This window comes from Palaemon carinicauda, chromosome 15 (genome assembly GCF_036898095.1).
Source record: "Palaemon carinicauda isolate YSFRI2023 chromosome 15, ASM3689809v2, whole genome shotgun sequence".
NCBI classification, from domain to species: domain Eukaryota; kingdom Metazoa; phylum Arthropoda; class Malacostraca; order Decapoda; family Palaemonidae; genus Palaemon; species Palaemon carinicauda.
This window is the reverse complement of record NC_090739.1, coordinates 24,739,922-24,812,010: the sequence shown is the minus strand read 5'-3', so window position 1 is coordinate 24,812,010 and position 72,089 is coordinate 24,739,922. Positions and strand designations below refer to the sequence as shown.

The 72,089-nt window shown below is 42.9% G+C and overlaps 1 long non-coding RNA gene across 1 annotated transcript; it reads right to left on the bottom strand.

Moving 5' to 3' along the window:
• Window positions 1–28,200: 28,200 nt before the first annotated feature.
• On the bottom strand, window positions 28,201–55,656 carry LOC137654251 (uncharacterized). Its single transcript, XR_011046573.1, has 2 exons — window positions 55,531–55,656; window positions 28,201–28,379 (listed from the first exon to the last, which is right to left on the bottom strand). It is a non-coding gene; the product is annotated as an uncharacterized lncRNA (long non-coding RNA).
• Window positions 55,657–72,089: the final 16,433 nt, after the last annotated feature.

Here is a 72,089-nt window from a genome sequence, read left to right as displayed (position 1 = left end):
TTCAGGATAAAATGGAGTCCTACTTCACGTTGCATTCATGTAAAATTATATATTATTAAGAGAGACATTGGAGGTACCATGCTAAGTGGTACAGTATGATTGTAGGATGACTTTTAACCAAGACATTTGCACTGCTTCTTTTTTATGTTAAGAAGGTATAACTAATTCTCAATCATCACAAGAAGTTGCATTTAGCAAAATAATCTTCTTACAGTTAGGTGCAAGAATTTTAATCTGGAGTCAGTCATCTTTATACAGTACTTAGGTATTGTCTTCATAAGAGAAGAACGATACCTGAAATAAGAATGATTATTGACTTAGGTTGCTAAATTTTTCTAAAATAATCTCAATGGCAGTTGTTTAAAAAAAAAAAAAAAGAACTTCATAAGATTGGTCCCTATGGCTTATATTAAGGGGAAAATATTAATTGCCTGATGGCTAGTGCTTTGTTAGTATTTGGTTTCAGTACGTAGTTGTCATGTATGTTACATGAAATTGCTTAAGGTAAAAATTATAAGACATAGTAAGTTAAATTGTACACAGGCTATTCCTGTTCAGTAACTTGATGGCATTAGATGATTTTTTTACCTTTACTTTTTATAAAAAAAAAAATCTTCCCAGGTTTGTCTACAAACGGTAATCATGGTACATATTTGTATGTGTGAGTTCTAGTTCATATTTACTGATAAGACCGTACTAAGCTTGTAATTCCAAGGTAAGTCAATCAAAACATCTTCAAGGAATAGAATAAACATAGGTTTCTTACAATAGAATCATCCGTAATGGTAGAAATTCTATATTCTTATTAAATCTGCGTTTTATAGGTATGTTTGGGGATTCCTTGCTGAATGTTTTGAAGATTCGTTCATAAGCAGAACTACAGTAGAATATCATTTGTAGAATTGCCAGTTAATTTCTGAAAATATCTCAGTGATGAAAGACAAATTATGCTTAGGAATACTGTAGTTGGAAATTAGTAATATTAATCAAAAGGAAATTTTTTAGAGAAACTAGAAAACAAACACTGTATGTGAGTATGTATATATATATATATATATATATATATATATATATATATATATATATATATATATATATATATGTGTGTGTTGAGCCGCTCGGAGGAAGTCTTGTATATATATGTGTGTGTGTATATATACAGTATATATATATATATATATATATATATATATATATATATATATATATATATATATATATATATATATATATATATATGTTGAGCCGCTCGGAGGAAGTCTTGTATATATATGTGTGTGTGTATATATACAGTATATATATATATATATATATATATATATATATATATATATATATATATATATATATATATATATATATGTATATACATATATATGTATGTATATACATATATATGTATATATGTATATGTATGTATATATATATATATATATATATGTATATATATGTATATATGTATATGTATGTATATATATATATATAAAACGGATTTTGAGCGAAGCGAAAAATCTATTTTTGGGTGAGATAGCCATGGCGTCCTGATGGAAGGTTCCTTTTTGGTAGCTTCCTTGGGTAAATAACTACTAAGATATTCCCAGAGAATTTAACCACAGGTTATCACAGAATTCTAACTTCTGGAGCGAGTATCCTAAAGGTTTCCCTTTTAAGACATCGTATATCAACAGGGGACGCATGTATTAACGCGCCACATAGCTATCTACACCCCGAACAGAGTTAATGCTTCGGTGTGTAAGGGCTGAGAATAGCTGGGAGCCGTTCCATAGCTAATCTCATTCGTGGCTACTACTGATACTCGAGACGTAAACAAACGGGCGCCATTGCTTAAATGACGTCACGTCCGTCTTTATCCTGAAGCCAGTTGCTTGCCCATCACCATGATACAGCAGAGCAGGGTGGGACCTTAAAACTGGACGAAGTAGCAGGGAGGGTCCATCAGGACGCCATGGCTATCTCACCCAAAAATAGATTTTTCGCTTCGCTCAAAATCCGTTTTTTGGGCTCAAGCCATGGCGTCCTGATGGAAGAATACCAGAGAATCAATGTATCGTGGTAGATTTTCCCCTAATAGTAAGTGCCAAGGTATTGACAAATTAGCATAGTAATCTTGGTAAAGAACCGTAGGGAAGAAGCATCCTGCCCCCCTTGGCAGTGAAGTTCCCACGGGCTATGCCGACGTCAAAGTGGTATTGAAGGGCTATTCATTCTGATAGAAGAACTTGAAGGACTTGGAGATGAAGCTGAATGTTTGGTATTTGTATAGGAACATTCTGAAAGCAGACTAGTGGTGGTTGGGCACTGTATGTCGAGAAGGATGATTCATCTCCAGGGTATGAAGAGTAAGTATTCGTATTGGAACATACATAATCAGAGTGAATATAAATTAAGAGTTAGTGTCTTAATTTCTCCATAACCATAAGGAAAAGGGGATAATAAAACTATGACAGGCATGTATTTCATAGTAAGTAGGAGCTGATTGAGAAGCACAGATAATAAAATAGAAATTTTATTTCACAAATGCAGAAATTAAATAAATTACAGCAATAAGTAAAGTTCATTTACAGTAATTATAATGTACATAGTAATAAAGACTTGCTCTTGAATCTGAAAAGGAATTTCAAGTTTATTAGTAGGTACTCGTTCTCGAGGAACGCAAGTCTTGATTAAAACACATCATGCTCAGGGCATGCGGCACTTATGTGACAACTATGACATTTCACCTGGGATAAGAACAGTTATAAAAGCACTAAGTGTTTTCAACATCACTATGTATCGCTCGAGGGTCAACATAGGCACCCGAAGAGTTAGAGTCCCAAGTAACTCACTGTTCTACGCAGAGTTAGGTGCAGGTTTCATAACACTACCTGCGGCTACCACAAAATGTTTGACTTCGTGCACTTGTTTCGCATAATGTTTAAAGAAAACGCGCGAGGACTTCCAACCTGTGAAGTTTTTAAGGCTTTCAAAGTCCATGCTCTGAAAGAAATTCAGAGATGATGCAACTTTCCTAGGATCATGACCAGCGGGTGTACTGTCGGGATCCGCTCTGCGAATGAAGTAGGTGATTTTCGCTCTTAATTGTTTCAGTGACAGGTCGCTGCCCGATGTTTCTCCTTTGAAGAGATGGCCTCCACCAAAGTTCGAAGTTCTGCGAAGATAGACCTTGAGGCTCTCTACTGGGCATAGAGAGACATCTTCCTTCAGGGGGCATATTCTCCAGGGGCCCCATCTTTTGGTGGGTAATTCATTTTTGGCGAGAAACGTCGGATCAGGGGAGAGGGTAACGTCTCCTGTATCGGTAAACAGGATGTGTCCTTCTTCTCTTGATAATGCCACTATTTCGCTGACTCGAGCTCCTGAAGCAAGAGCAAAGAGAAATATAACTTTCTGAGTCAGATCCTTGAGAGGGCATAAATCATTATCCAAGTTGGAAGCGAAATGGAGCACCTTGTCTAGTGACCAGGAGATCGGTTTCGGTGGGGGTGCTGGGCGTAGGCGAGCACATGCTTTCGGTAGTTTGTTGAAGATGTCGCTGGACAGATCAATTTGGAAAGCATATAGAATTGGTCTGGTCAAGGCCGATTTGCAGGTTGAAATCGTATTGGCTGCTAATCCCTGTCCATGAAGGTGAATAAAGAAGGACATGCAGAAATCAATCGTGATTTCTTTAGGATTTTTTGTCTCGACAAAGGAGACCCATTTCCTCCAGGATGATTCGTATTGCCGTCTCGTGGATTCGGTCTTGTATTCCTCTAGGAAGTCCAGACTTTTCTTCGAGATCCCAAACCTCTTCTTTGCGGCTAGGGAGAGAAAATCATGAGATGAAGGTCCTTGATTTTCGATGATGAAGCGAAGACAGTCGACTTCTGTACTTGTTGAGTGAGAACTGGGCCCGAGAGAGGGATCAGCTTGGGCTGCAGCTCCAGGACCAGGGGGTACCAGTTGCTCCGGGGCCACTTGGGAGCCACTAGGGCCGCTGTCCCTTTGAAGGTTCTCAATTTGGAAAGGACTTTCAACAGAAGGTTGGTGGGAGGGAACAGGTAGATCTTGGACCATCTGTTCCAGTCCAGTGACATGGCATCCACTGCTTCTGCCTTGGGGTCCTCGTACGGGGCCACATACCGAGGAAGTTGATTGTTGTCGCTCGTTGCAAAGAGATCTATCTGAAGTTCTGGGACTTGGTGAGAGATGAAGGAAAACGATCTTGCGTCTAGAGACCATTCCGACTCTATCGGGTTTGTCCGAGATAGAGCATCCGCTGTCACGTTGCGGAATCCTTGTAGGTGAACTGCAGACAGGTGCCACTTCTTCTTCTCCGCCAGACGGAAGATTGGGAGAAGCACCTGATTTATCTGGGGCGATCTTGAGCCTTGGCGATTGAGACAACGAACTACCACCGAGTTGTCTAGGGTTAGACGAATGTGGATCGAGGGCGGCGGGGATAATTTCTTCAGAGTTAGAAGGACCGCCATGGCCTCCAAGATGTTTATATGGAACGTCTTGAACAGGGGAGACCAGGTGCCTTGAGCCTGTTTTTGGTGGGAGTGACCTCCCCAACCCTCCAGCGAAGCGTCCGTGTGGATGTTGAGTGATGGAGGGGGGTGTTGAAGAGGAATGGACCTTTTCAGGGCCATTGCTTCTGACCACGGCTTTAGGAGAAGTCGAAGTCTGTTTGGAAGCCGTCTCTTGAGGTCTCTTCGAGCGATGGATGCAGAACGTCTCCAGACTCCCGCGGCATCCTTTAGCTGTGCACGAAGCACTGGGTTTGTTACTGAGGCGAACTGTAGAGAGCCTAGAACTCGTTCCTGCTGGCGTCTTGAAATTCGTTTGGATTTCAGCAGTCGCTTGACAGACCCTGCTATTTCCTTCCTTTTCTTCTGGGGGATGGAAAGGCGGTGTGACTGAAGGTTCCATTGGATTCCCAACCACTGGAACTTCTGAGCTGGAGAGAGGCGAGATTTCTTCTCGTTGATCTTGAATCCCAGGTGTTCTAGGTACTGGGTGACTTTGTTGCAAGATTTTACACAATCTTCGGGCGATGGAGCCCAGACTAGCCAGTCGTCGAGGTAGGCCATCACCTGGACGTTTCGGAGGCGGAGCTGTTGTACTATGGCGTCCGCCAGCTTTGTGAAGATCCGGGGGGCCACGTTGAGGCCGAAGGGCATGGCCCGGAAGGCGTAGCTTTTCCTTTGGAGTCGAAATCCTAGGTAGGAGGAAGCGTGATGGTTCATTGGAACGTGCCAGTAGGCATCCGCCAGGTCTATGGAGACCGTGTAGGAACCTCGAGGCAGAAGGGTCCTTATTTGTTGAAGAGTCAGCATCTTGAACTTGTCGTTCGCTATGAACTTGTTGAGGGGGGATAAGTCCAGAATGACTCTGAGTTTGTCGGAGTCTTTCTTGGGGACACAAAACAGTCTTCCTTGGAACCTGGTGGACTTTACCTTCCTTATCACCTTCTTGTTCAAGAGATCTAGGACATATTCTTCCAGAAGGGGGGTTGATTGTTGGAAGAATTGCTGGAATGTTGGGGGTGGTTGAGTCCAACTCCAGCCTAGACCCTTCTTGACGATGCTGTGTGCCCAGGGATCGAAGGTCCAACGATCCTGGAATTGGAGGAGTCTTCCTCCCACCGGAAGCACTTCATTGCTTCTGGTGTCCCGAGGGCTTGCTGCCTCGGCCGCTAGCTCCCTTTTCTCCTCTGCCTCTGGAGGGACGGCGAGATGCGTCTCTGCTTGCACCTCTGTTTGAGCCTCTACCTTTGGGACGAAAGGTAGTTGTCTGTTGCTCGAAAGCAGGGGTGAAGACCGGTGACTGTGACAACACCGGTTGGGTGACCAATTGAAAGGTCTGTTGTGGCTGAGCTGCCACTTGGGAGGTAGCGGGTCCCGGAAACTGACGTCTATGTTGACGTTGCTGGGGTTTCTGTTTTAGGGATTTCCTCTTAGGTTGAGGTCCGTCGTCCTGAGAGGATTTCCTTTTTCTTGACATGCCCCACTTGTGGAGAAGGTTCCTATTCTCCGTGGCGGCTTTGTCAGTGATTTCCTTCACAAGGTCAGAAGGAAAGAGGTGTTTGCCCCAGATGTTGGAGGAAATCAGCCTCCGGGGTTCGTGTTTCACAGTGGCACCTGCGAACACGAATTCACGACAGGCTCTCCGAGCCTTCATGAAGTGGTACAAGTCCTTCATCACTGTAGTCATGTGGGATTTGGAGAGTACCATGTAGTGGTCTGGTACTCTGGTGTCACAGGCCATAATTTCAAGTTGGACTTGGTGAGACATAGATGCTGCGAGCCTCTCCTTCGTATCTTGTTCCCGACGAAGGAGGTGATCGTTGAGCTTAGGGAGGTCTTCATTAAACTGACGTCCGGCGACGTCAGGATCTAGCTTTCCCACGACGAAAGTATGCTGGATATCCTTCCAGTGTCGAGCGTCAGGGGGAGTAACTATGGAGAAGGGTCTGCACTCCTCCAGTGCAGGGCAGGCTTTCCCCTCCTCCACATCCTTAAGGCACGCAGCGAAGGCCTTTTCCAAGAATGGAAGTACCGCATTTTCAGGTGCGACATAAGTAGGGTGCTTCTTGCTCAGGGCCGGAAGCTTAGAGCAGGTAAAACCCCTACTCTTGAATGTGTTGGCTAGCATAGCCTGGGCCTTCGCGAGATCGAACACTATCTCTTCCTTCGGTTCGGTCTCTTCCTTAGAGGCAGGTTCGGAACGAAGTCGGACGTAACAGTCCGGGTAGGCCTCAAAGTTTGGGAAGAACTCCACGTCTTCCAAAGGGACCGTGCCGATCTTGTCGCTGATAAAGATCCTGCCGGTCGCGATAACCATATGCTCAGCATACCTCCACGGGTTGGCATGTGAGCAAGCGGGGAGATCCTTAACCGAAATCCTCTTCGGTTCTCTGGATCCCATCATGGACCTGATGAACTCCTGATTCTCCTTTAACCTGTCGTCCATGACGGCTCTAATCAGCCGGATCATTTCTTGAGTGGAAGAAGAGGGATCCGGGGTCGTGGAGGTAGACGGGATAGATACTTCCGTCGGTGTAGGAGTAGGAGCGGAGATGGAAGGAGGAGCGACCTCTTGCTCCGACTCGGCGTATTCCACCTGGTCTTCGTCATCTTCCGCTCCTTGAGCCATAAGAGTCTTCTCCGTGTCTTCCGAGACGTCCGACATATGTTCGTCATCTTCAGAATCCAGGCGGCACTCGTGCATGGACTGAGCCATGACAACATCAGGTTCCACTGTAATTTGGACAGTGGGAATCGCATCCTTGGGAACCACAGAATCAGGGGAGGCCTTAGGGAACAGGAGTGACCTCAATTCTTCAGTGGCCAGGTACGGTCCGGTGGCATTCTTCTGGAAGCCACGCACCCACTTGCGTAACTTCTCCCGAGAAATGTCCCTGACCTCCGCTGAGGGAGGGTTATGGAAGGCATCAACTAGGTGAGCCTGGCAGACCGTACAATTCAGTGGGTTCCAGAATTTCAGATCCCCTTTCTTGTCAGCACAAGGGGCGTGAGTCCTGCAAGCCGTATGCCCGTAGAAGTGCGGGCGTTTCACAGCGCAGAAGTCGAAGTCACACTTCGTCTGCTCCTCCTGTGGAAGAAAGAGAAAATGAGTATGGGGGGAGTCATAAAAATGGCTCTTAAGCTAAGTTAACATTAATCATTAATTTTAACTTAATGAAGGGAGTGATGCATAGAGATTGAAGTAGTAAAGAAAACATACTCCATGCATCTCGCCCGTCTGGCTACCGCAAGCTTTATCCATGGGTAATCCGAGATGGCCAAAGGCACAGGATAGTATTCCCTGAAATTCCACAGGGCAATGGAATTCCGTGGAAAACCAAGGATAAGTTTGGGACTGAGATCACTCAGTCCCAGATTAGGGAGTTAACAGGTCCCTTAAGGTAACTGCTTCCGGCAACCAGCCGCGCTAAGATGCACGCAGCATGCTGGAATATTGAAGAATGCAAAGGGACAGCATGCTTACTAATAGAACAGTACCAAGGCACTGGTCTAAAGAGTGTAACAGGCTATCTGTTTGCAGTGTAGGGCTATCAGTATACAAGTGATAGCTAGGAGAAGGGGGTGCAAGTATCCTTGACGCCTCCAGGAGGTTCCGGCAGACCTCCGGCACGCCGGAGGCCGCTCCAGCAGAGTTTCTGGCATTAGGACAGACAAAATGTAAGTCAAGAGTAAAGCCAGGGTGGCGGCCGCCGGCACAACGGCGGCACGCCGGCAGAGGAGCGGCGGCTCCGGCGGTCGGAGGATGCCGGATTGGTGACTGGGATAAGGATGGTTATAGCTGAACCAGGTTGCCGGCAGTGAATGCCGGCAGTCCGGTGGCCGACCGGCTGGCGGACGGTGAAGCTAGGAGGAAGGAGGAAGGCCGTCGGCGGGAGCCGGCGGCGGTCGACAGTCCCCCGGCAAGCGGAGGGGCTGGCGGCATGAGGGTAGGGGAGAGTCACCAAGGTAGGAGGCAGGTATCGCCGACAGTGGAGGCGGCAAGGGACCGGCACCCGGATAGTGAGAGAGACAGGGGGAGGGATGTAAGAAGTCCAGCCATGGAATCCAGACATCCCCCCCTGAGAGGGTGTACCCATGATAGAGGCAGGCTCTATCACCCAGGAGCTGGGGTCGCAGAGGACCGGGGGCTAGGGTAGCCCAAGGGAGGACTAGGGGACACCCAAGAGGGGAGAGACCTCCACATGAAGAACGCATCCAGTGGCTAACCCCATAGGACACTATGAAGGGTATATGTACCAGAGCGGACTGCACAAGGAAGCTCAAGGTAGCCCTATCACTCCGCCCTAAGGAGGAGTTGTAGGACAGGGGACAGATGGGTATAGACTAACCTAAGTGTAGGCTAGGCTATACAAGAGATAGGTGGGGAGGGGAGAAGAGAAGAGTCTTCCAAGGAAGGGGATCTGTACCAGAGCGGCCACTAGGGAAAGGGAGGACACTCCCTAACCTAAGATGAGGCCGCCAGGCTGAAACGGTGCATGGGTATAGTTTCAGCAGGGGACAGAGTAACCTTCCAAAACCTAACCTAGAACAGGGCTAGGAGTCCTGAACTAGGAAGGATAGAAGACATATCGCTATGGCAGGGCAGTCATAGACTATTCCTAGCCATAGAGGAAGGGCTAGCCTAACCTCACTCTCGGACGCAACCCTAAGGGGGGTTCATTCCCTTAGGGAGGACTGAGAGGCGATGAATACTCCATTAGACACTTGATCCCCTTACTCAGAAAGGAAATCAAGGCTAAACAGAGGGAGTGCCAAGGCAGGGGATGAAGGAAGCATATAGGGGTCCTACCAGGAGGTTAGGTTAGGAAGGGACACTAACTAACCTATCCCCTATATGGTCCCTGAAGGCGAAAAAAAAACACTTGCATCACGGTCGAAAGTATTGTAAAATAATGCCACTATCTTCATAACTTAGCCTAGGATCACTAATAAAATCATGCATGAACACTTATATACAGGCGCTCTGGCCTGGGGGCTATAGAAGCAGACTGGTATGAGGTCAATCGATGACCGATAAAAAGCGTCGAAACACGATATAAAAGTTCCTAGCTATGAAGACTAAATAAACTAATGTAATCGATTAGTAAATAAGGCCGGAAGCATTGTTGTGGCTAACTAAATAAGGCATGCATAACAACAACGACGCCATAAAATGGCGGGTCCGGTAGAGGCACAGCTCTGCCACAAAACAGCAATTATCTCGGAAAGTAATATTTACTTTACGGTCAGAGCTTAACTAAACAATACTGGAACCTTGTACTCAACTTTCCAGAAGAAGGCGAGGCTGAAGGTAGCGACATTACGTAGATGCAAAGCGATAAGTGAAGCACAGGGAAAATCCGTCTAAGTAGGGCGAGCTACTGAACAAAGGATAAAGACGGACGTGACGTCATTTAAGCAATGGCGCCCGTTTGTTTACGTCTCGAGTATCAGTAGTAGCCACGAATGAGATTAGCTATGGAACGGCTCCCAGCTATTCTCAGCCCTTACACACCGAAGCATTAACTCTGTTCGGGGTGTAGATAGCTATGTGGCGCGTTAATACATGCGTCCCCTGTTGATATACGATGTCTTAAAAGGGAAACCTTTAGGATACTCGCTCCAGAAGTTAGAATTCTGTGATAACCTGTGGTTAAATTCTCTGGGAATATCTTAGTAGTTATTTACCCAAGGAAGCTACCAAAAAGGAACCTTCCATCAGGACGCCATGGCTTGAGCCCAAAAATATATATATATATATATATACATACATATATATATATATATATATATATATATGTATATATGTATGTATGTATGTATATATACATACATACATATAGGTATGTATGTATGTATGTAGGTATATGTGTGTATATATATTATAGATTTTGTAGATTTGAGAACAATGCCCTTTGAAGAACTTTGTGAGATGAATGGCTGTACAGGATTAGAAACGAAACCATAAGATAGATTACTTGTGCCTTATGTGAATATCATAGTGAGGGGTAGATGGAGATAGTTTTGGCATGCTCCTCACTCTCTCCAAGAGGTATAAGTTTGTAAAACTTTTAACTGGGCTCCATAAGGCACTAGAAGAGTTGCAAGACCCAGACTTACATGGCTAAGGACTACGAAGGATGGAGTAGGAGATTATAAGATAATCTCAATGGCATATGTTTTAAAATAAAAAGTACATCATAAGACTGGTCCCTATAGTTCAAACTAAGCGGAAAATATCTAGATTGCGTGATTACTAGAACTAGAGAGTCTTGTTCATGTTAGTCAATATGAAAAAAGAATGATAGAGCATGTAATAATTAAGTAATTGATATCAATAAATTATTTACTTCCATATTGAGAAGTCTAAGAGTGTTTTAACATCATAATTGTTACTCCCATTGTGCATACCAATAGATATCGTTAATTTCCATTTGTTAAAGCTGATTTACATATAAAAATTACTTTATTTAGCAAACAGAGGAATTAAATCTGTCTTGTTTATATAAAATCTGGAATCAAATCTGTCTTGTTTATATAAAATCTAAATTTTTCACTAAGATTACATGTTAAAATATTTTTATAAACAGAATCTATTGAACACTTGTGGGCTTATTTCTCTTGGTTTTCAGGAAAGAATAGCTATGAGAAGCAAAATAATTTTTTTGCTACAATCTCTTCTAATAACAGTCTTTATGTGATATTTTATTGTATGTTCTATTTCGCCTATCAAAGTGTCTTATTTGTCCAAAATTGTAAGAATATGGCAATTCATGAAATATTTTTTTTCAGGATACAGATGGTCTCTTGCTTGACTGGCAGCAAATATAATGGTGATGTCCATTAATCACAAGAAAACTTCTGGTCTGCTGTGCATGTGGAATTTAGTATCTGCGACTTCATTAAAGAAAGAAAAAAAAAACATACCATGGTTTTAGAAGTGGGAAGTGTTAACAATTTTCAAATTTTTTTTTTAAATATGTTGATATTGCCTAATTAATTAGTTAAAGCTAGCTTTTAGAATTCAACTGATAAAATAATATTTTTCTATAAATGATAAAATTTGTTGCTGTCTGTGCAATATAGTTATCTTTTTACATTATACTGATCAAGTCTTTAACTATCGTAAACGCTAATGTCAGTTTTTCATATGAAAATTTCATCACAGAACAGCATAGAACTAAGTTAAACTTTATTTGCAAGTTGAAATACCACTGAATCACCGCTTCAATAACTTTGAATACCATCTCAATCATTTGCTATCTTGTTTCATACTAAATTTACTAGAAGCCTCATTATCAAATCTCTCTCAATGTATTGTCATCAATGGAAAATTTTACATATACTGTAATATTTTTTTTGTATTTATACAAGGTATAGAAATATCGGTAATAACTTGTTTTATCAGGACTATAGAAAAAGGTTAAATGATTTTCAGTTGTATGCCACTTAATTCTAATTTGATTTGACCACGAAGCTCGTATCTTTGTGATTCTTCTAAGCACATTTGGGTTACCTGAATTTATACTTCTGGGTAATTGATAGCTATAATTTCTATGTAGCATTTCAAGTAACATAAACACTTGATCATAGTACTATTATAAATCAGAAAACATATTTAGCTAAAACTTTTGATATTAATATTAAGAGGCTAGTTTTCACCAAAAAAAAAGTATTGTGGTATCTCTAGGTCAGTTTTTTAACTTTTTTATGAAAATGTAGAAAATCTTTAATCCAATTATATGGTATGATATGTTTTTAAAACGGTGTTCCCTCAAGTCTAGATATTTGATCTTAACTTTACTTAATAATTTTTTGTGATCTTAAGCTCATCTGAAGACCAAATTTTCAATCAGGTGAGGTCCTATTGGGGGGAGATCTTTTTTATACAGTGATTTCTATTGTTCATTGTATTTCTATGATGCTGCTCTTTTGGTGGCACCTGTAGATATTGGATTAAGGCTGATAGATTCAAAATCTACCTAACATTTCCAGGTTTTTACCCTGTGTCTTAGCTTATGATATTTTAAGGTGTTGGTTCTGTCCTTATTTTCAATTAAGCCTTCCTGTTCTCTAAATATTTGTAGGCCAATAATCTTGGCCTTTAATTGGAATACATCATATTGTAGGTAGTAGGTTGGCCAAGCACAAGCTGCCCGTTGAGATACTGCCACTAGAGAATTGTTGGGTCATTTGTCTGGCAAGGTAGTACGTTGGATCCATTTCTGGTTACGGCTCTTTTTTCCCTTTGCCTACACACATTATTTGCACATTCTCCTCTTTCCTCATTCTTGGTAAGAGTAGAAGTGACTCTTTAGCTATGGTAAGCAGCTCTTTTAGGAAAAGAACACTGCAAAATCAAACTGTTGGTATCTAGCCTTGGGTAGTGGCATTTCCTCTATACTATGGTCTTCCACTCTCATGTGTTAGTTCTCTTGCTTGAGGGTACCCTCAGGCACACTTTTCTACCTGTTAACTTATTTCTCCCCCCCCCCCTTTTTTTTCCTGTTGCAGCCATTGAGTTTATAGCCTCCTGCTTTTCCAAATAGGGTTGTAGCCTAGCAAGTAATATTGATATTGGTTAGATCTCAACAACAGTCTGGAATCCTCTCTTCAATATCAGAAAGTTCTATTGAATTTGTTGTTAAGATTCAGAATTTTAGTAAATTTTAAATAGTCGAGTTGATTCCCTCTCATCAGATTCTTTATTTGGGCTTTTGTGTTGTAGAACGGAATTCAGAATTTTCTTCTTATGGTCAAGGAGCTCAAAAAAACAAGATCTGTCCACACATAAGTGGATTAGTTTTGGGAACTGAGGCATCTTTAGAGAAGTTTCTTATCTCATGCTCAATTCAGAGTAAGGCCTCTTCATTTTCATTTTAACCAGTTTTCCTAAGTTTCAGGATTATGCTTGCCTGAAGGAAAATTTTGGGCCACTGTAGCTGACAGTCTTCAAAGGGCCAGGTTGGTTTTAAGAAATTTAAAATTTTTCCTTGACTAGTTTTTTGTGAGGGAGTGATATGGACTGGTTTAAAATGTCTCCTTAGAATGAATTCTTATATCCTGGGTGTTTCATATTGGGTTGTTGAGTTTCTTTGGACATTCCTTGCTCTATAGAGTTGTTGGTGAGCAATCCTTGTTCATAGGTTTTTTCAGATAGTTCTGTTTTAAAGATGTATATTTGGTTACTTAAGGGTTTAAGGGGTTTCCTTTAGTTTTCAGGCTTTTTTATGGCACTTACTGTTTAAGATTATCTGCTACACAGCTAAGTAGCTAATTTTTGCACTCTATAGATTGATTATTTCATGTCAATTATTGTTTTCTAGTTACTATTGAAGTAATTCCTCATTTCATTTTTTTTCTCTCGTTTCCAAGAGTTCCAGTTTTCTTGTCAATCTTTAGGCTCCAGAGTTATGTGGCATTGCTCTGTGGATTAAGGTCTAATTGACAAAATTTTTGTAATTGGTGGTTTTAAGATATATACATACTTTTAATAATTTTGCTATTTTTTTTTTTTTTGGGGGGGGGGATATTTAATAGATAACTTCTGTATCAATGAAATTCAAGGTATATTGCTTACATGTAGCACCTCTAGTTTTTCTTCCTAAGCTATCTGACAAACAATCATAAAACTGGAGAGAGATTTGCTTCAACCCTTTTTGTTTCTTAAATAAGAAAATATCTAAGCATATTCTATAAATTCCTTGTGTATTGCTAAAGGAAAACTGAGCGCAATAATTAACTTATGCTTTCCTTCTATTGAAAATAATTTATTTGCCTTTTACAATTGTTTTCTAAGGATGACACAAACTAGAATACTTACTTTGATTTTTATGTTAAAGATAAAGAATGATATTGTATCTCGTATTTCCTATTCGTTAATGAGCGAATAATTTTTAAATATTTGTCAAAATCTTGTTCCAATACCCATCCTCCCTTTGGCCTCTAGTATTGCTTTGCAACAGTTGGCGCTCTCTCTCTCTCTCTCTCTCTCTCTCTCTCTCTCTCTCTCTCTCTCTCTCTCTCTCTCTCTCTCTCTCTCTCTCTCTCTCTCTCTCTTTTGCAAAAAAAAAGAATGAGAACTTGAAATGAGTGACCTGTAATGAAGAGGCTAGCTAATGAAACGTAATAAATTAAATAGTAAAGAAAGTAACGAAATGTAGGTCAATGAAGGTACATTGAACAAGGTTATGAAACATCGGTTGGGGAGACTAAAGGTCATAGGATTTAAGCTATTGGAAGACTAGAAATTAAATCAAATATATAATCTCCGTAGGGTCGTAGTGCCAGCAGTGTACCTTCGTTGGGCCATTGTAAGCATAACTTAATGATCTTTGCAACATTACTTCTGACCCTACCTGCAGTTGAACGTACCTTCTGACACTGTGCACTTGCAAGTTCTTTCTGATCCTATATGCACATGCACATTCCCTCTGACTTTGTATGCACATGCGCATTCCTTCTGACCCTATATGCACGTGTATTCCTTCTGACCCTGGCTGCACTTTTAAGTAACTTCTGACCTTAGCTGCACTTTAACGTTCCTTCTGACCCTAGCTGCACTTTAACGTTCCTTCTGACCCTATTTGCACTTTAACATTCCTTCTGACCCTATTTGCACATGCACTTTCCTTCTGACCCTAGCTGTATTTTCACGTTTCTTGTGACCCTAGCTTTACTTTCACGTTCCTTGTGATCCTAGCTATACTTTCACGTTCCTTCTGACCCTAGCTGCATTAGAACGTTCCTTCTGATCCTACCTGCACTTAAACGTTCCTTCTGATCCTACCTGCACTTAAACGTTCCGTATGACCCCACCTGCACTTACATGTGCCTTCTTCCCCTACCTGCACTTGCATGTTGCTTCTAACCTTACTTGAACTTGCACATATCTTCTTACCCTTGTTGAAATTGCACATTCCTTCTGACCCTACTTGCACTTGCACTTACCATTTGATCCTAATTGCTCTTCTATATTATTTCTGACCCTTCTTGCAGTTGCACGTTCCTTCTGACCCTAGCTGCACTTGAACATTCCTTCTGACCCTACGTGCACTTACATGTACCTTTTGATCCTTCTTGCGCTTACACGTACCTTCTGATCCTACCTACACTGCAGGTACCTTCTGACCCTACCTGCGCATGCACTTACCTTCTAACCCTTCTTGCACTTGCAGGTTCTTTCTGACCCTACCTGCACATACCTTCTGGCCCTAATTGCCCTTGCATGTTCTTTCTGACCCTTCTCGCACTTGCACATACCTTTTGATCCCTATTGCTCTTGCGTGTTCCTTCTGACACTTCCTGCACTTGCATGTACCTTCTAACCTTAATTGCTCTTGCATGTTACTTATGATCCTTCCTGCACTTGCACATACCTTCTGACCCTAATTGCTCTTGCATGTTCCTTCTGACCCTTCCCACACTTGCACATTCTTTCAGAGCCTAGCGGCACTTGCACGTTACTTCTGACCCTACCTACACTTACGCGTATCTTCTGACCCTAGGTACACTTACACGCTCCTTCTGGCCCTACCTATGTTTGCACATTCCTTCTGACCTTACCTATACCTTCATATTCCTTCTGACCTTGCCTGCACTTGTACGATCCTTTTTATCCTACCTGTACTTGCATGTTCCTTTAAAACCTTACCTGCACTTGCACATACCTTCTGACCCTACCTGCACTTGCGCATATCTTCTTACCCCACCTGCTTTTGCATGTTACTTCTGATCTTACCAGCCCTTGCAAGTTTCTTCAGGCTCTACCTACACTTTCTTCTGGCGCTACCTACACTTTCCTCTGGCTCTACTTACACTTGTACATTCTTTTTTTACCCTATCTGCACTTGTGTTGTATTCTACTACTTCAACTCCCTTACCGCATACTTTCCTCCATTTTTCTCTTCAGCCTCTTATCTCTTACAGCAGTGTAACTGCAGGTGTATCCCCCACTTGCAGTTGGGTATGGAATAACCCCACTAGCCCCAGCACTGAGTTTTATAGCCAAAATTCCGAAATCCAATCCAATTCTAAATATATTAGGAACTTTGGATGATTGATAGTTTAAGAGAATGTTAATGAAGGAAAGAATAAGCTACGGTATATTGGTTAATGTAATTATAAAATATTATATACCGGGTATGTAAGTTTAAGAGAAAAAATATGAAGAAGTATTGGTGAATTCAAGTAGAGTCGAGCTGATTAGATATTTGGGAATGGAAAAGTACTCGAAGTAAAGATTAATGATATCAGATGTTATAAGTTCAGGTTGATGTTACAGATTTAACAGGAACAAGTATTTTTGATAAAGTGTCCGTAGTGTTTTAGGAAATAGAAATGAGCTGTGGCAGGTTTTAAAGTCAATTTCTAAAGCTTTGATTGTTTATTTATGAATTGCTAACTGTAGACCTACTGCATGAAATAAAAGAATCTAAATGGTGTAACCAATGACTGATATTAGAAAGGATCTCTCGTCAATTAGGAGTTTTTGAAGGCGACCTCAACAACCAGCTGGTTACTGAAAAACTTTTGCAGTAAATTTCATAGTTAGATAAAAATGTGTTTCTTGAGTCAATAAAACCTTAGTGTAAAGTATTTCTGTTTAGCTAAAGGGAGGGAGAAGAGTTTGGAATCATATAGTTATGTACGGTAAATAAAAGAGGATTTGTGATTATGTATAAAATAGGTGGGATATAAATAGATGCATTTTAATGGCCACTCCAATCCAAGGAAGCTCCTTTAATTTCCAGGTACCACAAGTAATCTAGTAATATTTTCTCTCTCTCTCTCTCTCTCTTCTCTCTCTCTCTCTCTCTCTCTCTCTCTCTCTCTCTCTGTGGTGCTACATGGATGTACCTTGAAAAATATCATATCATGCTAATTGTTAAAAGTAAAGGGAGAATTTGCACACAATTTCCTGTAAGGTTTGATTTTGACCTGGTGCTCACCTCCAATTTTAGATTGCCCACTCCCCATCCTTGATCCTTCCTCATCCCAAATTTGGAAATGTTATACAAAGACTTGCCTCGTATGGCTGGTGGGTCTCCCACTGCCCCCCTCCTCTTTCAGTACTAGCATTTTCCATTTTATTCCTCACCACAAAAAGGGCCAAATAGTCCATGAGGTAGATCCTGGTCTCAACTAGAACAATCACTTGTTTTTTTAGACTGTCATTTTATTCCCCATGTACAGAACTTATTCTTTTACTGGTGTCTTGAGAGCTGTAGCTCAATGTGTTAACTTGAATATATTGTACTTGTCAAAGGCCAACAGTCTGTACTGGTAAAAATTTTGGACTTTAGCCTGCTTACTGATCCAGCTGTCTTGTTAGGGGAGATTTTATCCAAACAGCTTAGTCATGACAAATTATGTCTGTGTTGTGCCATTGTTAACTTGTTCAAAAGCCTCAAATTCTTTAAGCTTGTAATGGTTTATCATATTTTAGAATTTGGTATAAATTATCTTATTTAAATGAAATATTTAAGAATGTTTAAGAAGCTTTCATTGTAGTAGGATATAATGTCAAATGTACAGGTTTTGGTACTATCATTTTAATTTCTTGCAAAGTTGTATTCTTTTGCATCAGTGACAATAACATCAAATTTTTTATGATCTGTGTAATGTAAGTAGTGGAAAGTCTATCAAATGTAAAAGGATTGTGATTCAATGTGCTGCAGACGTGTTTATGCTCTCTTTGAAATTAATATGTAATTGATGGTAACTTTTATTTCCAATTTTTCATAAAAACTTCAAATTCTAGTATAATTAAAGTGTTGAAGGTTAATGATCAGTGTACTTAACGTACGTGTTTCAAGTAATTTGTTAAAAGTGTCATTTTGAAGTCTTGCATTTCAGAGCTTTTTATTATGGCGAGATACTTGGGCTATCTGAAAAGGTGCACAGCTCGGTTCACAAATTCCATTTTGTCTCTTGGCTTGTGTCATTTGTGCCTATGACATAAAGAAGGGATAAATAACACTTTAATCATTTTTAGATGAATTGTGTAATAAGTTCTTGAATATCTTCTTGTTAATGCAAAAGCTGTCCAGATGTGTGTGTGTTTGTGTTGTTTAAAGGGTGTGAAAACTGATTTGGTACGAAGAATAGGTTTATAAAACGTTGGCAAGGAATCTTGTCAGGTTGTTTGTTTCAAGTATGAAGTTTCCTGGATTTATGGCAAAGATTCTTCTTTACAATGGTCAAGGTATGAAAGTTCCATTTACATAAAATAGCTTTTTTACCCATCCCTATAACCTATGTTTTAAAAGATGCATTGATTTCTGGGTAGGTTTTTTTGGTTAATGCAATATTGGGTGTCCAGTAGTCCTATCTTCAAAAAGAGTATCCTTCCTTGAGGAAAATTCATAACATTGTAAGAGATATTAGGTATATTACACCTGCGCCATTCACAAAAATTGTGATCTTGTACTCAAAGTTAGTTACTTCCCTAAATATAGATAATTCATAATCTACTTTACACCTTTTTTTTATTCCCTTAACTATGTTTATGGTTAGATATCTTGACAATACACAGAAATTTTAATATTAGATTATACATCGGATCGTGGTCATTTTTTGTTTATCAATTTTAGCTTTTGTTAGATTGGTAGATTGCGTGGCCTTTTGGCCAGTTTTTCTTTCAATTCATTACATAACTGGTATCAATTTATCCTATTTGAAACTAGAGTGAACTCTTAAAAGAATAGTAATGATTAAATACAGTTATCAAAGTACTGTAATAACAAACCTTACTCATTATTTGGAAAGAGAAATTTACTACAGTCATTGTTATATTGAAATTGGGTGCAATCTAAAATAATACAGTACTATTTTAAAGGTTATGTCTTTTGATTCTATAAAGTACCCACTACTAGCCTTCCGAGTAATTATTTCTGTGGCCATACTCTTCAAGGATACCATTAGTTTAATTGTTTGCCTATAAGGGGTCATCAGAGTTCACTGGGGCTAGAATAGTCTGAGTGTTAAATTGAGAATTATAAAATACCTTGATGGAGTTGCAAAAGTAATAAAAATAAGATATGGGAAATTGGATATTGTATAACCTAGCTACCTTAGTGTTATTTTTTTTTTTGTTCCACAATGCAGTGAAATAGAGTAATACACACACATTCTCTCTCTCTCTCTCTCTCTCTCTCTCTCTCTCTCTCTCTCTCTCTCTCTCTCTCTCTCTCTCTCTCTCTCCTTAAGGTTCTTGGCAGCATCCCTTCAGGCATTACTGTAGCTGCACTAGCTTTGTAGCCTCCCCTCCTCCTTTCCTGCCTTCATTCTTCCATCTTGCCGTCAAAGCTCGTAACTTTTACTTCAAAGTGTACCTGTTTGAAATTCCCTCAGTTGTGCTTGGGTGGGGAATGGCCTCACAAACCAAACGAGGCTATATTCCTGAATTCAATCCAATCTCCTGATTAAAAAAAAAAAAAAAAAAAAAAAAAAAAAACTAATCACAGGATTCCCCGTCGAACATTTTTTTCTATTTTCTTATTTATAACGAGATCAATTTTTAAAGTCTCTTACTCTCTTAGATGGTTATTCATTGCCCAGCGGTATAAGAAAAGAATTGAAACAGTAGATTTTCATCCTTGATATGTCTGATTTAATTGTGATGAGAATTTTCAAATGTTGAATGTTGGGACTAAGTGCTATGAAAGTGATATGAATTCCACTGCTAGGAATGCGAGATGATTGTGCTAGTATAGAGTGACTGGTGTCAGATTCTTATGAAGAAGTTAGGTCGTTCCTTTTATTTTCCTTCTATAGATCATGTCCTAAGGTGGACAAGGGAAGACTTTATTTGCCAGTTTTTCTTGAAGTCAAACTGAAAGGGTTTTAGTCAGAGCTTTTTTATCTAGAGTACGAATTAGGATTGTAGGTTTTTCATGTAGAATTAGGGTGTGTTTTGCATTGTAATTTATAGCTTAGTTTATGAAGAAATTTTATTTGAACGTGAAAATGAGAAAAACATCATCTATCCACTTAGCAAGTACATCACACATTCAGTCGCCCCATGGGCAAGCTTCAGACTTGAGTTTCTTCAGTAAAGTATTTACCAATATTGTATAATCCTCATCTTCAGTATGCAGGGCATATACAAAAAATTGGTGTTTTAAGTTTTTGAAATAGACCCCGTTATAATCTTGAAAATTTATTTAGGTAAAAAATCATTAATTTTTAGTATTTACTTAAATATTATGGATTTTCTGAGATAACTGTATTTAACTTGAAAGTAGTGGCTTTTATATGAATTCATATAAGAAATTTCTTCAAAGAACATTCTTTACTCCATTTTAGAGTTTTGAGGTATTGGTTATGTGATTTACTAACTATCTAAAGAGAAAATTTCAGTATTCATAAAGTCGCCCATAAATGAAGAATAGAATTTTATACTTTCTTTGTGTTCAGATATATTTGAGTTTGATGCTTTGCTCTTTATGCGTATATATTTTCTAACTAATTAACTTTTAGGCCTAAAGAAGTTATAATTTCTGGTCCTGTGTTTATCTATTACGAAAACTATTCTAGCTTGTTTTCTGAATTAAAATTCGTTATGAATTCATCATTATTAAATGTCATTATATTGATGAACTGCAGGTTTTATAGATAATGAAGTATTTAATAATCTAAAGATATATTTGCCATCATTCATGCTTTTTTCCTTTAAATACCTTTCATTGAAAGGTATTAAGGAGCTCTTTAGATACTAAAATTGTATTCAGTAATTTATTTATCTCCATCTTGTACCGATTTTCAAAAAATCTTAATGCTTAAGCTTAAAGCTTAATGCCTAATGCTTCAGCTTAAAGCGGTCTGAACTCATTCTGGTAACTTTAAAAAAAAGGCATTTTAAACTTAATTTCAGGTTGGGTTAATGTAAAGTCAGTTAAAGACAAAAATCCAGAAAGTATCAAAGTATTTTGATTACTAAACTAGCATGATCATAACTATTTTGACCATAACGTTTCGCTATAATATTAAGTTAAACAGGACCTGCATAAAATACATAATACAGTAAATAATAAAGAATAATCTCCTTTGGTTATTGGCTCGGGATACCTCAGGCAGGAAATATATGCTCGTGATATTAAGATATTATGAACAGAGGATAGTATAGTAAAAGATTATAAGATGAGGAGTGTATTATGAATAATCATAGGATGGTGATGGTATATTAAGGGCTTATATGCTGTAGTAAGGGATTATAAGCTGTGGATAGTATTTAGTAGATTTGACTGCTTAATTTTTTAGGTGTATAAGACACTCATATTTTTAGGGGTATTATATATTTTTGGGGTATTACTTGTAGGCCTAAGTTTGTTGTTAGGAGTTCTATGAACATCAAATTAAAACTTAATCTACCTCAAACTTTAGGTAAATATTTAATGAAAATCATGTTTCATAACACTGTCTCTCTGCATGTAAACGAAAGGTTATAATTTTTTTTTTTAAATTGTCGTTAGTTTTATAAAGTGTTTCAGGTTAAAGTCGCTTTCTCTAGGGTTTGTATTCAAGAACTTTATTACACAAGCTAAAGTGATTTAGGTGTCGATGTGCAAGGTGAATGCGTACTTCGGTCCGATCTGACTGTCTGCTGGGGGAAGTAGCAAGGATGGTCAGGGCAGTAGTCTTGCACGTCTCTTCTCTTTTACCTGACTCAATCATGTGCATAAAATGGGATGAGACTGTGAAGCAGCATGGCATTTGTGAATCTTGTCTGCTTTTCATAGAGCTTCAGGCATCTGTAGTAATGAATCATTCAGAAATTGCACAAAGGCCTGAAAATGACACTTTTACCTTTTAGATTTTTAATGTTTTCAATTCTAGAAATATTAATGATCTTAGTCTTGTCTAAGTGTATAATTTCATATTTCATTAAAGCATTAACATAACTCCTTATAGTACTGTAATGTCAAATATTTGATCTGTTAACATCAAGAGCTCCAAACTATCCCTGAAGTCTTTAAATTACAATCCCACTATAATTGTATGTAAAATTATCAATAAAACATTTGAAAAAAGAAGGATAAGGAAAGCATTCAAGGGCCTAGTAACATTGCTTCCTCAGAAAACTTTGCATTAGTTTCTGGTTACTAGGTGGGATAGGGGATGGCCTTGGTGGGCTTTCCTTTTCCTCCTTTTTTTTAATAATAATTTTATATCTCTATTAGAGAAATCACTGCTTACATACACAATCATAAAATATGTAACCTTAGTTGCTGAGCTTCAAATGCACCAACAGTTGTTCCAAAAAGGAAAACGGAAACTGACGGGAAAAACAAAGAAAATAAGAAATTTTGTCATTCTCTGCATCATATTGGATTAAGGATGTCTCGCCTCGCCCAAGAGCCTTCCTTGGTCCAATCATGAGCTTAATGCATGACAAACATTGTTTTCTTTGAATCAAGGGTGTTTAAAGCTTTCAGAAAATGGGCTTTCATGAATCTTATGCATGTATAGTATGTCATTGAATTCAGTGTTTTTAGTAATATGATATAAAAAATCTAACTATACCAAAACCTGTCTCATGTTTGGCATTTATTCTTCTACAATAAAACTCCTAAGCAAATTTCTAAGATTTTCTTTAGCCATATTGTATATCTTTAGCCATATTGTATAAGCTGGAGGCTTTAAGTACATATTTAGGTAAAGTTTTGTATAACAAATTTTCATTTAATGGGTTCAACATTAAATAAGAGGCTTTTGAAGACTCAACTAATGGAAGTAGCAAGGCCATTATTGTCATGACTATAGTCAAGGAAACCTTCCTAAACAGACAGATGGATTAAGAAGTGGACTTTAGTTCAAAAGAAAAAACAGGACAGCTCAGCCTTCTTGGCTTTGAATATATCATGAAACACTGGTACTACTGCTCTCATCCACCCCCCCCCCCCAGAGGTGGGGGTAAACAAATTCTGTATGTGGGGAGTTCAAGAACAGTCCAAATGGATAAGTGACTAGTTGGGATTGAAGACTATTTCGTGAGCCATTTGGCCCATTTTTCATTAGGAATAAAGCATTTGCTAGTACTAGAAGAGGTAGGGGGACGTTTAGGGAGAACACTCAGTCATATGAGGTTTGATACAGGGAGAATACTCAAGAGTGTGGTCATCTTTTCATTTTTATTTTCATGATTTCTTTTTGTATCAAGGTAAACTAAATAAAAAATTGTAATACTTTTTTGTCTTTTATTTTGGAATCCATAAGATGTCACAATATGGTTAATATCTTGACAGTTTAAGGATGTTTTACTAATTATACAAGGTATAAACATATTAATCACTTGAAAGTTACATATAACAAACTGATATAAGAAACGAAATTGTAGAGATTTTCTTTTTTGTGGAAAGCCCAGTGGGCGCACTGCTAAGAGGCTCCAGAAGGATGTATTACAATCAAGTGATGTGCTGATAACTGCCAACAAAGCAATATTTCAAAATGAAAAGTTTGAGTTGAAATTTTTTGTTGTAAACAACAGGTGCTACTTGATAAAGTCAATTGCACAAGAGTAAATGGTATAGACAAAATTACTCAAGATACAAGAGCAAGGGTTCGGAATGATAGTGCATTAAAGGTGACATCTGTGCTAAGTATAACTACATATATTGAATAAGTAAAGGTAGATGACCCAGTAATTTGATGTATGTAATATGGGTATTACTAACTGTACTCATATCCTAGGCTCATTATAGTCAGAGCTGTATAGGGTTCATCTATGATATTGATTACAAGACATTAGAATATTTAGTCAGATTCATTCACAACAGAAATGAGACCAATTTTAAATTGAACAAAATCTTAGGCTTTACCATTAGTTATGGGGATATTAAGCATTAAACCCCCATTGCCAAACCACAGGATTGCTCAACTTAAGATGTCTCATTTCTGTTATGGATGAAGCCGATTCTAATTAGATATTCAAATATCTTGTACCCTTTACAGCTCTGACTATAATGAGCCTAGTCAGTAATACCCATATTACATATGTCAAAATACTGGGACATCTACCTTTACTTATCTAATATACTGTATGTAGTTATACTATTAGCACAGATATGTCACTTGATACACATCATTCAGGACCCTTGCACTTGCATCTTCAAGTATTTTTGTCAATACCAATTACTATGTAACAGACCTTATCAAGTAGCACCTGTTGTTTACAATATAATATTTCAACTCAAACTTGTTTAATTGAAATGTTGTTTTTTTGGCATTTAAGCTGATCAATATGGTACATCACTTGACTGTAATAAATCGTTTCTTATTCCGGAGCCTGTTAGCAGTGTGTCCACAGGACTTTCAACGAAAACGAAACATTTCTGCTTCGTTTACTAAATCAATTTGCTATATGTATCAGACCTTTTAAGAAATTAATCTATGTTTAGTAAACATTGTAAAAATATCAAGCATTTTCGTTCATACCTAATTTTCTTACGTAATTGACAGAATTGAGTAGTACCTATTATTTACAACAAAATATTCCAAATCATTTTAACCAATGTACAGCTACATACTATACAATCATCTCACATCTCAAAAGTTTTAATTGTTACTATTTGTATCTAATAAAATTATAAATGACAAAAGTGGTTCACTGTATGTAAAAAGCAACTGGTTTTAAGCATTTGATATCTGCTTGATAAACGACAGTATTTTCATTTCACATCTTATTTACGTGAGGTTATCTATTAGATTTACAAAGCAATTAAACTTATAAAACTACTTTTGATAGGTTTAAAAAATACAATATCACAGGGTTACCCTCTCTACAACTGTAAAAGTTAGTATTAGGTACTAACCTTCAAAAATACTCCTTCAAAATGCAAGGTAAAAAGGTATCTCACATCTATTTACCAAATTGTTTCAAGAAGCCCATGTTTTTTCTTTTTAAGCTTTTCTGAAGGTAATTATTCCTCCCATTGTCCTAAATAATTGATCACAACCTGATTATTTTCCTTTCCTCAAAATCAGTGTCTAATTGCAATTCCTATATCCCTTTAAGTTTAGCTTATGCATCAAGAACCAGATATTTGAGCATTCTCTTCAAAAAATATTAATCTTGACCCTTTCATCATCAGTTTTAACTACTCCTTTAAGCCTTTCAGAATTAATCTTGAATTTTTACATTAAAACCCTGTTAGAACATCTACTTCAAGCAAGAAATATTCCAACAATGTTAATTTAGAATTACTTAACTGATGGTTTCCTTCTCTTCAGGCTACCATAACTCAAATTAAATTACTAATCCTATCATAAAACCTACTAATATAAATTCAATTTGTAAAATGTACCAAACTACTATTGTTATAACTATAAAGACTATGATCTAGACTCGAATAAGAGGCCGTTAATTGCATCTTTTGTATCAAGATTATGCAAAGCTTAAAACCAGTAGACAAGATATTTTATCCTTTCAACAACCATTTTGTCATTCTGTTTTGAAACAAATTCCCATTCACTAGATAGAAGCAAAATAAATCAAAATTCTACTGCAAACAAGCATCTGGAATGTTATACTTGACCAGGATAATTAAAATATTGATCTTTTAAGAAAATTAACAACTTCATGAAAAATTACTTTTGAAAGTAAGCTTACAAAAACCTTGGGAAAAAACTTTCATAATAATCTAAACTTAATTTTAAACATTATATTTTTTTTATATTTTTTATTGCGGATATAACCTTAACTGAGAGAGAGAGAGAGAGAGAGAGAGAGAGAGAGAGAGAGAGAGAGAGAGAGAGAGAGAGAGAGAGAGAGAGAGAGAGAGAGAGAGAGAGAGAGAGAATCCTACTAACCTGGCAATGCTTAGTAATGCCAATTAAGATTTTAAATACAACAAGTCTCTTCACAAATATCAAAATTATTCTATTCATGACTTTGTTTGCTTCCTGAGAGAGAGAGAGAGAGAGAGAGAGAGAGAGAGAGAGAGAGAGAGGAGAGAGAGAGAGAGAGAGAGAGAGAGAGAGAGAGAGAGAGAATCCTACTAACCTGGTAATGCTTAGTAATACAAATTTAGATTTTAAATACAACAAGTCTCTTCACAAATATCAAAATTATTCTATTCATGACTTTGTTTGCTTCCCGTTAGACTAGATAAATGCAATAGTTGCTGGCACAATAAGTAACCTAAACCCATTTGATAAATAAAAAGCAAAATCTTAACAGATCATACTTGGTTCTTTTTTTGTTTACCAAAAAACAATATATGGAAAATAATTCTAGCACTAGGGCTTTATATAAAATTCTTAGATAAGCAGAATATCTACCATTACGGCAAGAAGGAAATATGACAGTTATTTTGAAACATTTAAACCAAAATCATCAATTCATATTTTTTACTTCAAGTAGATTTATAATACCAATACTTACTGTATATAATAGGTGTTGATTGCTAGAATATAAGCTATTCTTCTCACATCCCCACTAGCGACATAAGTGACAGAACAGCACTGGCAATATGTGCCTAATTAGAGCGCCGGACTTTTTTGGTCTAATAGCTAATATTTTATGCATAACTGCTTATAACCGCTTAATGTTGTGTAGAAGAAAATATAATGACAGTTGCTAATAACTGGATGACAGTTTCGAAAGATAAAATGGTATACATAGATAAAGATGAAATGACAGAGTTAAAACAATTTGTTAATGATTATATTCACATTCAATCAATGCATTTTATCATACAGATTGTAGAGTTAATTTAAATTAATTATTAAAAAGTTGATTAATATCGATTTCTATTTAGTTACATTTAGATAACTTGTTTACAGTACTTTACAAAATTCTAAAAATGATACGATTTTGAAGTATTGTTAGTACTGACATTAGATTTAACAACCAGATAATAAAAACTGAAAACACGAGAAGCAAAATCTAAGGAAGAAGTCCTTCCTCATTTGCATTTGTTGGTCTTAATTGGTTGGATATCAGATTTCCTCCTTTTTTATAAACAATTACAATAATATATGATATAAAACCTACCGATGTAGTATTACCTATAATATCTACGTCTAATAATTTTAAAAGGTAATAGGAATCCATTAACATTTAGTATATTCGTATTCGCAACTAGTTTTAAGGAAATTAAATGAATGAATGTGCTTCTTTAATATCAATTAACCACTAGGAAATTGCAATCTGAATTTCAATTAGCAAGTAAAAAAACTCATAAACATAAATCTGGACCTAACTTTTAAGGTAAATTTTGAACGTTTAGAATTTACTAGAAAATATAGCATCCCATGCATTTTTCAACATAAAAAGGTATAGAATTGAAAACTAGATAAAATTAATTTAAATGCAGGGACTTCGTAAAGATTAAGAGCTAATAAAATACTTAATACTAGACTGAGTAAAAGTATTAGTTTGATAATTAAATTCACGGCTTCCAGAAATAAAGGCACTTTGATAAACTTGAAATAATCTGGTAATATTGTTGTAAAAATTTATATTACTTATTTACTGTAACTTAACTAATTTTCAATTTATCTCCAGTTTGATTGCTTTTGAATGACCATTGTACCACACAACTCCCTAAAACCTCAATAATTAGTCAATTGAGCATTTCAAGATACTTGTAGTACTATAATATTTCTCAGAGTATATCAATGCTCCAGAAAAGTTTGATGATAGAGTGGGAGCTTCAGTTGAGATGATTCGGTACTCCTTTTGAAATTATATTTCCTTTCTTGGAAACCTTCTGTATTTTCTTCTATAGTAATTCCCAGATTATTAGCTACTGATCTTCAACATGATGTCATTAGGTCTGAGTTTATTTTCCTGTTTTGAGCAGGAGGCTACGGATCATTTCCTTTTATTTTGATGATTCTAGTCTGAAAAATAAATGAAAGATGTTAAATACACAGATATATCAATCTTATTCCAATATTTTACTGTGCACTTCAATATCAAGACATACTTTTCGTAAAATATTCTGCTTGATAAGTTATTAAGAATATAAAATATTCTAATTAATAAATATAAGTGAAAATAATGACAAACTAGACCTGTGAAGGACATTTATAATAGCAAATTTTAGTCAAAACTATATCTTGTAAAATGGAAAAAATCTATCTATCTATTTACCAAGGCACTTTCCCCAATTTTAGGGGGTAGCCAACATGCAAAAAAAAAAAAAAAAAAAAATAACAAAAGGGGACTTCTTCTCTTTGCTCCTCCCAGCCTGACTAGGGATTCAGCCAAGTTTGGATGGTACTCCTCGGTTGCCACAGCCCACACTCCCCCGTTATCCACCACAATGAAGCTTCATATGCTGAATCCCCTACTGCTGCTCCTTAAGTTTTCACCAAAGCACCCAGAGGAAGCAACAGGGCCTACCAGAACTGTCACAATCGCTCGCCATTCACTCCTATTTCTAGCACACTTTTGCTTTTCTCACATTTATCCTCCTATCACCTAGAGCTTTCTTCTCTTCATCCATCCAACCAAACCTTGGCCTTTCTCTTATACTTCTCCCACCAACTCTTGCATTCAGCATCATCTTCAGACAGCCATTTTCCATTCTCTCATCAAGGCAAAAATACCTCAACACATTCATATCCACTCTAGCTTCTATATCATTTCTTACACCCATTCTTACCCTCACTACTTTGTTCCTAATACTATCTAATCGAGATACACCAGCCACACTCCTCAGACACTTCATCTCTAACACATTCAATTTCTGTCTCCGTCACTTTCATTCCCCACAACTCTGATCCATACATAACAGTTGGTACAATCACTCTCTCATACAGAACTCTACATTCATTCCTAACCTCTATTCTTGACTACTCCCTCCACTGCCCCCAAACTCTTTACATCCTAATTGCGATACACCAGCCACACTCCTCAGACACTTCATCTCTAACACATTCAATTTCTGTCTCCATCACTTTCATTCCCAACTCTGATCCATACATCACAGTTGGTACAATCACTCTCTCATACAGAACTCTACATTCATTCCTAACCCTCTATTCTTGACTACTTCCTTCACTTCCCCCAAACACTTTACATCCTTCATTCACTTTGACACACATCTGCTTCCACTCCACCAATTGCAGCAATAACAAACTAAGCACTTAAACTAATCTATTTCCTCAAGTTAACTCTCCACTCAACATGACATTCAACCTAGCACTAACCTCCCTTCTGGTGCATCTCATAATCTTACTCTTACCCACATCAACACTCAACTTCCTTTTCTCACACACCCTTCCAAATTCTGTCACTAATTGACTCAGCTTCTCCTCCAAGTCTACAACTAATAGAGTATCATGTGCAAACAACAACTGATTCACCTTCCACTCATGATCACTCTTGTCTATCAGCTTCAATCCTCGACCAAGCACTTGAGCATTCACCTCTCTCAACTCCATCAACAAACTCATTGAACCACCATGACGATATCACATATCCTTGCCTAAGTCCCACTCTCACTGGAAACCACTCATTCATTCCCTTTCCTATCATAACAAATGCTTTACTGCTTAAGTAGAAACTCTTCACTGCTTCCAACAACCTTCCACCAATTCCATATAACATCACATTCCACATCACCTCCCTATCCACTATCATAAGCTTTATCCAGATCCATAAATGCAACATACACCACCTTGCCTTTTGTTAAATATTTCTCACATATCTGCCTAACTGTAAAAATCTGATTCATACAACCCCTACCTCTTCTAAAACCACCCTGTACTTCTAAGATTGCATCCTCTGTTTTATCCTAAATAGCAACGTCAGTCATGTTGAATTAACGACAATCACTTGCGAAACACACCTAACAAAATAAAAAACGACTTAGCTTGCAAGTCCAAAACAGAAGGACAGAAGGATGACCTGGAGAGCGCGAGTAGTAGGTGTCGGTGGAGTAGTCCAACTGTATTCTCTAGGGCCTGTCACGGCCCTCCCCTTTCATGAAGGGATTATCTAAATGGAAGACAGCCTGTGAATAGTGGTTTACACACGCCCTTGTTAAATACACGACACCAACAAGGTGTTCGCGCGAGGGTTGTAACCTCTGCATTCCATGCTTTTATCTTTCTCTAGTATATTTGGAAGATTTATATTAGAAAAGTGTAAAGAAGGACCCCTTTCACCGGCCGTCACAGGTCTCTCCCCAGAAATAGATTTTTCCTTCGTCAAAATCCCTTTATTAGCACTTTACCATACACTTCTCTATCCACTCTCAACAAATTAATACCCCTTGAATTACAACACTCGTGCACCTTTGTATAGCGCAGCAATACACACACACACCAAGTCCACTGGTCCCATTGACAACATTGAAAATATTAAACAATCTCACCAATGATTCAAATACAGTCACACCCCCTCCTTTAACATCTCAGCCCTCACACCATCCATGACAGGTGCTTTTCCTGCTCTCGTTTCATCTCCATCATTGGCACCAACACCTGCAACAGCAATTGCATACTCAATGTTCAGCAACCTTCCAAATTATTCACCCCACCTTTTCTTTGCCTCCTCTCCTTTCAACAATCTTCCATTTCTTTCTTTCATTCTCTTCAGCTCTCGATCCACCTTTCCTTACTCTCTTCACTTCTTTATAAAACTAGTACTTATTCTCTTCATACGAACGACCCAATCCCTGACCCCACCTCCAGTCAGCCGTTTTCTTTGCCTCAGCTACCTCATGTTTTACTTACACATTTTTCTCTATCTTTCATACTTCTCTACACTTACTCAGCAGCCATTCTTCAAATGCCCTTTTTTCTCTTCCATTTTCATCTTCACTACTTCATTCCACCCTTCACTGCCCTTCCTCATGCTGCCTCCTACAATCAGTCCTCTTGCTACACACATCACTTGCAATACCCCCAAAAATTTTCTTTACCTAACTTTCACTCCTACTCTAGATCAACAGTTTCTTTCACCATCGTATGCCACTTCCAACTTTTCTTGATATTCACTTTCTACCTCTGGTTTTTTCAACTCCTTAACCTTCACTACCTCCCTTTCACATCCCACCACTATTTCCCCACTCTCTTGCTACAACCAATTTTCCTTCAACCAAAAATTATCAAATATACCGCTGGCAATACCCCTAAACAGATGCCAGAAGCGCATCTTTCAATCTTTCAAATAGCCTTCTTGTTATCAACACATGATCCATTAATGCCTTTTTTATCCACTCTTCCATTTGCCACTCTTACCCATGTATACTTATTAACTTTCTCTCTGAAATAACTACAACTTAGCACCAGCTCTTGTTCAACACACACACCTACCATTCCCTGTACCCAGTCCTTCTACACATCTAGTTAATTCATTCCAGAATTTATTCTCTTCTTCACTTTTCTCAACCTAGCCCATATGCACTAACAAAAGCCTAACATTCCCTACCCAAACCTAACCCTTACCCACAATAACATAGATGTTAAAGCCACACAAACTCTTTCTCTTCCCCTTTCAATCACACACACACTACCAGTGCCTTCAAACATCACTTCACCCTTCCCTTTCTTTGTCTAACACAAGGCCAATACATACATCCTTCTATCCCAAAACATACTTTCAATTTCACATCTTTTACTCTCTATCGTAGTACATCCACCCACATTCAGAAACCCTACAACTAGACGCTCCTCCTCTTGATATCTGTCAGTTAATAAAAATACAGGAGAGGGCAGTCCCAGTCCTCCCATCCAGTCTCTTTTAGTTGCCTCTTACAACACGCAGGGCTACATTGGCGCTATTCTAATTGTTGCTATGCCCCGTGGCTTCCTAACTGCTAACAAGGAAATACTGTACTTCATTACATTAATTGAATGACTGGCCTCTGGTAATCCAACTAACAGGAGCTCCCCTAATCCTTCAATTTTCTTTAAGAGATACTAAAAAAACCATAATTCCCTGAATAAAACATTCTACCTTTCATTGTACAGGATACATGGTAAAAAACACACTATACTTATAAAATATTTATAAAAAAAAAAGGTATGAATGAATTCTGAGCAAAGTTAGGATTCACTGACAGAGTAACAATTTCAGGAGAAGAATATTACTTAGCATACAAGGGAATAGTCTTGTGGAAATTAATAATTATAGCGTTATTTTCACTCCCCCGAAAAAAGAAAAACACCAGCAATTTCCTAAATTTATCAAGCAAATGTATTATTCTAATAATTGAAATGGCATACCATATTTTCTTCATATATTGCATGAATTCTCCATAAACCAAACTCGGCTACCCCGTCGTAAACAATTTAATTAAGTGCATTTTCTGGTTAACCTTCACTAAATGAACGAGCTAATTCTACCCTTCTTCACTATCTTACTTATCTTGCCTTAAAATATGGAGAAACTCATCACACTCACTGACTCGTTAACCTAGTCTTGATAGTTCATTTACAAGCTTATTCAACATCATTGTTTTTGACTTACTGAGTATACTTCAGCAATGTACTACCTAACCAACACTATTAAACTGACAACCTGGTCTTACCAGAGTCAAGTCTTTAACGTTCATAAACACAGAACAACAATGTGTCTCTTTTACCAATGATTAACCAGTGTTACCTTAAATCAACGAAAAATCTATCCAACCTTATCCATTAATTGTAAATCCGGCCTTTATCTACCATTGGCTGCCATATCCTACCTTTATCCCTTGACTAACCTATCATTGTCTAATCTAATTAATCTTATTTAACATCAACTGACAAATTACAGTATTATTTTGATTATTATAGTTTGTTACAATTGCAAGCTCCTAGATTTTAGTGCTGCTTTGTATGAATCTAAGTTTCAGGTTATATACTGTATCTAATAATCTAATAACAAACAATGGCTTAAGTTAAGCCATCTATCCTGGAAACTATCAAGTAACTCCTATGCGCAAAATACAACCGAAGTTAGTACTAATGCGGAGACATTGGTTTTCAAGTTTGTCTTGTTGATGTGGGGAGACCATGGGATGGAGCTATACTTTGTAGCATTTGTTTGGTTCTAGATCAATTCCACTGGTTTTAGGTTTTGTGTTTCTAACATCATCGCCACTCACTGACTGGTAACTAAGCTTGCATGTTAGACACTCCCTGTCAAGAGGACACACCCTAACTAAAACTTTGTTTCAATCAGATTCGTAACCAGTTCCAATACAATTAATTTTGTAGCCAGTCCTACTTCATTGTAATAAATATCTTGACTTGCAAGAATCCTTTGATAAGCAGTCTTGTAATTTGAAAACATGCACATTCCAATTTCATTCATTACATGAAAGCCCATCTAGATCTTATACCTGGAATATGATTTTATTATAATAACTAAAAATCCTAAAGCATACAGGAGCAAGCCAGTTCTATTTTAATCTGTTGACAAGGAATCCAATCTTCCCAAAATTATTACAAGTTTTAAAAGTAATTTGTATTCATCTTAACTATACAAACCAGTCCTTCAATAGGACTTTGATTTCAGCTTGGCTTGAAATTGGCTCCATCGCCAGCACACCGAGAAGCTATTTTGGCCTTCACCTAGGGCATGTGGAGTGGTTGGGGCTTGAATGAAACTTAAAGGACTCAGGTTTGTAGTTAGTAAAAATAAAAATAACAGATTTGTAAGTAATTTGTATTTTTCTTAATATACAAACCTGAAGCTATTTATAGGGGTATACTTTCGGCGTAGCTGAAAGACCAGCCATGATAATTTTAGTGAGGGATAACTACCCTATCCACTAGTTAGCGGGTGGGGGTTGGGGTAGACTGGCTACCCCGCTCGCTCACACCTCTCGGCCGAGTAACCACTTTGCTTTATGGCAGGACTTCTCGGGGGAAAGGGTGGCGGGCCAATTTGTATAAATAGCTCCAGGTTTGTATACTACGAAAAATACAAATTACTTACAAATTTGCTATTTGTTCCATCGTAAATACAAACCCTCCGCTATTTATAGGGGTGACTTGCTCTTAGGAGAGAGGAAGTCCTCACCAACTGGCCTTGGTCATGAACTGGGGTCCTCTCTATTTCGATCTGTGATCGATAGTAGAAGGGACCCTACCCTCACTAAAATCAAGTGCCGATATGAAGTAATGCACTGATAGCGGCCTGTAGAAGCTTGTGTGTGAGTGGAACTAACAGTGTGGCTTGTCTTTAACATAGGAACTCGAGTACAAAAACTATTGTTCATAAGACTTACCCAATACCCTCCCACAAAAAGGTTTTGGGGACGTAACAAATTATTATTCTATACTTAGGAGGCACAAGGGAAATTAGTCTTACCTGAGCGAGATGAGGTTAGCTATGCTGAGGCTTGCGGAGCTGTTTTCCCCAGAGGGGAGAGGGTGAAAAGAAGAAAGGAGACAGTCATTCTTACTCAATCACCCCAGACTAATCCGGGTAACCTCAGCCCTCAACCCTCTGCTACTTTTCCATCAAGGAGCCTGAGGTGTTTAGACCATTTGTTGTGCGACCACCACAAGACCGATGGAAAAGGTCTCCATGTTCCTGTGGGTTACGTCTTTGCAGGTAGTGGGCCGTGTAGGTCAATTGACACTTCCACATGCCCACTAACAGTACCTGTGCCACAGAGTAGTTTCTTGAACGACAGGGACGTAGCTTCGCTACCGACGTTACAAGCTCTGGGTCTTAGGATGGAGGAGGGTCTAGATTGAGAGCAACCTCAATAACCTTATGATCCCAGAGGGGAAGGAAATCCTTTTGATCCTCCTCTAGACCTTCCCCGTGCTAGTCAACAGTGCTGATACACGGGGGCGAACTGATGTTCTTTCAAGGTAGCACCACAGACTCCTCACTGAGTAAAACCGCAGTTGATGGGTCTTCGGTTACTGAACAAAGACACTATCCAAAATGGGCTGCACCTAGGGTACAGCACACTTGGATTTTGAGTCTTGGCAATCAACTCAGGAACACCGCTGAGGATTACTCTCTTCATCTAGAGTAGGAGACACCAGAAGATGGATCATACAACACACTAACTATCTTGGTCAAAGGCCAGGTAAGTAAAAGGGCCGTCTTCCATGTAAAGAAGCGATCTGCTGCCTGACATATAGGTTCATAGAGAGGGGCCTTAAGGGACTGAAGGGCCCGAACCGCGTTCCCAGGAGGAGGTTGAGAACTGACGGGGGACAAATTATCTCAAACTTTGTATAAGTGAAGGCATCGATGGGAGAGAATCCCCTTCCACGACATCAGTCATAAAGGACCGAACACTTCGCCTGGAAGACCGACGCTGAAAAGTGTCTGAGGTGCCTAGACATCTTTTCTGCAACTCGTGCGAAAGGTCTCTCTGAGAGAGGTTGTAGGACCATCCTAGGCGTGAAGTCGAAGCAAAGCTACGGCTTAGGAAAGTGTTAGCATGTGGCTGCTTGGAAGATCGTGTCGTGGAGGAAGATCCCTCGGAACTCCGTCGGGAGCTGCAGAAGGGACGGGAACCATTCTGCGAGATGCCATAGCGAAGCTATTGGAGTAATTGATAAGATCTTGCTTATCCTGACTTGGTTGAGGACTTTCTCACCAGACCATATGGGAGAAAAAAGCACACCTCTGGGCTGCCCCACCGATCTTGAAATAAATCTTGTTCGAGGGCCTGGTGTCCCGGGACTGGGGAACGGTTGAGAGGGAGCCTGAAGTTCAGGCCCTTTGCGAGCATGATCACAATTGGGGACCTCACAAACTTAAGACTTTGTTGGATACAAGATGATTCAAAGACACTAGGAGCCCACTATCTGAGTGGTCCAGCTCTGATTATATGCAAGCACATTCCTGTACCCGGAATGATGCGAGCGGATGGGGCAACTAGTTGTCCTCTGTCTATCCGAGGCTTCGTACTGCTAGATGGTTCTGTAAGAGATGTGAATGGTGGTACCTTTCTGAATCGGGCCAACGGACGAGGATGGAATGGTGCTGCACATGCCGGGCCCCCTCTTTTGATGCATTACAGAGCATCAGATCCAGAGGGGAGACGAGAAGATAGTGGTTGGCTGAATAAGACCAATACCAGACAGTAAACCAGTTAATCATTACAGCTTATGTTATAAGGGCGAATCTCCATGGAGATCGCCTTCTGGAGAGGAGACTGTACAGTAATTACCGAACGCATCCAACCAAACCCAAGAAGAGATTGAGACGTATCTTCAATCTATTGTTGGATGGGTAATAAGCATAAGTCTACTACGTAGTAACTCCGAACTGTGAGCATGACAAGCATACATGCGTAGCTTGACGTAAAGTCGTGTCCAGAGCTCAGTTAACGTTCGTAACGGAGATTTCTCCTTAGGATGAAAACGTTAATACTTCTCCGTCTCCGATCGGTAAACTAGCATATATATTGAATGTTCCCTACTAGGGAACAGATATGCTTATGAGAAGTTCCGGACAAAGTCATTGTAGGAGACTAAGACTTCCGATTGGGAGAAAGGAAAAAATGTTTATAAGGAGGCAGAACGTAAATGCCGTATGTCTAGTTACAGGAAAGTAGCCAAGTAATGTACTGAATAACTTGGTTTCAGTAAGGGATATAGCTATACAACTTAATAGGATGGAGTTCTAATTGCAAGATGTATATAGCCCTTATTGGGAGAAAGATCGCTTGCACGCATATGTACTTGTCCGTCTGCGCTAGCACCTGCATAATCTCTGCCTTCAGGAAACGTTTGCTACGAATCTGGTTGCGGGAATAATGTATGTGCGATGAATCGCAACATTATAGCCCAAGGAATTTTTTATCGTTGACTAGCTGTAATGTTCTCAAACAAAATATACAGTTATAAAAGCAATCATTTCTCCTTTGGTTTGCCCCTCTCTTTATGGGAGGAGCTAGCCAGCGTTCATACAAAGACAAGGATGTATGGTTCCCCGTGGGCGGGGTTTGAAACGTTCGTAAACGTAATGAAAAGCTGCCCACGATGTTGCTCTCGTTCTAAAACATTAGCTAACACTGCTCCTTCAGGACTAATTGTTGGAGACAATAATCCTGTAAGGATAGAATAGAAAGTATCAGAGGTCTATCGTGTAAAACACCCGAGGTACAATGACGGGAGCTGCTGACTCAATCAAATGGTAGAACCCGAGTCTTGAATAGAAGGCATGCTTTGGGAAGGCTTACGGCCTTCGTGAAGTTTTAACAACACTCGTTGAAGTTCTGTAGAACTTCTCAGGAACGAGTGTCTCTCAAAAAGGGTGAAGTCTTGTATGCGGAGGTTTGCTTCAAGAAGACCAGACATAATTGCCATTGACCGCTTACTCGAAGGAGTTGCCATCGAACGCTTTCACGCTAGCGAAAAAACTAACGTTTATTTCAGGCAAGGCCTGCCAGGGGAAATGAACTGGAATGTAAAGAATTTTTCATTTCCCGCTAATTTCTGTCTGTTAAGCCGACCATTTGAAGTGGGAGGGTGGAGGGAAGATGACGGTGGTTCGTTTGAAAACGAAAGGATCGGTGCTGGCGAAACCAGCCTAGCTGACATAGTAATCAACTGGCAGTGTAGAGCGACATATTAAGTCGCGCTTTTGGAAGACAAATCCCGTAGAGAGGGGGGGAGGTCGACCATAGAGTTTTCAGGAAAAAAACACTCTGGATTGCGGGAACCGAGAGATTTGGCTCGACAAGGACCTAAGTGTTCAGAATCTATTTCATAAATTCCTTTCTCACGACCCTAAGGGATGTTGTGACGAGAACCTGCAGGAACTCTGTCGCTGATTCCTGATGGAATCTTCAGGAATCGTGTTGCGTGAATCTACCGGGGTTCACAGAACCAGAAGCCAAAGGAACTATGTCATAGTTATCTGTAGGGAGATGGAAACCCCTAGGCAGCAGGCATCCTTCAGGGTTTTAGAACCTCGACAGGTTTCTGAAACTTCTTACCTGTGGGAGGCTTCCCGGCAGGAAATTGCGGCACAGGCCTACCATTAGGGATAGGGCCTGGGCGTTGTCGCGTGGGTGACTGCTGTCTTTAAGGCGATTGAAAACATCAAGTGGGCTGCGCGAGCCTGAGAGTTCAACATAGCGCTAATCGCGCGCGCAGAGTTGGTGTCGTGCACCGAGATGGTCGCGTGCGCGTGAACACTCCGCGCAACGAGAGTTCGAGTACTCTCTGTCATAAGAGGGAAACTCTTGATGACGATGGTCGCGTGCGTAGAGTTGGTCATGCGTGTAGTGCTAATAGCACGCGCGAACACTTGGGTGACGAGAGTTGTAAGACTCTGTCATAAGAGTAAAACTCTTGATGATGATGGTCGCATGCGTAGAGTTGGTCACGCGCGAACACTAGGTTGACGAAAGTCTTCCGACTCAGTCATGAGTAAAACTCTTGATGACGATAATCACGCTCGTAGCGATGGTCGCCCGCGTAGCGATGGTCGCCCGCGTAGCGATGATCGCGCGCGCGAGCGAACACTTCGCGTGACGAGTCCGAACACTCTGACATAATAGTAAATCTCTTGATGACGAAGGTCACGCATGTAGCGTTGGTTGCACGCGCAACAAGAGTCTGAAGACTGTCATAAGAGTGAAACTCTTGATGCCGATGGCCGCGCACGCATGCAAACACTTTGCGCAACGAGAGTCGGAAGACACTCTGTCATAAGAGTAAAATCTTGATGACGATGGTCACGCGCGTAAAGTTGTCCGCGCGCACCAAGATGGTCACACGTGCGTGAAGAGTGTTAAAAAACTCTCTGTCATAGGAGTAAAACTCTTGATGACGATTGTCACGTGCGTAGTTTTGGTCGCATGCGTAGCGCGAACACTTCGGGCGATGAGAGTTCAAAAACTCTGTCATAAGAGTAAAACTCTTGATGACGATGGTCACGCACAAAGTTGACTACGCGCGCAAACACTTCGCACGACGAGTCCAAAAACTCTCTGTCATAAGAGAAACTCTTGATGACGATTGTCATGTGCGTAGTTCTGGTTGCGCATACTGCGATGGTCGCGCGCATAGCGCCGGTAGAGCGAGCACCCGAACACTTCGCGCAACAAGTCAGAAGACTCTCTGTCATTAAAGTAAAACTCTCGATGACGATGGTCACGCGCGCAGTATTGGATGCGCGCGCGTGAACACTCCGCACCACAAGAGTCCGAAGACTCTCTGTTATAAGAGTGAAACTCTTCGTGACTTGTTTCACGAGAACCAGAAGGTTCAGCGTGATCGCGTGAACCCCAAAAGGTTGTGTTGCGAGAACCCAAAGGGTCAGAGCAACGGGAAACCAATGTTTCCCTGTCACGAGACACCGAAGTGTCAGTCTGACTAAAAGCACGAGAGCCTGAGGGTTCAGCAACCTGTGTTGCAAGACCCCGAAGGGATAGCGCAATAGGAAACCGAAGTTTCCTTGTAATGGATCAGCATAACCATCGTTACGAGAGCCCGAAGGCTTGGCGTAACAAACTCAAAGGTTCCAAGTCGTGTGAACTCTAAAGTCCAGCGCGACGGAGGCCCTAAAGACTCATACGGTCATGAGACCCCCGCAGGATCAACATCAACATGCCCAAAGGCTCACGATCACCGCGAGGAAAACCAGCTGATTCAAAAAGACGTCTCCTCACAGCACGAGGAGAACGTCCAGGATGGAGAGGGGTCACCATCCCTTCCACCCTACGATCCTCCGAAGAGGAATGCTGAGCAGACTCCGCCCGAAGGGGAGACTAACACCGCTCTAAATATACCTCCTCCGCTGGGGAGGTTTGTTCTCCCGCAGGTGAACGTTGCTTAAGACAATACTCTCGCTCCGCCCCTGGAGGAGAACCATAAGCGTAAGGGGGACCACTGATGCCCAAAGGCGGTCTTCTCTCGAGAACGAGAGACTCGTTCCCCCGAAGAGGAAACCTGCTTCAGAGAAAACTCTGCCACCGCCCCTGGTGGATCAGCAAACTCCTCGGCGTTGGAAACAGACTCAAGGCCTGACCGACGATCCCCAGCTCTAACACAAAAGCTGAGCATAAGTTTCCTCTCACGAACGAGAGGAAAGTTCTCCCAAAGCAGACATCGACAAAAGACAATCTTTATCCCAGCTCTATGAAAAAAAAGCGTAGGTGTAATAATCTCTCTCGCGAACGATACAGAAGTCGTCCCAAAGGAGGACATCGCCTAAGACGAGCTTTCTCCCAGCTCTATGGAAAAAAGCGTAAGCATAATAATCTCTTACGAACGAGAGAGAAGTCCTCCCGAAGGAAGACATCGCCAAAGACAGCGCCTAAGACAAGCTTTCTCCCAGCTCCATGGGAAAAAAGCGTAGGCGTAATAATCTCTCTCGCAAACGATACAGAAGTCGTCCCAAAGGAGGACATCGCCTAAGACAAGCTTTCTCCCAGGTCCATGGGAAAAAAGCGTAGGCGTAATAATCTCACTCGCGAACGAGAGATGTCCTCCCGAAGGAGGACATACCTTAAGACAAGCTTTCTCCCATCTCTGCGGGAAAAACCATAGGCGTAACAATCTCTCTCGCGAACGAGGGAGAAGTTTCCCCTAAAGGAGAAAAAAGTCTTTGACTTGCTTTTCCCCAGCTCAAGGGGAAGAAGCACAGTCTTCGGCGACGACATAGCAGAAGCAGATCTCGTCGAGCTGTCAGCAATTCTTAACGAAAGAGGAAAGAATGCTGAACAGCTGAAGTAGGGAAGCTCTCCCTTTGAAGGGGGAGCATCCCAACTCCGGGGAAGGTTAAAACTTCCTCCAAAGAGAAGGTTCTCCAATCCTTGGAAGCGAACCTCCTGGCAGCACTCTATGCTTCCCATCAACAAGCCTTGTTCAAGTTGAAGGTCGGCAATGAGAGCTGCCTCGTAAGGTGGGCAGCTCACGAGCCACCACAGGTAGCGCAGGACATTGACCGGAGTGGCCGAAGCCATCGGTCTTCTTTCTACGTTGCTGCTATCTGTAGAAAAGAAAATAAAAGTTGCGATGAATTACAATTCATAACTCCGCTGCATAACATGAACTATTAGGGGAATAAGTCACCTTCCTTGTAAGAGAATTCCTCGAAAGGGAGCTGAACTATTATAAACTAACTCAAGTAATGAAACAAACACACAGGAGTGTTGAGGACCTGCCGACCACCCAAGCAGGGGAGGGCGGCAAGGTATGGGAGTAGTATCAAAACTATGATAACTCCTTTACGGTGGAGACCGCCGGATACATTGTCAACAGTAATTAAAGTACTGTAACAAGTATTTAACAACATAAAAGCATATTTCCATTTATACATATATACACACATATACTGTATATGTATAAGATAAATGAAAACACACACAAAGAAAAAAAATGAAACAGAAAAACAATCAAGGCAAGTCTTTGAGAGAGAGAAAGGCAGCATGTCCGTTCTCTACCGAGCCAAAAAGTAAAGTGGTTATTCAGCCGAGAGGTGTGAGAGAGCGGGGTAGCCAGTCTAACCCCCCCCCTCCCCACTAGCGGATGGGGTAGTTATCCCTCACTAAAATTATCATGGCTCGTCTTTCAGCTACGCCGAAAGTATACCCCTATAAATAGCGGAGGGTTTGTATTTACGCCGAAACAAATACAAAATGCTATTCAAATCTGTGATTTGTTCCTACACGAATACAAACCCTTTTCCTTTAATAGTAGACACCATTAGGATGGTGGAAGCCCTTATAACTCTACTGGCAGGTTTAAAATCATGAGATGTCAAGACACTTGGACCTTATAAAAGTATGGAAGTTGACTACTTCTACCTTTTAACTTCTGAGAAATAGATTCTGAAAGGCCAAACTAGGTTACTGTCTATGGACAGATGGTTATGTAAGAACCTATACCTTTGTAAGGATATGCTGTCAATGTAAGGCCTATAAAAAATAATGGGTTCTGCACACAAACCATCCTGCCCGTTGTGAGGAGGATGGGGAGATACTGTAGATAAATGAAACCAAAAGAGCCGGTCTGTAATGGTGAATGCACTTCCACATGTGAGTGAGCATGGGGAGTTATGAGTGTCTAAACTGGAGAGTGCACCAAGTTTCCAGACTCCTTACAGCGCATTATAACAGATGAGGACCTGGCACAAGAGAAAATACTTTGACAAAATGGTGTGCATGCTTTGGAGAGGGTGCCTCAGAGTGCAAGCAAACAGGCTTATCTAAAATAGATCACGCAATAGCAAGGAATGAGTGAGTGTGTGTTTGGCCAATGGGCGAGTAGGATTAGGAGCACGCTGGTGTTTGGTGCTTCAGAAAAAGTGAGTGCGATGAGTGCAGGAATGTGTGAATGCGATGAGTGAGCGCACATACATTGGGTAAACACAATGGGCAAGTGCATATAGGTGAGTGTGATGTGCGCGCGCATATAGGTGGGTGCTCTCTGTTCAAGGTGTGCGGGCTAACATGTGAATGCAGGCTAACAGAAGGGCACACAAAGAGATGAATGAGTGTGCGAGGTCTCGCATAGTGCTCCAAAGAATCTGGTGATGTGATGGCCCTCGTTTTACTTACCATCAAAGGTGCCTCTTCATAGTGCCTGCAAGGTGTGCAGGGATCAACAAATCCAAAGTAAGTGGAAATAAAGTTGATTAAATTAGACTAGTGGGAGTAGTTCAGGGTCACTTCTTGTCCTTCCTTGAAGTTGTGTTCAGCATTTCCATGGTTTGAGCCACTGGGGATACAGACGAGGAGGAGGAATCCAAATTAGGAATTTTCTCAACCCATGTGACATGTGAAGAAAATCATCATCATCATCATCTCCACCTACGCCTATTGATGCAAAGGGCTGCAAGTCTTGGGTATTGACACAAAGGGTGTCAATACCCAAGACTTGCAGCAATTTATGCTTTGAGAGCAAGAGTGTCCTTATGGCCATTTCCTTAGCATTGCTGTCAACTTAGGTTTAAGGGTCATTATCAGGCAATGAGCGGGGAATAGCCGCCTCTTCTGGGTAACCAACTACCATTGTCTCCCATAGCTTACTCATGATAGAGATCAGAATTGCTATCCTTCTTTGTCACCATTCCAACAGAGGGTGACTTAGAAGGATCAAAAGTTCAGGTACCAGAATATTGAAGAATGCCCATGGACTTCCCCAATTTTGAGGATGACCCCAAAGGTGAAGTTTTGTTTAGGCTTCTTTTTCTTGTTCTTGCTGTACATCAACCAATGTGCTGACAGCCTATCCTTACACTCATTGCAGGGGGAATACTTTGAACATTCATGCCCTATGCCAGAGGCACACAAAGAATGGGGATCTCTATGGTTCCCTCAGTGGACCTGAAGAGTACTTATTTCTGGATAACAATCCTTTGGTTCTACAGAAAGTACCATCCCTGTCCTCAAGGCAATAGACAATACCTCAATCACGAAGCCCTGAACTGTCGACATCTAAAGTGTTCATGCTCATCACATTCTTGACTGTATATTTTCTGGGAAAATTTTAAACTTTAGGCATATTTATAAGTACTTATCCTTTCTGACAAGTTCCATACTTAAGTCCAGAAACCCCAGAGAAGGATTGTATGCCCACCATCACAAACATACACTTCCACTTTGTAAAGAAAAAGAAAAACGGTTAAATATTCAAGATAATTGTGTACTACCCGACCACTTTAGTCAAAAGTAGCTTCTTGGTGTACTGTCGAGGGGACAGGGCCTCCCCACCACAAACCAGTAACTACTCGCACCTAATTACACATCCTAACAGCAGAGTTCCAACAAAACTGAAATAACACTCCTCTTAAAGGATGAAGTTTTGTATTTGTGTAGGAACATACATTTGAAGTCCAACACAACACTAATCTATTAGCAATCAAATCACACCTTAAATCATTAGTAACCCAATACTACTTTAGTCTTCTTACAAGAACAATTAAAACCTTCAGCTCCTTTAACCCTGGATAGGTACGGTCCTCGGACACCCCTTTAAGGGTATACTCGGACGCGAACGACCCCGACGCCAAAAAAAATTCTTGAAAAATCAGTTTTTGCAGTAACCTCCTTTTTTCTTTTGCCAAAAAAAACTTCAATGAATGCTTAAAACAACTGTAAAGATAAATATTACTCATCTGCAGAAAAACTATTTATTATAAATATTTTAAAAAATTAAGTAGAAAAAAAAAAAGACCTGACATAAAAATTCATAAAAAAAAAGTTTATACATATATACACAAATCCTTTTAGGAATTGATTCTTGAATGTTTAGGACACATCTTGATGTATTTTGGATGAAGTCAGACCCATGGAGGTGAAGATCTGAAATGAGAAAAAAAGGGTAACTTTTTTTGGCCAAAAAAAATTGTCCAAATTTCATGAATTTTTTTGGGTACCCAAATGAAATAGGAAGTGGCTAATTTTTTTAGGGAATAAACATATGTTATCCTAAAATAGAAATATGTAAAAAAATCTTCATTATTTTGTAAATTACATTTATATCAGGGGCCATATCTAAAGGTAATTTTTTGAGTACTTGAAAATTTTGTAAAAAAATACATATATTTAATATATAATATGATATTTATGCAGGTAAAAATACACCAAAATATCACAAATTCTATAGGGAACAAGAATATATATAGATAGGGCAGCTTACGCTTCGGATATGTCCACAAAATGGCCGCCAACCACACTGACTCAGACTCCCTAATCTGCCACTTGAAATGTAGGAAGGGTATGTCAATTTCAAGGTGTTATTTACTAATCTAATTATTATTGGATATGCATAAAAATTGTATGGCGGGTTGCTGGATAATTGTCGATTATTTTACGACTATAAAATTAAAATTCTGACCCAAAAAATTTTTTTTGAAGGGAAATAAAATCGAAAAAAAAAATGTAAAACAATATTTTAGCTAAAAAAATTTGATGATATTCAATCAAAAAAAAAGTAAACAAAATTTTCCGACAAATAAACATCTAGAGGAATCATTACTCTGTGATAGTTTCTTAGTACGTAGTAATTTTGAAAGAATTGGGAAAAAACGAAAAAATGGCAATCACCGGAAAATCGAACACATACCTATATATACGCCATATCTGGCTAAAAAAAAGATAGGCATGGGTAGCCAGATCATCTAGAAACACTTTCCAACACTATAAAAATATAAGTTTTGCGACACTACTTGCCAATTCCTTACGGTAACATGACTAAGCAAAAAAAATGCAAAACAAATAAAAAGGGGCAATCGTGGAAAAATGGCCATTCTAATATACGGCATTTCAGAAAAAAAAAATTTCAGCCACGTGCTAGGCAAACCATCAAGGCATATTTTCCGACAAATAAACATATAAATGAAATATTACTCTGTGATAGTTCCTTAGTACGTAGTAATTTTGAAAGAAATGGGAAAAAACGAAAAAATGGCAATCACAGGAAAATCGAACACATACTTATATATACGCCATATCTGGCTAAAAAAAAAATAGGCATGGGTAGCCAGATCATCTAGAAACACTTTCCAACACTATAAAAATATAAGTTTTGCGACACTACTTGCCAATTCCTTACGGTAACATGACTAAGCAAAAAAATGCAAAACAAATAAAAAGGGGGACTCGCGGAAAAATGCCCAACATTCTAATATACGGCATCTCAGATAAAAAAAAAGACATGCACGTGTTAGCCCAACCATCAAGGCACACTTTCTAACACATAAACATGAAAAAAAAATCAATAATATACGGCAATTCCTTACTACGTAGTAAATTTTTACAAATATTGAAAAAAAACAGAAATTGGCAACCGCAGTTAAATACCCAATATACCAATAACTACGTCGTATCTGACAAAAACAAAATCACGCATGGGTAGCCAGATCATCTAGACACACTTTCCAACATTAAAAAAGCAAAAGTTTTACGACACTATTTCGCAATATCTTACGGAAAAATGACTTGGCAAAAAAATTAAAAAAAATTAAAAAGGGACACTCGCGGTAAAATGCCCGACATTCTAATATACGACATCTCAGATAAAAAAAAAGACATGCACGTGTTAGCCCAACCATCAAGGCACACTTTCTAACACATAAACATGAAAAAAAAATGAATAATATACGGCAATTCCTTACTACGTAGTAATTTTTACAAATATTGAAAAAAAACAGAAATTGGTAACCGCAGTTAAATACCCAATATACCAATAACTACGTCGTATCTGACAAAAACAAAGTCATGCATGGGTAGCCAGATCATCTAGACACACTTTCCAACACTAAACAAGCAAAAGTTTTACGACACTATTTGGCAATATCTTACGGAAAAATGACTTGGCAAAAAAATGAAAAAAAATGAAAAAGGGGCACTCGCGGTAAAATGGTCCTCGTGGTGATGAACGACATTTTAACTAAAAAAAAAAACATGCACATGGTAGCCAAACAATCCACCAAGACTTTCCACAACTGATAACCTATACAAGTTGCACCATTCTACGACAATTTCATAATACGTAATAACTTTGATAATTATGCAAACTACCTCAGAAGGGTAAACTCGGACGCGAACGACCCCGACGCGTCTCAGAAATCGGGGAAGGAGTACAGCTACAGCAATGCACATCTGGACACTATTAGAGCGTGTAGGGGAGACACCTCCTGCAGGTCGATCACCCACAAATTCAGTCACAGGGGTGAGTCACGTGAGATAAACCTGTTTTTTTTTGACGCTCGGGGTCGCAAACGACCCACCGTACCTATCCAGGGTTAATGAGTAAAATCTTGAATTAGTCTAACTAACAATTGTCAATGTCGTACACAATGAAGACAACTCTACTGTAATTTACTAAGAAACTTCTGCCTTGAATAACTAGTTATGAATCAAAATATTTAAAACATGACATTCGTAGATAATTTGTATTTTTCCTAACTATACAAACCTTAGCTATTTACATGGGGTGATTACTTCGGCGCAGCCGATGACGAGCCATAAAGTTTTAACGAGGGTTTCCTACCCCACCGCTAGTTAGTGGGGAGGTAGGGAGGGGTAGCTAGCTACCCCTCCCCCTCACACACACCGGAGAATACTCCACTTTACTTAGAGGTAGGACTTATCTTGGGGGACACGGCTGGCGGGCAAATAACTGTAAATAGCTAAGGTTTGTATAGTTAGGAAAAATACAAATTATCTACGAATTTGTCATTTGTTCCGTAACTGAAATACAAACCACGCTATTTACATGGGGTGACTTAACCCTTAGGAAGGGTGGTAAGTCCTGGCCATACTGGCTTTGGCTTGCCCGGGGATTCCATATTCGAGCGATCAAGTACTCGGACAATAGGGAATCCCTGCTCCTCGCTGGCTGTTTGTGAAACTGCCGCGGCCTACGTAAGGTGTGTGCGAAGGTGAAAAGTGACTTGTCTCGGGCAGTTGCCCTGGAGTCCCTCAGGAGGGAATCCAGGCTAGGACTCTCCAAATACCACCTCGTAGGGTATGGGGACATGACAGTGTTACACCTAATACTAGGAACACAAGGAAGCATGGTCTACCTGCAGTGGTTTGATTTCAGCTGTGCAGAGAACCCAGGATGCTGCTTTCTCTGTGGGAGGAGAGGATGAAGAAAAGGATAAGGGCCAGACAGATCTTTTCATTCATGCACACTAACACCAGGTAACAATGCCCTCAACCTTCTGCTACTTGTCCATCAAGGAGTCTGAGGTTTAGACCAGCTGTTGTGAAGCCACTACAGGGCCGATAGAAACGTATCGAGCCTCCTGTGGTTCATGTCTTGCAGGTAAGGGGCTGAGAAGGAGGTCTGATGCTTCCACATCCCCGCTTGTAGGACCTGCGTCACTGAAAGATGCTCCATGAAGGGCAGGGACGTATCTAAGCCCGACATCATGAGCTCTATGGCGGTGCGACGGAGAAGAGTCAGGATTCAAGGCAGGGTGTAGCACCCTGCGAATCCAGGCCGAGAAGGTACTCCTGGAGACCTTCTCCTCGTTACCCAGGATCCACGAACGAGACTTGGACCTGGAGACAAACTGCAGCTGTTCTCTAAAGACACCAACTCGGACCCCCTACCGGCAAGGTAAGAGATGGACTGAGTCATCTGCAACAGGACGGAGACTCGCACCCTGGAAGGAGTCGAAGCGGGTCCGGCACTCCCGGATTCTGAGTCTCGGCAACAAACCTCAGGGACGAACCTGAATGTTGCCTCCCCCTAACCCCCTGAATGGGCGAAGTCGTAAGAGAGACCATGTGACTCGCTTGGCTGAAGATAGGCTAGCAGGAACACTGTCTACCCAGAAGGTGGTGGGCTGGGGACTTACGTAGTGGTTCGTCAGGGGGTCTCTTTAGAGACTCGAGGACTCGAACCACGTCCCAAGGAGGTGGTCTCACCTTCGACTGAGGGCAGGAGAGGACAAGGCTTCGCATGCGAAGGAAGAGTTCCAGCGGGGGGAGAAATGTTTGTCCCTAGAGCCAGGAGGCAAGACTTAAGGCTGAGGGATAGCCTTTCACAGTCGAAACTGAAAAGGCACACTTATCCCGCAATCCCACTAGGGGCTCCGCTATTGCTGGAAGCGGCAACGTGTGGAGGGATGCCCTCTCCCCGACACCGGTTACAGAAACTCGCCCTATCCCCTGGGAGACTACTGCGGAAGACTTGCGCAGGTGTCCAGGCCTCCTTTTCGCCACTTGTTGCGAAAATCCTCTCTCTTTGAGGAGATGCTGGATAGACTCCCGGCGGGAAGAGGAGCAAGCTACGGAGGCAACACATCGATGGTGTCCCACCGTTGCTGGAAGGCCTCCTACCAGAGGGCCTTGGGATCCGTGACCGGGAGCAGTACAGCGGGAGCTTGCAGCTCAGTGCTGTAGCGAACCGGTCCACCAAGGGAGCCCCACCGAGGCAGGACTTGAAAGCTACTTGAGGACCCAAAAACCACTCGGAATGTGGTGTCCGCGACACTGCTCAGACTGTCGGGGAGCCCATTCCTTTGCCTGGAATCAAGCGAGCTGCCAAGGAGACCGAGGGGGACTCGGACCATCCCGGTATCTCTACCGCAGGATGGGATGGTTGTACTGAAAAGTGCCTCCTTGTCTGGGCCAGAAAACTATCACTGTGGTGTTGTTGATTGTCATAACCACAGAGTAGTCCGCCGGGCTAGGTGGAGCTACTGAAGAGCCAGAAACACTGTTTCCGTCTCTAGTAGGACTAGAGAAGGTTCTTCCTGGTTCTGACCCCCAGCCTGAGGACCCGTGGATTCAGAACGTGGGCCCCCCCCCTTTTTTTTTTTTTTGACACGTCCGAAAACAGCATCAAGTTAGGGGGAAGGACGAGAAGGACCACTCCCTCTTGTAGGCCCTCGTCAGCTTCCCACCCCTATGGGTTCGTCTGTACCGGTTGTCCCCTAGGGGTCTCGGCGTCTGGGGAGACGTGCCCCCGACTTCCCCGCGCCCCGAGTCGCCACTGGAGAGAACTTAATCTGGGGCGACTGTGGAAACCAGACGGGCCAGGGAGGAGAGACGTAACAACCTTGGGTTGGAGGGTCTTTTCGTGTGAAGAAAGGTCTCGCGATCTTCCTCTGCCCTGGTACCCTGACGTCTGAAGGAAGGCTACGGGAGATAGGAGCCTAAAACCAAGCTCGGTATACCAGACTCTGAGAGGGCTGCGGGGAGGACTCCTCGAGGACCACCATGATCTTTAGAACTTGGTAAAGTCCGAGGAGCTAGTCCCGATGATGAAGAAGGGAAGCCTTCGAGTCTGCCAGGATCGACCAGCCACCCAGGAAACGGGGTGGCCGGATGCCGATGCTGAGCGCCCATGAAGAGATCCGAGAGGAAGTATCGGAGAACTGTTGAGGTGCCGTGGAGAGGCCGAAGCACAGCCCTTGAATTGGTATACCCGCCTTCCAGGCGGACTCCAAAGTACTTCCTTTTAGATGGGTGAACCAGGACCGGAAGTACGAGTCCTACCGGACCAGTGTACTCATGAAGACTTGTGGTCTCACCGCAAAGCTGACCGCGTCTGCTGTCGCTATGCTGAACGGACACTGTTTGACAACCCTGTACATAGTCGAGAAGGGAAGGAGACTACTACGGAGGCCTCGAAACCCGTTGGCCACCTCTCGGAGGGGGTGCCTCTTCGACATGGACTGGACTTCCGCCCGGAGGGCCCGTCCCCTCACCGATCCCTACCCAGGGAGGAGGGAGGGGCTCGAAACCAACCGGGACTGTTGAAGGAGACAAACTCGGAGAGCTGGCCCTTGGCCTAGTCTCTGGCGCTCTCCATTCCCTGAGACCAGGGCAAGCTGCACTAGCGTAAGGGAGTCCTTGGGTGAGTAGAACTCGGTCCAGGACCGAATCCTTCCCTTACCGAAGAGGAATCTCTGAATCTGGGATCCCCTTGAGGTTTCTCCTGAGGGCCAGAACCTGCCAGAACGCAAGTTCTGACCCCTGGAGCTCCTCCTCCCGATGGACTGGCAGCAAGGTCTTCCATCCCCGGAGGCTCTTCCAGGGGAGACTCTTAGACATGCCCCAAGGGTCCAACTGGATCCCGTCGGATCCTTGCGGAAGACAGGGCCTTAGGATCCCTCCTAGGAGGGAAACAGGACCCCAGCGATGAAGGATGTAAGGCTTCGCCCCCTCCGCACAATAGAACCCTCAGGAAGAGGCGGGGATTCTCCCTATGGAGTGAAGGGGGAGAGGACCGGGTCTTCCGACCCTCCTGGGGATGGGCAAAGCTCATCCGCAGGGGAGGGGAGATGGAGTCTGAGGGGGGCTCATCCCCTGCGTAAGGACTCGCGAAGGGACAGGATAGTCCTTGGGGAAGATACCATGCCAGGGATTCCTCTCACCCCCTTCAGAAGGAGATTAGTGACCCCAGTCAGAAGGCACAGGCTCATCGCCTGCTTGAGCGCTCTGACGACGGCATCCCACCAGGGATGCCGACTAATCCTCGCGCTGACAGGGAGTCCCTCTGGAGGGAAGAGGATCGTTTGATCCTCTGGGGGAGGTGACACATGAGGGTTCACCCGTAGAGAATCTGCAGTGAAGGGAGAAGAGACCTTTGACCTGTCCGGAAACCTCTCCCAACTCCGGAGAGGGCGCTGCGGGGGAGGGAAACGCGGAGGTGGCCTGACCGCCATAAGCCCTGATGTAAACAGGGCGCGGACGTGTCGGAGAACGGTGCGCCGATCACGCCGACGATCGCGCGAAAAGCACAGATCTGGGTAGCGAGTGAATAAAGCATGCGTAGCAGAATAACCGCGCCCGCATGCCCGCGTGAGCATGGGCGTATCGGCGACCGCGTGAACGATCCCTGCGTCTCCGCGTGTATGAAGATTGCTGGTGAAAGATCGTGGGCGAGGGAAACCATCCCACACGCGAACGATCTCGGCGAAAAAAGATCGCCGGTTCTAGCGCCGTCGGCGATTGCATATGGGGAACCATCCCACGTGCGGAAGAATAACGCTGAAGAAACGCTGGCGATCTTTCGTGCTTACGCGAGTACGAAGATCGTCGGCGCTAGCGCGAGAAAAACCGTAGGAGACAGTGAGCAGGGACCCATAGTGTCCGCGTGCGAAGGATCTCCAACTATGTAAGACGATCGTCGGCGATTCACACGAGCCCAGACGATCTTCGACGCTCACGCGTAAGCGAAGATTGTCGGAGCTCGCGCGCGAAAGAAGATAGTCGGCGATCACGAGCGGGAACCTCGGTGCCCGCGAGCGGGAAACCGCGCGCGGACGATCCGTGCGATGATTGCGTGAGCCTCAATGGTCGCGCGCGGGAAACCATCCCGCAAACGGAACGATCTTCGGCGCTCACGCGTACTGTGAAGATCGTCGGCGCTCGCGCGCCTAGCGCCGAATCCGAATATCGGCGGCGAACGGCCGTCGACGATCCCGTGCGGAGAACCGCGCGCGGATAGCCTCGTTGCCGTGCGCGGGAAACCATCCCACGCACAGAACGAGCATCGTAGCTTAAGCGTACTAAGAAGATCGTCAGCGCTTCCGCTTAGCGCCGGATCCGAAGATCGCCGGCTAATGGCCGTCGATGATCGCGCGCGGACAGCCTCGTTGTCGCGCGGGAAACCATCCCGCGCACAGACCGGTCATTGGCGCTTATGCACACCAAGAAGATCGTCAGCGCTTGCGCGCCTAGCGCTGGATCCGAAGATCGCCGGCTAACGACCGTTGCCGGGTTGACGATCGCGAGCGGAGGGCCTTGAAGGTCGCACGCGGGAAACCATCCCGCACGCGGGCGATCATCATCGCTTACGCGTTAGCGCGAACAGAAGATCGTCGGCTAACGATCGTCGACGATCGCGAGATCGCACGCGGGAAACCATCCCACGCGCGGGCGATCATCAATGCTTACGCATTAGCGCTAACAGAAGATCGTCGGCTAAATCGTCGACGATCGCGAGATCGCGGGCGGGAAATAATCCCGCACGCGGGCGGTCTTCAGCGCTTATGCGTGAATGAAGATCGTAGGCTCCTGCACAACAGAAGATCGTCGGGAAAGGTTGAAGGATCGCTAACTCGTAGATCAGGAACTGGAACGTGTTCCTGAAAGGGAGAGCACCCCCTGAAGAGGACCAGGTCTACTTCAGTGCCGACGATCAACTGAGGGACTACTAAATACTCCGAGAACTGGTCTCTGTGAGGTACCTTTCCCGCGAACGGGAGAGGTGGCCTTCGTAGAAGAGATTTGGAGACGCCGAAGGCTGAACTGCTGTGAGCGCCAGTGCGCTATCTCAGGAACCTCAACGATGTGCGCAAATGCGCAGGGAACGTTGGTAGCAGCCTAACTGAATACTGGAACAGGGTGTCTCTAAGGCAGTCTCAGGAACAGCAGTCGAGCGCTAGCTCGTAAGGGAACGTTGGCGCGCAGGGGATACCTAGCACTTAAGGGACTTACTCAGGGCGTGAGAAAGTCTCTCCTGCCCCGAAGGGAGGAGCCCGTTAGATAACGGGGGTGTGGGCGCTCAAGGCGCGTCTGCAGGCAGGAACGGATACAGCAGGCAACAGGAACACTGAGGGACGAGAGACCAAGGGTCTAACGTAGCCTGAGTAGCGAGGCCCCGAGGGGATAGTTGCAAGACCCCGAAGGGTCATTGCAACGAGAAACCGAAGTTTCTCTGTCACTAAACACCGCAGTGTAGAAGTGACTAAAGTTACGAGAGCCCGAGGGAACTGCGTAACTAAGATCCGAGACCCCGAAGGGTCAGGGAAAAAGAGAAACCAAAGTTTCCCTGACACTAACACCGAAGTGCTAGTGACTGAACAGCAAGCTGTTGACGACAAGAACAATCCTCCGAAGAGGAGTCTCTATGAGAGGTCTCTCGCGAACGAGAGAGGTGAGCACTTCGTAGAAGAGACTGGTGAAGGAGCCGCGAAAGGCCGTGAGATCAGGAGACGTAAACAGGAACCATCCTCTGAAGAGGAGTCTCTGTGAGTGTCCTCTTACGCGAACGGGAGGGGACACTTCATAGAAGAGACAAAAGGAGCGATCCTCCGAGGAGGAGCCCTTAGTGCGGCCTCCCTCGCGAATGAGTGAGGGCCGGACTGATCCTGCAGCTGCTCAGCCCCTTGAGCGTAGCTACAGAAGCGACCGCTCAGCCCCGAGAGCATAGTCCCTAGTACCAAGGTCTAGCCTTGCAACCACTCAGCCCCTTGAGCAAGTCACAAAGGCGGTCGCTCAGTCCCAAGAGCATAACCACCAAGGACCAGGAAAAAGTAAAAGTGAAGTTAACTAACTACCCTGGAGGCGAACCTCCTAATCGTTCTAGGATGCAATGAAGAGCTGGCAGCAATCACGGGGGAACTTCTAAGAGAAGGAAACGCCCCTGATGAATGCCTTGAGAGACGGCGGCGAAGCAGACTCCCCAGGATAAACAGGACAGCTCTGCTTCGAAGGCACACACAACAGGCACGAAGAAACAGCATCGTAAACTGGAAAATAAAACAGAATAATTATTTAACAGAAATTCCCCCGGGTGAAACTCCGGAGAAACCCCGAGGGAGAGAACATAAGAACGAAAGAAGGTATGCGGCCCCCCTCCCCCACCCGGCATGCCCAGGTGAGGGGGGGGGATGAAAGTTAACAAAACAGAATTATAACATGATAATTATGCAACTGACTTTGAATGTTTCAAGGATCACCGACCCTCGAATGGACGTGAGCCCTGAGCTGAAAAGTTAAAACACAATTATATTCGTAAAAATAATTGAGACAAAAAGACTAAATAGCGACTCGGTTCTGAGAAGCTATCGTAGGCGTAGTACGGAGTAAGAGGTGAACGACCTCAAGAGAAGGGCCGGTTTCCACGAAAGGCAACCATGGTGGCCTAGAAGTGAAAGGCCGTGATCACGAAAAGATTGTGGTGGCCTAAGCCGGCGAAACTCTAGTAGACGTACACAACACACACCGCACAACACCGAAAGCAAATGAAACTTACTATTTTCTATACACAAAAATATATATAAACATCAGTAATGTTTAAATATATTAAGTATAAGAAAAGGTAAGTTAAAAGACAAAACAATAATGGCCGTCAAGTGAGGATAGGAGCGGAGACCTCCGATCACTATCCGAGCCAAAAGTAAAGTGGAGTATTCTCCGGAGTGTGTGAGGGGGAGGGGTAGCTAGCTACCACTCCCTACCCCCCCCCCCCGCTAACTAGCGGTGGGGTAGGAAACCCTCGTTAAAACTTTATGCCTCGTCATCGGCTGCGCCGAAGTAATCACCCCATGTAAATAGCGTGGTTTGTATTTCAGTTACGGAACAAAACATTTTTCAAGTAATTTGTATATTTCTAAATTATACACGAGTCCAACCTGCCAGTTGTTGACACGTTATAATTTTTTATTGCCATATTCATAGCTTCAATGGTATCATTCCCCTATGTAAAAGATGGTGGTTTGTATTTTGTTTAAGAACAATTAAATCTAAATATCAATCCATAAACTTAACGATCCTAATGCAATCCATTGTCAATCTATAATCATCATAATCTAATTCCAGTTTTAATTTACTTAAAGAGGTCAAATTGACCTCAATCTACTAACAAGATGACACATTTTTTATACCACCATTCAAATCCAACAAATAATGTTCTTTTTTACACTTACATTTAAAATTCCATCTAATGCAGATAGCTGGTTTTCATAGCTATATTCTATGCTTTCATAAAAGACCAGCAAAATCATAAACCTTCAAGTTTCAGTCTCCCATAGCTCATAGCTCATGATGCACCTGTGATAAAAAAAAAACGTGAAAATATTTCAAAAATTCTCCCATTTTGTATAATCATATAACAAAATTGAGCGTGTTCTTTCTATATGATTCCTCTAAAAGGACCTTTCAAAAAGGAATGTTACATATTCATTGGTACTGTATTAAGTTTACAGTTTCAAAGATATCTGAATTTTCCTATTGACAGATTTTTTAATGAACAATACTAATGAATAATCCTCTACATCCAATCATTACTGTAGTAACCAAATACTTACACATTCATATCATTTTTAAGCAAAAAATAAAAAATCACTACTGTACTGTGTCTATAGAGTCCTTTCAATACACATCATCAAACTTCCGGTCCGCCATCTTGGAGGGCAAACAAAGACGCGTTCAGTGAATAGCTATGGTTGAACTGTTGAATATTTAGCCATTTCATCACATTCACATTCACACAATGCCCAGTTTTTGCGCTATTGTTGGTTGTGGGAATCGAGGACAAAGAGATGACAAGAGTTTCTACCGCATACCGGCAGTTATTCAGAATCAGGACAAAGGTACAGAGGAATTATCCAAGTGCAGACGTGACTTGTGGTTGACCAGAATATCACGGGCTGATCTACGTGAATCCTCACTACCCTACGCACGTATCTGTTCTGATCATTTCATATCAGGTCAGTCTCAGCTAGGCCCTAAAAGTATCATTATTCCTGTGTAAACATGCTATATCTGATCGCATAGGTGACTTGACAAGTATCATCGTCAGTTCAGTGTGTAGTGTGTGTGGGGGAGGGGGCATCTCAATTTTTAAACATCAAAGGGGCATCTCAGATTTTCAAAAAAAAATTAAAAGCGCCCATATTGGCTATATTAACAAAGGCTACTTACCTAGGTCTCTATTTCGTCAAGGTGCTCATGCCTATATATAATTAAGTGTATATTTATATTTATTTTAATTTGTGTATTAAATTGTGCAGACATACAGGCCTATGTGATGAATAAACATTGATTATAAATAATAATAATATCTGAAAGCTGGTTTAAGCCGAAGGGGTCTTCAGCTTATATATGAAACATTGAAAAAAATAATTAAACTTGCGCATTTAATTGCAAGGAGGCAAAACGATCATCCAAGAGCATTACAATAGAGTTTCTCCATCATGTGTTTATATGTATATAAGAAATTATAGCATTTGTAACCAAACACAAACACAATGTTTAGGCATGAACTGATAAAGATTTGACATTATAATGCAAAACTTTTACATACATTTTGACAATCAAAAATTATAATACACAAGGTTAGGCTAAATTATCAATATTAGCTTTATAATTATAAACACTCTCTTCATTGGCCCAGTGTTTATCTAATTTTGGACTTAAAAGCATTAAAGGGAAAAACAACGAATTCTGGAAGCAGATTATTCAATGGAAATGTATGCCCACTCATGTTCTAGGTTGGCCGACAGTACCAAGTAGTTCACCATATCAATGTATGAAATACTGTGAAAATCCTCAATATTTTGACTGAATGAATTCTGCATCTGGTATGGATCTAGGCCATCAATTAAATCGAGTTTCTGCTTGTAAAAACGCTTATCATCACCCGACAATTGTTTGACAAAGTCGCTCTCATTGTCCATATTCGCTGTAGCAGCTGCCATGTTTTCGCTTTGTATGTCCTCCAGCATGGCCGCCGGCGATTCCCAGTGACGTCATTGAAAGGACTTTATACCAGGTATGATCCCCATCATTAAGAGTGGCACACAGATATAGATATCCCTCAATGAAGCTAAATGAGAGGATGTCTCCATCTCTGAAGTACAGAGGTTATTGTGCAGCCAAGCCAAGTTCTCTCTCTCTTGGAACCTACCCAAAAGAACTAGTAGATCAGGACATCACTATGATTAGGAACCCCACCGAGTATCCCTCGGAGTCAGTAGGGATCGGAAAGGTAGACCGAGACATTCCACTTTCCCCTCAATGAAGAGGGTACCAGATAATGACTTACTGCCGTGATGTCAGTAGAACCTGAAATACTGGACTGATACAGTGGTAAATGAAACCTGGGGGAAACAGTCACAGGGTTAGCTCCATTACTCCCTTCTTCAAGAGGTGAGTGGCTTCCAAGCTAAGTGTATTTCTTACCAATCCCCAGCCTTTGTAAATTAAAACTAGGGGAAACACTCACAGGGTTAGCTCCGTTACTCCCTTCTTAAGGAGGTGAGTGTATTGCTTACCCATCCCCGACCTATGGTAATGGGTCAGTGCCAAAGTAGGATGACTTTTTGGCTGCCTGCAGTCCCCTCTCAGCGCCATATACTATAGGCTATACAGTGAACCCTCGTTTATCGCGGTAGATAGGTTCCAGACCCGACCGCGATAGGTGAAAATCCGCGAAGTAGTGACACCATATTTACCTATTTATTTAACATGTATATTCAGACTTTTAAAACCTTCCCTTGTACGTAGTACTGTTAACAAACTACCCTTTAATGTACAGAACACTTAATGCATGTACTACAGTACCCTAAACTAAAACAGGCACAAATATTAAAGGCGATTTCATATCATGCGTTTCCTAAACACGCCAAAAAGCACGATAAAAAATGGCAACCAATGTTTTGTTTACGTTTCTCTGATCATAATGAAGAAAGAAACGCATTTACTGTACACATCTGTGTATAGGTTAGTTTTTGCATCTATTATATTGATTATTCAGTACAGTATGTTGATTTTGTTATTACCAATATGTATATATATGACAAATTCGAAGATAATTTGTATTTTTCCTAACCATACAAACCTTAGCTATTTACAAAGGGTATTACTTTTAGCGCAGCTGAAATGACGAGCCAATAGTTTTTAACGAGGGTTAATTACCCCCGCGCTAGTTAGCGGGGGGGGGGGGAAGGGTAGCTTGCTACCCCTCCCCCCTCCACACACCGGTGACTTGCTTCACTTCACTTAGAGGTAGGACTTGACTTGGGGGTCAGGGATGGCGGGCACATATGTGTAAATAGCTAAGGTTTGTATGGTTAGGAAAAATACAAATTATCTTCGAATTTGTCATTTGTTCCGTAACCGAAATACAAACCACGCTATTTACAAAGGGTGACTTACCCTTTAGGAAGGGTGGAAAGTCCCCAGCCTTACTGACTTCGGCTTGCCCGGGGGCTCGATCCCTCAGTGAGCAGCACTAGAGAGAGGGAGCCCCTGTACCTCACAGGTTCCTAGCATCGCTAGGAACGAGTGGCCTACATAAGTAGTGTGAGGAGGAGAGTGTGACTCGTCCTATGAAGTTGACCTTGAGACCTTCAGATAGGAATTCTAGGATAGGACGTTCCCCATACCACCTCGTCAGGGTATGGGAGACGCAACAGTATTAAGCTTAATACTAGGAGCACAAAGAAGCATGGGTTACCTGCAGAGGTCGAGGTCAGCTATGCGAGGACCAGGATGCTGCTTCCCCAAGAGAGGGGAGAATGAAGAAAGAAGTAAGGGTCAGACATACTCTTTCATTCACACAGACTAAGACCGGGTAACAACGCCCTCAACCTACTGCTACTTGTCCAAAAAGGAGCCTGAGGTTAGACCAGCTGTTGTGCAGCCACCACAGGGCCGATAGAGAACGTATCGAGGCTCCTGTGGGTCACGTCTTGCAGGTAGTGGGCTGTGAAGGTCGTTTGACGCTTCCAGACCCCAGCTTGAAGTACCTGCGTCACAGAGAAGTTTCTCTTGAAGGCCAGGGATGTAGCAATACCCCTGACATCGTGGGCCCGAGGGCGACGTGACGGAGGAGGGTCAGGATTCAGGGCATGGTGGATAACCCTTCGAATCCACGCAGAGATGGTGTTCCTGGTGACCCTCCTCTTTGTCCTGCCTGTGCTCACAAACAAAGCTCGCACATGAGGACGGACTGCAGCCGTTCTCTTCAAGTAGTACCTCAGACACCTCACTGGGCATAGTAGCAGCTGGTCTGGGTCGTTTGTTACAGAACGGAGACTCGCGATCCTGAAAGAGTCGAACCGAGGATCCGGCACTCCAGGATTCTGAGTCTTGGCCACAAACTCAGGGACGAACCTGAACGTTACCTCCCCCCATCCCCTTGAATGGGCGATGTCGTACGAGAGACCATGAAGTTCACTAATTCGCTTGGCCGAGGCCAAGGCGAGTAGGAAAGCCGTCTTCCAAGACAGGTGGCGATCGGAGGCCTGGCGTAATGGCTCGAAGGGAGGTCTCTTGAGAGACCTGAGGACTCGAACCACGTTCCAAGGAGGGGGTCTCACTTCCGACTGGGGGCAGGTAAGCTCATAGCTACGTATGAGTAAAGAGAGTTCTAGCGATGAAGAAATATCCACGCCCTTCAATCTGAAGGCCAAGCTTAAGGCTGAGCGATAGCCTTTCACTGCCGAGACAGAAAGGCGCATTTCTTCTCGCAGATACACAAGGAAGTCCGCTATTGCTGGAATAGTGGCATCGAGTGGAGAGATACCCCTTCCACGACACCAACCACAAAAGACTCTCCACTTCGCTTGGTAGACTCCCTCAGAGGACCTTCGCAGGTGCCGGGACATTCTCTCCGCAACCTGTTGCGAAAAGCCTCTCTCCGCGAGGAGACGCTGGATAGTCTCCAGGCGTGAAGCCGAAGCGAGGCTACGGCCCTGTGAGGGACACCGGAGTGGGGTTGTCTGAGAAGCTCGTGTCGTGGAGGAAGCTCCCTTGGGAGTTCCGTCAGAAGTTGCAGAAGGTCCGGAAACCATTCCGCGTGATGCCATAGCGGAGCTACTAGAGTCATGGAACAGTTGATCGATAGTCTGGTCCTGTTGAGCACCCTTCTCATCAGACAGAATGGTGGGAAGGCGTACACGTCGATGTTGTCCCACCGTTGCTGGAAAGCATCTTGCCAGAGTGCCTTGGGGTCCGGGACTGGTGAGCAGTACAGGGGCAGCTTGAAGTTCAAGGCTGTCGCGAACAAGTCCACCATCGGGGAACCCCACAAAGTCAGGACTTTGTTGGCTATCTGAGGATCCAAAGACCACTCGGTACTCACTATCTGCGAAGCCCTGCTCAGACTGTCGGCGAGCACATTCCTCTTGCCAGGAATGAAGCGAGCTGATAGTGTTATCGAGTGGGTTTCGGTCCACCTCAGAGTCTCTACTGCAAGATGGGATAGCTGTTGCGAAAAAGTGCCTCCCTGCTTGTTGATGTAAGCCACTACCGTGGTGTTGTCGCTCATCACCACCACGGAGTGACCCGCCAGGAACCGTTGGAACTGTTGAAGGGCCAGAAAGACGGCCTTCAATTCTAGCAGGTTGATGTGTAGGCACTTTTCTGATTCTGACCAAAGGCCTGAGGCCCTCTGGTTCAGAACGTGCGCCCCCCACCCTTCTTTTGACGCGTCCGAAAACAGAGTCAATTCCGGGGGGAGGACGAGAAGACTCACTCCCTTTCGCAGGTTCTCGTCGGCCAGCCACCACCGCAAGTCCGTATGTTCCAGAGACCCCATTGGGATCAGAATGTCCGGGGAATCGGATCCTTGATTCCACCGGGACTTGAGCCGCCATTGAAGGGATCTCATCCTGAGGCGGCTGTTTGGAACCAGACGGGCCAGGGAGGATAGGTGGCCTAAGAGACACAACCACGATTGGGCGGGGAGTTCTTTTCGCCTGAGGAAAGGTTCCGCCACCCTCCTCAGACTTGCTATCCGGTTGTCTGATGGAAAGGCTTGGTGGAGATTGGTGTCTATTAGCATGCCAAGATAAACCAGTCGTTGGGACGGCTGCAGAGAGGACTTCTCGAGGTTTACCACGATCCCCAGATCCTGGCAAAGATCTAGAAGCCTGTCTCGGTGTCGAAGAAGGGTCGACTCCGAGTCTGCTAGGATCAGCCAATCGTCTAGGTAACGAAGGAGACGAATGCCGTTCCTGTGCGCCCAAGTAGAAATCAGGGTGAACACTCTGGTGAACACCTGAGGAGCTGTGGAGAGACCGAAACACAGCACCTTGAACTGGTAGATCTTGTTGTCTAGGCAGAATCTCAGGTACTTCCTGGAAGACGGATGGATTGGGATCTGGAAGTACGCATCCTTTAGATCAAGTGTACACATGAAGTCTTGTGGTCTCACCGCAAGTCTGACCGTGTCTGCTGTCTCCATGCTGAACCGGGTTTGTTTGACAAACCTGTTCAGAGCCGAGAGATCGATGACGGGTCTCCAGCCTCCAGTAGCCTTCTTTACAAGAAAGAGTCGACTGAAGAAGCCTGGAGAGCCGTCCACGACCTCCTGGAGAGCACCCTTCTCGAACATGGTCTCGACTTCGGCCTGAAGGGCCAGCCCCTTTGCCGATCCCATGGCATAGGAGCTCAACGACACTGGATTCGCTGTCAGGGGAGGTTGAGATGACGTGAACGGGACGCGATAACCTTGGCCGATCACTGAGACCGTCCAAGCATCGGCCCCGTGATGTTGCCACCTGCGGACGCAACGCTGAAGGCATCCCCCCACAGGTGGACACGCAGGGGGACTGCCACCCCTAGGGAGAAGTCTTGCCTCCCCTGGAGGACTTACCGCCCCTCTTGACCTTGGCTGGAAAGGGCTGGGGCTTAGACACCACTTTCTTAGCTGCCGGTGCCTGTTTGGGAGCCTTACGAGGCTGTTGCTGCTGTTGTGGCGGGGCTGGAGGCTTATAGGGCCGAGTTGTAAGGGCCCTGTGGAGGAGGGAGTCCATGCTGGATTTCCTCCACCTCTCAGCCGTTCGCTCCAAGTCTTGAGGCTCAAACAGGCTCTCCCCCAGGAGGGAGGGATGTCGGAGCCTACACACATCTACGGCGGGGACCTTCGGATGGAATCTCTCGGACACAGCATCGCGACGCTTCAACACCGAGTTGGCCCACAGGGTGGTAACCTGGTGCGCCAAAAACTCGATGGAGCGGGTGCCCGAGAGCAAGAAGGTCTCTAGGGCCTTCATATTGGTCTCCTTGGACAAGTCCTCCGATCGCAATAGGATGCCCAGAGATCCTAACCAGAAGTCCAGCCACGAAGTGGCCTGCATGGCACACTTAGCGACCTTCTCGTGGTTAAGGATCTCTGCCGCCGAGAACGACACCTGCCGGGCAGAGAGTTTCTCCAAGGGAACTCCCTTCGCCAGCTCCTCCACAGAGTGATGGAGAGGAAGAGCAAGGTTGTGCTCACCCAGGATCTCGAAATACCTCCTCTGCTGAAGGCGAGGAGGAGGGATGAGTTTGTTCCCGGCAGTGGAACGACTGGAGGAGGCAAGAAGTGCGAGCTGAGCATTGGCCCTAGCTCTGGCACTCTTCAGCCCCCGAGACAAGGGCAGAGCTGCACTGGTATTAGGGGCCTTCCGAACGTCAAACACTTCATCCAGAATCGTGTCTTTGCCTTCACGGGGGGGGATGACTGGATCCGTAAGACTGTTAAGTTGCCTTATCAGGCTTAGGACCTGCCAGAAGGCATGTTCGGACTCTTGCTGTTCTCCTCCCTGCGGGCTGGCAGCTAAGTCTCCTGCCCCAGGAATCTCTTCCTGGGGTGATACGTGGACATTACCCTGGGTAGTCGTGGGCTCCTGACGAATCCTTGCAGAGGATTTAGGGATGGTCTTGGAATCCTTGGGTTCCCTCCTGGGAGGGATACAGGATCCCAACAACGAGGTTCGAGGGGCCCCTTCCTCACGAGACGATTCTCCTGCCTGAAGCGAAGTCTCCCCCCCTGGTGCCGAGGGGAAGACTACCGCCCCACTGGACTCACCTGAGGACGGAAAGGCCTCGTCCACGGGAGAAGGAGAGAGTACTCGTGCAGGAGAGGGGACCCTCGAGACCGACCTCTTGGGAACCAACTTCGCCCTGGGGGAAGTCACCACGAAGTCCACTCCTCTCTTTCTCTTCAGCGTAGGAGAGACAGCCGCTGGTTTGTTACCCTGGCCGGCGAGTGCTGGTTTCATAACCCTCACTAACGCCCGTGCCAGCGGACCAAACCAAGTCTGCTGCTCAAAGGACACAGAGTCCGAAATCCTCGCTAAGGTGAAAGGGATCGAGCGATCCTTTGGAGTGGACACGACGGTACCTGCCTGAAAAGAAGGTGGGGAAGAATGCTGTACTGACCTGTCTTCGTCCTGCAATACCAACCTGTGCTTGGATGGAGGTGATCCCGAGTGCCGTCTAGGAGCACGCGTCCCTGCTGCTACCACCGGGTGTGGAATTCGCCGCGAACTATGGTCGCGCGAGGCCGAACGGTCGCGCAAAGGCAAATGGTCACGCGGGCGCACAGGCGAGCGGTCGCGCGGGTGATCGCGCGGGCGCACAGGCGCGCAGGCGAGCGGTCGCGCAGGCGAGTGGGCGTGAGGGTGGGCAGGTAAATGAACACGTGTCCGAGGCGACGAACGCAAGCGATGGCGCGACGGCGAGGGATCGTGCTGCCGCGTAGGTGAAGAAAATCGCTGGCGATAATGACCGCGTGATGGTAAGCGATGGCGAGCAGCATGTGTAGGTGAATGATCGCGTGATAGGGTGCGATGGTGATCAGCATCCGCAAGAGGGCGATCGTTCAGGGTTGTGCGATGAGGAGCAGCATGCGTAAGCGGGCGATCGTGCAGGGTTGTGCGATGGCGAGCAGCATGCGCAGGTGAATGATCGCGTGAAAGGGTGCGATGGTGATCAGCATCCGCAGGAGGGCGATCGTTCAGGGTTGTGCGATGAGGAGCAGCATGCGTAAGCGGGCGATCGTGCAGGGTTGTTCGATGGCGAGCAGCATGCGCAGGTGAATGATCGCGTGAAAGGGTGCGATGGTGATCAGCATCCGCAGGAGGGCGATCGTTCAGGGTTGTGCGATGAGGAGCAGCATGCGTAAGCGGGCGATCGTGCAGGGTTGTGCGATGGCGAGCAGCATGCGCAGGTGAATGATCACGTGAAAGGGTGCGATGGTGATCAGCATCCGCAGGAAGGCGATCGTTCAGGGTAGTGCGATGAGGAGCAGCATGCGTAAGCGGGCGATCATGCAGGGTCGTGCGATGGCGAGCAGCATGTGTAGGTGATCGCTGGCGAGCAGAAGGTCGACGCGTGTCCTGTGAGAGGACAGGTGGTGCGGCGCGTTCACGAGCAGGAACGGGAAGATCGCTGGCGCGTTGGCGAACATGTGTTTCTGACACACGCGCAGCACAATGTTGCGTAGCCACAGGACCAGGTGGATGGTGAGCAGGGAGTTCAGCAGGAACTAAAGGGTGGTCAGAGACCGCAGGGCGATGGTCCTCAAATGAGCGCTGACGCTCGGAAGAGACCTGACGAGCAGGAGAGCGCTGGCGAGGGGGGCGAACATCAGGAGAGAGCCGACGAGCAGGTGAGCGTCGGCGAGCAGGAGAGTCTTGGCGAGCAGGAGAGTCTTGGCGAGCAGGAGATCGCTGGCGAGCAGGAGAGCGCTTGTGCGCTAGCCCTGCTCGCGTAAGGGAAGAATCCCTTAGCCCCGAAGGGACCGTTGCCCGTCGGGTGACGAGATCTCCAGAAGGCGAAGATCCGGCAGGAGATGGTGAGCGGTCTGCAGAAAGGTTCAAGGAGGGCGGAGCAGTCGGTTGAGGCTGACGAGGAGAGTCCCCCCCGGAGGACGAAGACCCAAAAAGGCGCCTCTTAGTCCCCCTGTAAGGGGAAGGGAGGCCCTTGTGGCGTAGAGGGCGGTGAGCCTTACGGCGGAGGCGGCCTCGGGGGAGATCGTTGGGACCATCGGTCCTCCGAAGGGGAGTCTCCATCAAAACACTTCCCTCAGAAGGAAGCTGGGCAGCAGTTGAGACCGAAGGACTCACTTCCCCCTTCAAAGGATGCACGGAAGGAGGAGGAGAGCCTAGAGCACCATCACCAGCAACAGCACCTGCGTCGGAAGTCCCAGCCACGTCGGAGGCCTCTGTCACCACGACGTCGACAATAGACAGAGGGTCTACCTCCGCTACCACCGGCGACTGTTTAACAGCGGCCCCCAACGAGACAAGGTCAATAAGAGCGACCCTGGAGGGCAAGCCCTTAAGCCCCAGGGACGACCAAATCTGTAAAAGATCATCACTGGATAAGGCATTATTATCAATAACCTCCCCCGGAGGAGGAGGGGGAACCGCCTCGCTATGGGAGGCGACGCCCTCTCCCCCCACCGAAGGTAGGGAAACAGAACAAGGGCCTGCGCTCCCACTCGGACGACTCTCCTTAGGAGGCGGACGAGGGGGAGCTTCGGAGGAGGTTTGGGCGGCGGAAGAAGAGTCCCGAGAACCTTCCTCCTTCAAGGCTAACCCCGGAGGAGAACGGTCTCTCTTGGACTTATTCTTACGCCGACGGCCAAACCTCTCCCACTGGGAGGCAGACCACTCCCTGCACTCACGACACATGTTATCCTGGTCGCACCGTCGGCCCCGACATTGAGGGCTGAGGGTGTGAGGATCCGTAATCACGTCCGACATGAAAGTCCCACAAGGACGGCCGGCAACTCCAGGGCATGTACGCATATTAAATAAAAGAAAATAACTGAAGGTCAACTTCCAACCAATCACACAAGCTGAAAAGAAAAAGCAGAAAATTAAAGGCTGTCACGAAGGCGATGAACAGACACGTCTGATCACCGCCGAGCCAAAAGTGAAGTGAAGCAAGTCACCGGTGTGTGGAGGGGGGAGGGGTAGCAAGCTGCCCTTCCCCACCCCCCGCTAACTAGAGCGGGGGTAATTAACCCTCGTTAAAAACTATTGGCTCGTCATTTCAGCTGCGCTAAAAGTAATACCCTTTGTAAATAGCGTGGTTTGTATTTCGGTTACGGAACAAATATGGGTTATGAAAAAAATCCGCGAAGTGGTGAATCCGCGATGGTCAAACCGCGAAGTAACGAGGGTTCACTGTAGTCATAATTTACTGTTGAATTTTAAATTAAGTAATTGAATATATTGCTTTTAATTTATCACTAAATATGAAGTAACTTTGAAGTATTGTAGTTCTTTTGAATACTTGGTTCAACTGGAATTCCTTATTTTTGTGTACATATAAACAGCATAGAAATATTTCTTTCCCCCTTTCAACCTTATGGTTCTTGGGGCCTAAACTTCATGTGGGTTGGAGTAGTGAAGGACTAACAGGTTCACATGCGAAAATAAATACAAATTAATCGTCCGAAACTCAAAACAGGAAGGTGCAGGTGCTTGATACGAACACGGGATGGTTACCTGCATCCCGTACATCAGAAGCACCCGTTACACTGGGATCATACTCCAGTTAACTTCACAAAGGTACACAACACATTAAGATTCCCCTCCCCCACAAAAAATAATACCTCATTATACCTTTCAGGGGACTTCCCTGATCAAAAGCGAGAGTACACTCAACAAAAACAAACTATTACTGTCCCATTAAACAAAGTAAGGCAAAGTTCCAATAGTGATGGCGAAAAATATGATGACCATAACATCATGACAAATTCGTAGATAATTTGTATTTTTCCTAACTATACAAACCGGTAAAGTTATACTGTATTACAGATTCTCATTTCGAACAGAAAATATATGTTTTCCTGTAGTAAATAACGTGATTTGACCGGATTTGACCTTCATTTCAACCGCAAACAAACAGAACAACCAGTTCGACCAACTTTAGTTAGCCAAACTGGTTGCTGTTATTACGGCTGAAATGAAGGTGAAAACTTGTTGAATCACGTTATTTTCTACAGGAACACAAATTTTCTGTTAAAATTTTTAAATATAAGGTCTCTTGTTATATATTTTCTGTTAAAATGTTTAAATACGATGACTTGTTCAATTTCCGTGTCACTTTACTCGTCAAGAACTTATGTACTGCGAACGCTTACATTGGCAATGTTACGCAACGTTACCTATATTACACTGCCATTGCTAACGTTAGCAAAGCTACGATAATATTAATGTGTGTATTTTAAAGCATTTTTTCATATACTGTACCCTTTACACAATATATAAAAAGGTACAAAAGGGTACAGAACCGGTATTATGCAATGCTATATATAATGGTTCTTGTTCCGCCATTGGCTCGCTTACGCTCACAGGAAAATAAAACATCAAGCTCGTATGTACCGGCAAGCGGTAACGTTGAGCTGCGCACCCTAACATTAGCAACGCTAAATGTAATGGTTCTTGTTCTGCCACTGGGTCGCTTACACTCGCAGGAAAATAAAACATCAAGCTCGTATGCACTGGCAAGCGGTAATGTTGAGCTGCGCACGCTAACAAAATAGTAAAACTAACATATTAAAATTAAAGGAATTTATGACTTCTTTTATGACCACGACGACGAAACTTGTGGGTCACCGGGGTGTTGTGACCGAGTCTGTGACGTCAACTTTTTTGTCTTAGTTTAGTACTGCACTTGGAACACTGTAAATGTTGGGCTGTTACATTACGAGATTTAAGAAAATTATCAACAGTTGTTACAAGTTTCTAAAACTTCTATCGTAAAATACGCAAAAAGACGTCACTTGAACTAACAAAGACTTGACTTGGACAAAGGTTTCCACAAAAAGGGTTTGTTGGAAGGTGGGGGTTGGGAAATATTAACCCCCCAGTGCAAACTTTTAATACAGATGTGTTCATGATTGGTTAACGGAAAAGCAACAGAGTCTAGAGAGTAAACATGAATGAACCAGAATGGGAAACTTGTCCAGTGCAAGTATTTATGTGAAATCTGGGCGTGACAAGGTAATAACAAAATGTATAAGTAATATAGCAAGATAAAATGGAGTGTATGATATACAATATTTGATGGGAATATAAAATGAGGTGATTTCATAAGATATCGGATAATAAAACAAGTAATTCTATGATCAAACGTAATATGTATACGAGGGTATTACATAAAAGGAATGGTATAGCTGTACTGAATCAAGTAAGGTACTGTACTTGAATAAAGAGTGTGACGTTGAATAGTTGAATGACGAGATTAAAATGACGTAGAGGAAAATGGGGAGGGGTTATAAGAGAAGAAGTAATCCTATTGGTGGAAGAGGAGTTTATGCGTAGAAGGTTGAAAGTTGCTATGAACATACGAACGAACGAGAGCGACTACAACCAACCCGTAGAATGTCAACAGATAAATGAAAAAAACTGCTAATGTTAGCATGTTACGCTAACATTGCTAATGGCAGCTCAATATTACCGTATTTTTTCCTCAGTTTATTATACATCCAAGAAGGTAATGTATAGAGAAGAAAAGGCTTGTTTTACCATTATATACCGATTCCTCAGTATGTTTTCTCCACCCAAAACCCCGAGTTCCCACTGGGGGTCCCCCATTATCATTGAATATAGATACATATATATTTCTAAAACTATTCATTTGCGACGGGAACGTGTCATTTTCGGAGCGGAATTTTTTCTTTAGGAAAAAGTTTTTTCCCTAGGTTACATTGCCCTGTAATACAGTACAATAATACCTACAAACCTTAGCTATTTAATAGGGGTATTACATTCGGCATAGTTGAAATGACCAGTTTCCACCTTCATTTCACCTGCAACAACAACAACCAGTCGGCTACTTGAAGTTAGTCGAACTGGTTGTTCTGTTTGTTTGCGGTTGAAATGAAGGTCAAATTCGGTTAAATCACGATATTTACTACAGGAAGATATATTTTCTGTTCGAAATGACAATCTGTAATAAAGTAAAACTTTACCGTTTTCCTTTAGTAAATACAGTAATATTATTTCACCGAATATGACTTCATTTCGATTATACCAGTTTAAGTGAGTGCCTAGTGGGGAACAAATTGGCCGAACTGGTTGTTCTGTTGGTTTGCCGTGGAAATGAAGGTCAAATTCGGTTTAAGCATGTTGTTTACTACAGGAAAACAAACTCTGTTAGAAATGTTGTCCGGTCCGTAACTAAAATTTTACCCCGTTCCGTATCCTTAGTAGTCACAACTTCGTTCAATAATTCAAAATAAAAATATTGGAGAATCCTTTACACTAGAGACTTTTTAATTGTTTCGGGTAGTTTGTAGCGCTACGGCCAATCGTCCTAATTTGTTTATCATCGCTCCGACTGTTATCTTGTATAGAATAAAAACGTTTGGAAATGGTCTACGGATCTTAAACATGTTGTGTAAGGGGGGGGGGGTCCGGGTGGGCGCAGCCCCCCTGGGTAAGGACACGGCTTTTAACATAGGTTAGGTGGGTTTTTTAAGTTAGCTTCTCCCGTCGTACTCGTAGGTAAGGAAAGTGTTGTGTAAGGGGGGGGGGGTCCAGGGGGGGAAGCCCCCCTGAGTAAGGATACGGCTTTTAGCATAAGTTAGGTGGGTTTTTAAAGTTAGCTTCTCCCGCCAAAATCGTTTTTAGAACGACGGCCACAGTTCGGAATATTCCCGTTTTCTACGGGATCTGGCCGTCACCCTACAAAGGCTCCATTGTTTCAAAGTTCTATAGCCTCTTAGAACTAATATTCCTTACACAACAGATCTGAACCTACGCATAGGATTTGGACCAACGATGAATGAAGTAATACCATTGGCAAACAGGCCTTGGCCTATGACTGTACACTGAAAAGGGAAATGGCCTACGAACATGCTAATTACATATCTATTATTTTTTTAAACAACTATAATAATACTTGAAAACACCTGACTCGGTATCTAATTAGACGGTACTAACCTTTATAAACAAATGTGGGACGATTAACTACGGAAAATACCGGTGGCAAGGACAGATACTTTCGGAATCTAGATGGAGAATTTCTTGGAACCTTCACAAAGATCACGGGAGTACTCAGTGTTGCCAGATGGGTTAGTCTAAAATATGCCCAAAAGTAACTCATGATAAAAAATCCCCAAAACAACCCAAAAATCCCCATATCCACAACTATATTTTTTTCTGATCCTGTAGGCTTTACTTATATAGAAATTACTCACTATATTTCATATAAGTGTAAACAAACTAACTGCGACAATATAAAGATTTACTTATCTTTGTTTCTTCTTCATAAAAATTTGTACAGAATTTCCCCATCAGACACCCAATACCTCCAAGTCTAGGGATAATTTTTCATATCTGGCAACACTGTATATGAAACATTCGAGTGTATTGTCTTTGCATTCGAGGGTGGAAAATTGAATGTGGAATTTTGATTTCCTTAATAAATAATTATTCAATCATATCTTCCTTTTCAATATAATGATATATTAAATACATACTTAATTCAGTTGGTTTTACGATAAGAGGGAGGAAATAACGTGAACTACTTTTCTGACATTTCCCCCAGCTTTTTCACTTTTTTTTTTATGCAGGGAAAAGAATTCACGCAGTCATGTGCCCTCAGGGCAACATAACTCAAAAGGAACCCTAAAAATTATAATGTAATATCTAAAAACTCACAATTTAGGATTTGTTTGTTAATTTCAAAACTGCAACGCATGATATGAGGGAAACCTCATATATAGGTCTACTTTTTGCGAAAATACTTGATTGTAATTGAATGCTAAGCAAGTCTTCATCTGGAGTTCTGATTGGTTGTTCCTTTGAAGTAACGTTATTACGTAAACTATAGTTTGTTTACAACCAAATTAAAACTCAAGAATTGAGTACTGGTCCTGTAAGGACACCGATCCCTTCGTCGTCCAGAAAATCGACAAACTACTTATTTATTTGAATTCTCTTTTCGCCACACTGTGGTTTCCCATGTATATATATTCCACTCTACCAGGGCTACATTTTGACATATGTATCATTTCATTACATGTTTCTGTTAACTCATAATTCGTATATTTGTAAGTGTAAGAAAACACATATATTTTGGAGGGCACTTCAATCTGATTTGGAGCCAGTGCCATCCTACCTTTCCGTCCGCACCTTGTAATATACTCCCGTGCACATTCGAATAAAGTATCAGTTGATCTTGGTGACGCTTGTCTCACTGTCCTTACAACTGGTGACCCCGGAGTTGAAAGTAGCATCAGCGGTTTTGGCTTTGCCATTAACGGACTTATTACGGCCGTGCTACCTTCTCCATACTCCGTTACCTTAGGCACGAGACTGCCTTTGGTTCTCCCACACTTCGGTGAACGTAAGGCAGTAGGATGAGCTTAACCGACATATCAACTTCTCACCTCTTCGCCGACTCGTCGTCTGGCCACGATGCAGGAAGCAACACGCCCATCGCACCCAACGGCCTCGCCTCCACGCCCAAAGTCAAACTGCCGCCCTTTTCTCAACACAACACCGCTTCCTGGTTCCTGAGAGCAGACGTACTCTTCCGCGTCGCTAGACTCATCGACTCCTGCGTCAAGGCTGACATCGTTCTCACCTCCATACCTGAAGAGGTATTCGACAAGATTTCCCCATGGCTCGACGCCCAGGCCGGCCAAGTTTCATACGACGACCTGAGAACGAAACTCATCGGTATCTACTCCCTCCCCGTCTCAGCAAGGGCACAGAAAGTACTGGACCTCACCGGCAAGCCCATG